General features: G+C 39.7%; 1 pseudogene across 1 annotated transcript; it reads right to left on the bottom strand.

Moving 5' to 3' along the window:
* Positions 1–17165: 17165 nt before the first annotated feature.
* LOC309477578 (DNA repair protein RAD50-like) lies at positions 17166–67777 on the bottom strand (annotated as a pseudogene). The gene is made up of 25 exons: positions 67758–67777; positions 67356–67510; positions 50041–50124; positions 49699–49841; positions 47684–47869; positions 45918–46122; positions 40593–40721; positions 39337–39502; positions 38693–38886; positions 38072–38287; positions 36907–37089; positions 35351–35503; positions 34564–34739; positions 32296–32533; positions 31160–31349; positions 29148–29274; positions 27674–27888; positions 25247–25357; positions 24979–25071; positions 23194–23321; positions 22211–22435; positions 18414–18499; positions 18115–18257; positions 17867–18000; positions 17166–17713 (listed from the first exon to the last, which is right to left on the bottom strand). The product of its transcript is annotated as a DNA repair protein RAD50-like (transcript).
* Between the last annotated feature and the right edge of the window lie 4312 nt (positions 67778–72089).

Raw genomic sequence — 72089 nt, 5'->3', positions numbered from 1 at the left:
TAGAGTTAGGGGATGACACAGTTTGTACAGTATAAAAATCATTATGTCTCAAGTTCCCATTAAACATGAAAACCCAACAACCCAATGGGAATATATCCTTAATGCGTAAAACATCCAGAGGTGGACAGTAAAAAAGTACATTTACTTGAGTACTGTACTTAAGTACACTTTTTGAGTATCTGTAGGCTACTTTACTTTTACTGTACTTGAAACTGATTTTCATTTTCAACGTTGGGTTTGGTCTTCTAAATGCAAATGTTGTCTTTGTTTTGGCTTATAGATAACAGTAAGGCTAACATATTCATACTAAAAGCCAAAAAACATTAAATCCCATTACTGGAACTGTGTTCTAGAAATAAATGTGATGTTGATATGAGGGTAGAAAGGCAGGCGTAGATTCAGAGGCATAAGGTAGGCCTACTGTAAGTATTACACACAACAATGCAACAATAATAAAACAATGCATTGACATTTACTTTTGATACTTAAGTACTTTTAAAAACGAGTAGGCTACTTCTGTACTTTTACTTAAGTAAAAATCGGTCTTTACAACTTTTACTTGTAACGGAGTAATATTTGACCAGTATATCTGTACTTTCACTCAAGTGAGGAAGTTGTGTACTTTGTCCACCTCTGAAAACATCTGTTCATAATCTGTGATTACACAATTCCAATACAAATAGCACCGGGAGGCGTCTGGAATAACTCTGCACTGATCAATACGCATTTTTAAGCCCGCTAATTTTATAGTAGCCTAGGCTCATATTCAGAATGTCCTTTTCGTATAACGCCAACAACCGCACAAATGGGCTTCCTTTGTGAAATATAGCAGACCACTGTTTTAAATAACAGTTTAAAAAAGGTGGTCTGCTATTTTTCTCAAAGGAAGCTCAGTCAGTCAGTCAGTCAGTCAGACAGACAGACAGTCAGACAGTCAGTCAGACAGACAGACAGACAGAGAGACAGACAGACAGAGAGACAGATAGATAGATAGATAGATAGATAGATAGATAGATAGATAGATAGATAGATAGATAGATAGATAGATAGATAGATAGATAGATAGATAGATAGATAGATAGATGCGCCTTTGTAAGATATGCGCTCGTCTTCACAAAAACTACATGCAGGGTTTTTAAACATCTCGTGTGGAGAAAATATTGTTTGTTCTGGGCAGTATGGCAAAGCCATGGCAAAAAGCAGGATAACTTGTAGGCTATAGCCTACTTGAAAGGAAAACAAATTTGCCAAGTAAAAACAGTGTTTGTGTTATTTTTTCTCTCTAGTAGGCTACATCTTTAAATATAGAGCTCATGACAAATAAAAGTTCCAGATGGACAAACATTAAATGCAAAAACCAGTGTGAATAACAATATCTTAAAATAAACTAGAGAGTGGATACACAGATATGGCCTGTTTATGAATGAAATTAATGCATTTATTTGTCATTTAAACTGATGCAAACAGGGAAAGAGAGTAGAAAACACTTATTATCCTGTCGCCCCCTCTAGTGGACAGCATTAAGTATTACCGCCTTCATTGCTCAGATAACGCAAGTCAATGGATTTTTTGGGAAAATAAGTCTGACCAGTTAGAAAAGATATAAGCGAGTCAGACCAGTCTTAAGGTCTGAGCTGAATTTGGTGAAGCATTAAAGTTCTAGGCGGAGTCAATTTCTCATAATAATAATAATAATAATAAATAATAATAATAATATTCAAATATGCTGGCTTTCTTAAGCCAACATAATAAAGAAAATTCAGAGAAACATCGACCAATTCAGTATGTAATAAAATTTTATTAGTTTTATAATAAAACTAATAACATTTTAAAGGTATGCCGTGCTCTTCAATTTAAATGATTTTAATTAATCCCAAACCTGGTAATTTTGTCATTATTAATGTACGTTCACTGATTCTAGCTTCTTTCTTTTCTGTCTCTTTCTTTTCATGTGAACTGAGTAGGCTACACATGCTTACATTAATAAATATAAACTTTATTTCTATTCAATTTTCAAAATGATTTATAGCCTACATATAAGCCTACACGCCTACCTGCCTTTTGATGTAAATAAAAGACGAGAGTGGTAAATGTTTTTTATTTTAATGATATTGACAACATATTTGTCAAGTTGCAGACATGAATGTATGTCCAACTGAAGAAGAGGCACTATATTAACTGTCTACTTTTATATAGTACATATATTCATACTTCAATAAAGAGACACTTAAAAACTCATATTTTATTTGAAAAGAGACATGTCCATCCATTGTATAACTATATATCATCAGCACAAGCCATTGTGCTTGAACACCGACGATCGCCTCAAGTTAAACTGCATTGTTTCATTTACCTTCTGTGTCATTGCCCACAACGCTTACGTGACAGGACTTTGAAACAGCAAACAGCTAAAACAATAAAAGGCATGACTTACATCGCATCCTTTTTTATAAGCCCACTAAGATCCACTTATCATTTTCAAGAATTTATTTAATTTTTTTATTAAGCTGAATGATTAATACGGCCTAAAATTAACACTCGCCAAACACGAGTAAAAATCAACGTTGGCGAGTATGAAACGGTGTCAATCACCAGTTGGCCAGTAACATTTTTATGAATTCTAACAATGCAGTGTTATGAGAACATGAGCAAACATGACCGACGCTCGGATTGATGGACCAGCGCTGCATCGAAAGTTTAAGGCGTGCCAATTTAAACATGCAAGCGCAAGAACAGTTTGAACTCAATTTGTTATTCGCAAGTGGTTTGGGAAGTTTCTGTGCGCAAAAGCACACGCCCAGAAAGCTGTGACTCAGACAGCGCGCAAATACTGAATTGAGCCGTTTAAAAAAAGTGCGCGTTTCAACGAGTATCCTAGTGAACATAGTCAAGTCAAGTCACCTTTATTTATATACAATACAGATTGTTTCAAAGCAGCTTTACAGTGATAACATGAAAATAATACAACAAAGTTTGTTTTTCGAAGAAAATGGCATCATCGTCCACCTTAAGTAAGGCAGATCAATAATATTGTTGAATATTAAATGTCCCCCAACTAAGCAAGCCATTATAGGTCAGAAGTCAGATTGGATCAGAACATTGAGAATATTTATCCAGTTCCATCTGGTTGAAGATCGGAGTCACGCCGGTATGGAGACGAGTTTGTTGAGGATCGGTGCCGATGAAGCCTTCACAGGGCTGATGAGGCTGACCCTTGAGGAAGGCGTTGTGGTCGTGTCTAGGCGCAGGTCCACCATCTGATCTGGATACGGCCCGGATCTGGCTGACTGCAGTAAACCTCATTAGCGTAGATGCCATTCTTCTTATGATGTAACGAGTACATCAGGTCAGGTCATCATAGTCAGTTAAACAGCTGAGAAAGAAAACACACATGTACAGTATAAGTAGGCTATATTGCATCAGTGCATTAGGTCTTAAAGTGACAGCAGCCTAATAATCCTGCTGCTCTCTCAAAGGACAAAGGGGAAAAAAACGTACTGCTCTTGACTGAATACCTTTTGTGACTTTAATGAAGATTAATCTGTTTAATTTAGTAATTAATGCAGTGTTATTTTACATTTGATAATTGTGATTAATTTATAATGGCCCTTTTGCAACTTTTCTCTGTATTTATTTCAGATATCTGTCAACAGGAGACTCATTCCGATCAATAGCTTTTAGCTACAGGGTGGGTTACTGCACAGTGGCAAGGGTGGTAAAAGAAGTGTGTGAGGCAATATTGTCTCTCTTGGTCCAGGAATACATGCTTGGTGTCTCACCAAAAGTGGCAGATGCAGTGGTGTGAAGGCCACTTGCATCCTTCACAATTTCCTACGTTATGAGGATGCTGATGCAGAGGAAGGAAGTTGTGCCCCCCTGCCATCAGAGCCACAGTTTGCCATGCAGCCCATCCAGCGAGCTGGCAGCAACAATGCCTCTAGGGAAGCACTGGAAATAAGCCAAAGGTACACCACCTACTTCTCTTCTCCAGCAGGTGAAGTTGCATGGAGGTATTCTGTCATCTAATGCCTCATAATTACTCCCACCACCATCAGGACCACTGCCATCAGTGCCATCCAGGATCACCACCAATAAAAAAAAATTAAAAAGGCTCTTTTAAAGCGTAACTCTCTCCAAAATGCAACCTAGGCTCTTTTTGTTAATCTACCCGAGGCAAACTTTCGTTTAAAAGCATAATTAGAATGGAAACGCCACTTTAAGTTTTACCGTATTTTCGCTTTAGGTTAAAATGCCTTGTGAATGGGAGTGAATGGAGCACTTTTATGATAGCATCAAAGCCCGTCTACGGAAAGCCTGTTCACTCCAACGCCCTATTAAGTCCTATTGGTTGTAGTTCCAATCTGAGTTCCACTGGGGGCGCTCGCCATGAGTGCAAAATGAATGGGAGTCAATGGGGCTAGACGGCTTATGTCCTTTCGATTTCTTACAGGTTGAGTTGTTGTTGCCCATAACACACTAGCATTCTGCTAATGAACGCTGATTGGTCAGTGAAGGACTGATTACGACCAGAGATGCCGCTTGATGGCATCGTGGCATCCGAAGCGGGACCAGAAACAAACAAAACAAAAACTCATCTAGCACGTGTATTTACCTGTGTCAGCTGTGTTGTGTGTTTACCTGTGTCAGCTGTGTTGTCGATGCCTCGAGAGAAAAGAAAGTGCAGAGCGCGAAAGCACCAAAGTGACTGAAGGATTGCCGTGAAGCAGTATCTCTGGTCGTACGATGTGTATGACGTCATTGACATTTTGAAAGACTTTTTAAAGCAAATAAGTGACTCTAAAAAATCTAACACCAAGCAATGTGTAATTTCTTTGCATCCCCTTTCGAAAACAACATTCAAATTACTAGACAAAAAATTATATTCTGAGAAAAGTGGATTTTGATGTGTATAGCGCCATAGACCTCCATTCATTCTGCACTCGTCCTGTGAGCGCCCTCATATGGAACAAGAGTGGAACTGCAACCGGAAGTTTATTGAGTGGCACTTCTCCCCTCATTAGACTTTCTCTGATAGCATCCAAAATCACTATTTTTAAAACACTAAGGAGGCTCGATACGACATGAAACTTTGCTCAAAGTATCACCAGGGGCTCTACACATGAACTCGAGCATTGAGAACATTGTTTGTGTACACAGAGTTTACTGAAAAGAAAGATTTTGAACAACTCACTGTAGCTGTGTCCACCGGGATTTTGACAGTCAAAAATAGTCGATTTCCGAATGCGAATGAACGGACTCTGAATTTTAGTATTGTTTCTTATATGAGGATCCTTTTTCAAATACAAGGTCAATATTAATTTTCACTAACGAGAAAACAACAAATTGTCCGTGAATTTATATTGAAGTAAGCTTTAGGAGCTTTCCTCCCTGTTACGGAGATTGACTATTTTTGACTGACAAAATGTCGGCGGACGGAAACACAGCGAGTTGTTCAAAATCTTTCTTTTTAGTAAACTCTTTGTAATTCCAGTTTACATCTGGTGTTTTAATCCGTCTCTTTTGTCCACTTCCAACCACTTCTGTCCTGATCTCTTCGAGGGGAAAGTCTATGGGTGGGTAAATGTATGGGGTTTATTCAGATCTTTCAATCTAATGGACAAAATAAGCCCACACAATTTACATATGAACGCGACCGGAGCCGACAGAAAACACAAGCAGAGCATCAGCTTTAGTTTCTGATCTGACAGATGCAAGCCCAGCCGAACTACTGTGAGTGTGTGTTAGAAATCAGGGGTCCGTTCTTCGTACGTCGCTTAATACATCCGCACTGTTTTTCTCCACAGCAGAGCAAGAGCTACACTTATGTTACCTGTTTAAAATGTGCTTCCACTCGATCCAGCCCGATCTCATGAAAGTGTATAGCACGAATTTGATTTCTCATACCATTTATAATCTCTAACCACGACGCTCCGACTTTTAAAAGATCTGCTTCGCACTCCATACTCAGTTGGATAAGCTTTCAGACACCGGTTCACATGGAGGGCTTTCCCCATAGCGTCATCGACACAATGTCTCGTTCCCTGTTCTCAGGAAACATGTTACAGTCGTAACCTGAGACGTTATAGTTATCATCTTTAGATTAATCAAAGACTGAATTTAGTTACCTGAACCTAGATTAATCAAATCTTAACAAAGTGACCTAAACATTTTACTAGTAATCACACGTTTTATGTGTAATTTTACATGTAACGTTACAATAAATCGTATGTATAATTTAATTCTTTTCAATTTGAGTTAATACAGGTGGAGCTGGGAAAGGTGTAGTGTTTCTGAAAGCTGTAACTACAACAAATGCTGACAAAGTAATTGAAGGTTGAGCACGCAAGCTCATTGGCTACTCATACAGCAGGAACCAATCAGCTGTGCCCTACAGAGAATGATGGACCAATCAGCCTGTTTCATGACATCACTTTTTATTTGTTTTTGGGGAACTATTCCTATAAGCTTCAAGATTGACCTAAATCTTTCTAATAATACAAAAATAGCATCTTTAACTTAAATAACCAATGGGGGTGTCAGGCAACAAATTGTATTATTATTATTATTACCCACAGACTCTAGTCTCATTTATTGTAGGGTTATGTTTTAGACAGGCTGTGTAAGTTTGCAACCATGTACAGTAGATGGAGATTTTAAACCTTTTTAGGAACTGTACGGTTATCCGGACCACACGTGTGTCTTTTAGTCCCGTATAGTCCGTATAGTCATCCCTGATTGGTCTTAACCCCAGTGACGGGTAGGTTTAGGGGCGGGGTTAGGCCATCGTATGATTGGTCTTAACCCCAGTGAGGGTTAGGTTTAGGGGCGGGGTTAGGGGTAGGCCATCGTATGATTGGTCTTAACCCCAGTGAGGGTTAGGTTTAGGGGCGGGGTTAGGGGTAGGCCATCGTGTGGTCCGGATAACCGTATAGTACCCCTTTTTATTTCGGGAAGCACAAAAATAGGCTTTAGCCTTTTCACTTCAAAGTTTTCTCATAGGTTGAGACTTTTTTAAAGCATTTCTTCTTTTGTATTCATTGAAAGCATTTATTCAAAGGGGACATATATACAGATTGGTCATTTATAAAGCACTATATACATAAAGATGACTTGTCTTGACTTTTAAAACAAAGATGACTTGATGACTTCTTTCCAGTCTTCAGTCTCTCATGTTCTGGCTCAGACGTGGACAGGCTCTGATCTCTAGTGTGACGGCTTGAGTTCCTGTCAGGATGGGGTTGGACTTCAGGCTTCAGGTCAAGTCTCGAGCTCGAGCCCTCCACCGAGGACAGCAAGTATGTTATTTCCTGTCCAATACAAAGATTATATAAGCAAGTCATCTCATGAATGTTTTTTTGTTTTGTTTGTTTATTTAAAAAAAAAAGAAGAAGCTGATTTACACAACAGAATTGAATTTTTTCTTTTGAACAATTGAACAACTGATTCTGTTTATTACCATGAAGCTGCTTTGAAACTATGTGTATTGTTTAAAACGCAATATATATATGTTTGTGTGTATATATATATATATATATATATATATATATAATAATCTAAGAGAAAACTATATTTTGTTGTTGTTGGCCTGGCTGATGTTCTTACCTTCAATGCCAGGAAACCAGGTCTGGAGCTTTCTTCTGAACTCAGCCTTCTCTTCTTCAGCGTGTTTAAAGTCAGCTACTAGTGAATTAAATGTGCTTCCTGGGGAGGCAGTGGACATGAGTGCTTCCTCTTGGGACGAGTTGGGCACAGGTACTTCCTTAGGGGACACAGTGGTCACTGATGCTTTAGGTACAGGTATTCCCTGTGGGGACCCGTCTGGCATGGGTGCTCCCGCAGGGGACTGGGCAGGCACAGGCTCTCCCTGCTGGTACCTAGCAGGAGTTGGGGCTCCTTGTGGGGCCTCCACTATTCCCCACTGGCCTGAAGTGAGCCCACACCCGTTCTTCTCAAATTTTGAGCGTAAACGATCCTCTACCTCCATTATTGCCCAACACCTCCCTGCGCGGAGGGCTGTGACGAGCTCATGCTCACCTAAGGGGCTTAAGGGTTCTGTTTCTCTGAAACAGGAGGGCATGGTGGACATGCTCAGTTTGATGGATAAGCATCTTTGATGGCTGTAAGACATGTTGTTCAAAAAAAAGTGTATAACCGAATGGCTGTTCGTGTGCAACAGTGAACTATCTGTGAAAAACTGTGAGAGAAAGAGAGAGGGAAGAGAAGAGATGACTTAAGTACACCCAGGAGCTCCGGAAGCTGGTTGCCTTAGTTTTATAACATTCATTAAATGTATCAATCTCTTTATTTATTATTATTCTTTACAATAAGCGATATGCCCAGTGGCAGTCCATCAGAGGAAGAAAAGGAGACAAAAATGATAAAAAATTAATATAACAACGAAGTTGATGAAGTTAACTTGTGTTGTATTAAAAAAAATTCTGTATTAAAAGTGTTGTTATTATACTTTTATTTTTAAATATACTAAAGTAATTAATTATACAGTGAAATATTTGTTTAAGAACTTCGGAAACTACCTTGACTATTGACAAGTTGTGTTGGTGATCGACGTGATTATAACGCGTATCAAGACTTTATCTAGACTTTAATTATCAGCAAATATATACAAATTATTTGTCTTAGTTTTTATTTGTCAATTTATTATTATATAATTGTATAATTAAGTAGGCTATAATTATCCCCAAAAAATTAATAAATATATACATATATAATATATATATATATATATATATATAATGTCTTAAATACAAATATTTAGACATTTTATATAGATAATTATAGCCTACTTAACCCTAAAACAGGCAGCGTGACCTGAGAGTCTTTTTTGGGGCATAAGAATTTTTTTCCCCATCAAATCCTTTTTATCATTTATCACAGCCTGGTCTGTCTTGAGTATGCTGGTCACATAATTTGCTTCAAATTTTTTGTGATAAATTAGTCAGCCTGACCTAAATCCAACATGGCTACCGGTGATGCAGGACATTCAGATTTTGAGGAAAGTAAATATATATTAAACTTACTTTTCTTCTGGAAAAATAATAATAATACTGCTAACATTAATTTTGAACATTGTCTTAAGGTGCTGAAGAATAAAATTAATTAATATGTTGTTCATGTTGTTATTTAGCACGTTTTGAAATATATGCGACTCCTGAGTCACGTTGCCTTTTTAGGGTATAAAAAAGGGATTCATTTTGACCATCTTTGTATTTTGAGTTTTTAATTCACTATATTACAATTAAATCCTAATCTAATCATGACAAACTATATATCGTTGGAAAGGTCTAAGACTCCTAAATATATATTTTAGCACTGTTTTTTGTTACAAACTATGTAGGAACAGTAATAGATAAATTTATGACAAGTGCACCTCAAAAAATCTACATCATAACAGGAGTTCTGGCGATTGTCACAAAAAAGTCGACGCACACACTTTTGATAATTGAAACTTTGGTTTTCATGCTAAAAGTTCATAATAAAACAATCTAGTATTTGTCAATAAAAAATGATCAAATAATATTATACTCTATATATATTATCCTCTAAAATATAAAATTATCTTTTTTATCACTTTTTTATTACATCATATTTTAGTAGTTATCATAAATTAGGTATCATTTGAAAGCTTACAAACTCAGAATTCATCCTGTGAAAAACGTTTTGAAATTGGACATTGCGTTACCATAGAAACGGTACTCTAAATTCTATTATCGGGCTCCTCCCCTTTTGGGCGTAATCATGTTTCATAATTTATGATCAAAACCTTTTCTAATCTTGACAAAATATTGTCAGAAAGGTCTGAGTCTCAAGGTTCAATATTTTGTGATAGAAGTGATATTTGGACAGAAGTGTATTAATTTGTTACGGCAGAATGCATACAATTAAATTCAATGGAATGTATGTCACCTGGTGGCTATTTTTGGTATTACGCCTAAACAAAATCTCATGGGAACTTAAAGTTTTGTGATATCAACTTCAAATTTGGAACACAACTTGATTAGATGAGTTCGTAAGCTTTCCAATGATATATAATTTGTCAACATTAGATCAGATAGGCCAGTAACAGTTAACAGATTAATGACTTGGTCCTTACCCTAATCAGGCAACGTGAACTGGGAGTCACAACTCATAAAATCCAAAATATATCAAATATTTCAAAAATTCTTTTGGATATGTTTTACTTAAGTCCAGATGATACAAAAAATGACTCGATCCCCTGGTCAATAAAACAAAATGCATTTGATTATAATTAACATGACAATGTGTACAAAAGTAAAGTAGCCTAAATTCACGTTTATTTTTACGTTTCTGTCAATCTGAGGTCGGTGTCGTTGCCACAACGCGTTGCTATTGGTTGCGTCAAGTTGTGTGTGTCTTTCTTCGGATGAGGGTCTAAAACTCCAGAGTAGTGTGTGTGTGTGTGTGTGTGTGTGTGTGTGTGTGTGTGTGTGTGTGTGGACGGCAGGCGGAACCGTAGCAAAAGTTATGCGTTTTAAAATGAAAATGCACTAGTGTAAACGTAGGTATTCCACATTCTGCCCGGGAACCGATGCTCTCAAGCCAAATATAGTTATTTCAGTGGCCTATGTGGCTCGACGGCAGGAAGGAATAACCAAACAATTTTTAAATGTTTTTTTTCCAATAAAAGTGTCGATTCAATTAAAAATCCACATATCACATATTTTAAAATATGACATAATTCAATGAAGCCTGTTTGTCATGTATAATACACCGACCAATCGTTATCTGGCACAAGTTAAAATTTCATTGGACAATGTGAAGTGGAGCGGTAATTTTCCAGTCATTCATAAATCGTTTGAAAATTCGATGGACAGACGAATTTACATTTATGAAGCGATCTGAATCTGCGTCAATGGATGCTAAAATCAGTGGCGGAGCTAGACTTTTAAAACAGGGCTGGCAAAGGGGTGGCAAGGTATTCTTTTGGGGGGTCAATATACAAAGTGTTCAATTACACTAAAAATAAATTATTTTCCACAAAATGTATATAGATTAAATTGAAGTTGTTTATTTTCCAAAATGTACACAATTATATATGTATTAAGTATACAGCAAAAATAGAACAAGTATTCAAAGTGCTCCTTGGACTAATCAAGTCCAGTAGTAAACAAAAACTGAGGTAAACTTGGACCTGTCAAAACAAGGCAGGACAAGGCAGTTGTACACATTCAAATATGTACCAAAAGAATAATAATAGAACAACAATACAAAAAAACATAGAGCCCTTTAACACTGACTCTAATGATAAACTTCAATAGTTGTACCAGGTATGACCTGCATCTACCCAGTGGTATGACATCACTAAGTTCACAAAAACAAACATTCAGAACAGCATAATTCTGCGGTTCTGGTGAGATGAAGCAAAATGTTTTACAAAGTCCTCCATATTAATGGAATATGCCCTCCTTGACTCAACACTGAGTATGCACAGGTGACTTAATCTATCATCTGCCATTGTTGTCCTGAGGTGGGTTTTTATTAATTTAAGGGCAGAGAAACTTCTTTCGCAGGATGCAGTGCTAACTGGAATCGCAACCGAAATTTTACTAAGCCTAAAAAGTTCATGGAAAACCTCTTCCAAAAACCCCACAAACTCAAGTAGAGAAGCTGGTCTCTCTCCACTTTTCTCCCTTCTTAAAAGAAGCCGTCTCGTTTGATGAAGCTCATGCTTAAGGTCTTCTAAATCTGACTCGAATGTTTTCCCCAAAGCAAGCAGGGGTTCCTCTTTTAAGAATGATGGGCTTTTGGGGTCAAGAGACTGCACTCCTTCCATTATCTCACAGTTAACTAATTACAACTAATTACAAAGCACTGCACAAACCCAGCACCAAAAGTCGCATTAATGGGTATATTATAGCTCATTTATAAAACAATAAGCTGGTCTGTCACAGGCTGAGGGACATTGCGATTTAAGAGACAGATTTTGAGATTGTCTGATTTGAATGTTTTTTTGTTGTTTTTTTTACCACTGATTGATTTGTAAGAATGCCTCATGTGAGCAAGACTCTGAGATTGTAGCTGGTTTTCTACTCTCAGAATATGATGTTGATGATGATGATATTATAATAAAGCTAATAAAAGATTTTACAGGATCCACCTCTTAGTTTCTTCAGCTGTTTTAATTCAGTGATGTATAGAAGCTTGTTTCCGCCACAGAATAAAAGGTAATTGCGCCTTTTTAATCTCACAATTCACATTTCGAAACTCCTTATATCCTGCAATTCAGATTTTTTTCTCATAATTTCTAGCCTTGATTAATTTGGACAAAAATCATCCCTGCACAATGTCCATTGCATTGTGATGGTGGGAGTGGTCCTATGTGTGTATATACAATGCAGTTTTCTCTAAGCGGTTCTCAGAATTGCCACCTTGGGACGAGGGCACGTTAATATATATATGATGTGCATGGATAAATCATTTATAATAAATTATTTCTTTATTGCAATATTCAATAAAAACAAGAATTGTCCATTTCATGGTGACTTTAATATGTTGTTCAGGCAACACGTGCATACTATGATAGTTCCAATACGCAAACCAGGGAAAGATTGCACAAATCCAGGAAATTATAGACCAATTGCTTTGACATCTAACATCTGTAATATAATGGGGGGAAAAAAGGTAAATGAAAGGTTAATGTATTATGTGGAAAATAATACATATTTTTTCAGTGAGATTTTTAAAATGCATGCTTGGTGCCGCCCCTCGAGCTGGCCGATTTTCATTAGTCGACGCCAGACCATTAATCTTTCAGATTTAGGTCTGGATTTCCAGGCTGGAGTGTAGTGGCATTTTTCTTTGATATAGAGAAAGCATACAACATGATGTAGAGAGAGAAGGGCTGTTAATCAAATTAGGCAAGTTAGGAATTAAAGGTCAAATGTATAGATGGATCAAGGATTTTTTTATTAGGGAGAGCAATAAAAGTTAGAATAGGAAACAGATATTCAGAGAAAAGTTTATGATCGAAAATGGAACACCACAAGGAAGTATAATGAGTCCTTTATTATTTGCTATAATGATAAATGATGTATTTGAGGATTTGGAGAATGGGCTGGGGTTTTCACTTTTTGCTGATGATGGGGCAATCTGGAAGAGGGGAAGGAACATTGATTTTATTGTAAAAAAATAAATAAATACAGGAGGCTATTACAATAGTTGAAGAATGGTCATATTGATGGGGTTTAAAATTCTCAGTTGACAAGACAAAGATAATGTTTTTTTTACAAGGAAAAAAAATTGGAGGTGAGGTAAATCTAAAATTATATAATAAAGAACTGAAAAGAGTGAAACATTACGTTTTTAGGGTTGTGGTTTGACGAAAGAATTACATGGGCGATGCATATCCAGAAAATATTGGACAAATGTAAGAAAGTGATAAATATAATGAGGTGTTTAGTAGGAAGTGGATGGGGAGCAGATAGAATGGCATAAAAGGCCATATATAGTGGGCTGATTAGATCTGTAATAGATTATGGTTGTGTGGTGTATGGATCAGCAGCAGATACGTCTGTCTCTTAGACAGTATACAGCATCAGGTATTGAGACTATGTACAGGAGCTATAAAAACTACACCAATTATAGCACTACAGTAGAAATGGGGGAAATGTCATCAGAAATGAGAAGGATACAGTTATCACTGAATTATTGGGCCATAGTCAAGGCCATAGTCAAGAGCATCCAACACAAGACAAAGCCCTGTTGGGAAAAAGAGAGGAGGAAAACAAAAAGCTTCGGATGGACAGTCATACAGAAAGCAACAGAACTTAAAGTTAATCAGTTAAAAGTTAGTTCAACTAAACCACTACCAGTAATAAAACCTTGGTTACTTTCAGACGCCACAGTAGATTTTACAAAGAAAAAACAAGAAAAGAAAAGAAAAACAAGAATAAGGAATGTAATTCATGTAATGTGCAGACATATATTAATGAGTACCACAGCTATGTTCAGATCTACACAGATGCATCAAAGGAGTGTAAGATAGGAGTTGCTTTTACTGTTCCAGAGTTTCAGTTATCAATAAGGAAAAGGATCAGTGATGAGTTATCTGTTTATACAGGAGAAATGATTGCACTATTATTAGCAACACAGTGGATAGAGGAGAAAAGACCTTTGAAATCAGTTGTTTGTTCAGACTCAAGTTCATCATTGGCTAGCTTACAATACAGTCATTCGGAAAGTAGACCAGACATTTTAATAGAAATACAGCAAACATTATACAGAATTCAAATGATGGGACTTAAAGTGATATTTTTATGGGTACCCGACTACCCGCACATATTGGTATCCAAGGAAATTAAATGGCAGATGAGGCAGCAAAAGAAGCCATAAAAAACAATTACATTAACTAAAGTGTTAGTATAAGTAAGAATGAAATCAAGAGTATTATTAAGGAAAGGTTGAAGGTAAGGTGGCAAAAACAATGGGATATGGAGAAGAAAGGTCGATGGTATTACAGAATTCAAAGGAAAGTGGGAGAGAAGTGCAGGAAAAAACAGGAGAGATGAGATAATATCAAGGATGAGATTTTTTACATGAAATGGGTAAACATGATACGGGAAGGTGTGAATTTTGTGAGCAAGAAGAAACTGTGGAACATGTTATGCCATACTGTCAGAAATACAAGCCTGAAAGAAGGATTCTAATGCAAAATCTAGAAAAAATAAAAATTCAATTCATACTAGGAGATATTTTACAAAATAACTCGGGAAATTAATGTTATAGTTTTATTTTTCAGTATCTTAGAATAACTAATTTGTGGGAGAGGATATAAAAATGTAATTTTGATCCACACTCCATACCAGTCGGTGGCGGTAATACACCATTTTGTTGTTTGTCAACCGCCAATAAAATCTTGAAGAAGAAGAGTGCATGTCAGAGCACAAACCAAGCCATGTAGTACAATAATTGTCTGTAGACCTCCGAGACAGGATTGTATTGAGGCACAGATCTGGGGAAGGGTACAGAACAATTTCTGCAGCATTTAAGGTCCCAATGAGTACATCATCCGTAAATGGAAGAAGTTTGGAACCACCAGGACTCTTCCTAGAGCTGGCCACCCGGCAAAACTGAGCGATCGGGGGAGAAGGGCCTTAGTCAGGGAGCTGACCAAGAACCCGATGGTCAGTCTGACAAATCTCCAGCGTTTCTCTGTGGAGAGAGAAGAACCTTCCACAGGGTTCCCACACCTCGGTTAACCTCAAATTCAAGTACCTTTCAAGGACTTTCCAGGTCCAATACCCTCAAGTTCAAGGACTTAATGTGGGGACACGTTTGTTGTGTCCAACAACAAATGTTGAGGTACCATCGTAGTAGTTTTGTGCACATGAACGTCATGGCAATGTACAACACAAAGTACCTCACGCGGGAAACACTTAACGTAACGCGTAAATGTGCGTAACTAACGCAAATCATGCAAGCTAGAATGCATAAGCCACGAAGTGTTGGCGAAATAACACATAAGCGGACCGGAGGGAATAATATGGAATTTTGCACAAAATAAATTCAAGCACTTTCAAGGACCTGCTTTATCTATGTATGTTTACTTTCAAAAACTTTCCAGGGCCTTGAATTTATTTTATTTTTTCAGATTCACAAACTTTCAAGGATTTCAAGGACCTGTGGGAACCCTGCTTCCAGAAGAACAACCATCTCTGCAGTAATGAATGAATGAATGAGGTATTTATATAGCGCTTTCATATGTACTACTGCTGTACACCCAAAGCGCTTTACAATCATATCAGGGGATCTCTCCTCAACCACCACCAGTGTGCAGCATCCACTTGGATGATGCGACGGCAGCCACAGTACAACGGCGCCAGTGCGCTCACCACACACCAGCTATAGGTGGAGAGAGGAGAGAGAGTGATAGAGCCAATTCAATGTAAGGGGATTATTAGGAGGCCATGATTGGTAAGGGCCAATGGGTGGAATGTGGCCAGGACACCGGGGTTACACCCCTACTCTTTACGAGAAATGCCATGGGATTTTTAATGACCACAGAGAGACAGGACCTCGGTTTTACGTCTCATCCGAAGGACGGTAATCCACCAATCAGGCCTGTATGGTAGAGTGGCCAGACGGAAGCCACTCCTAAGTAAAAGGCACATGACAGCCCACCTGGAGTTTGACAAAAGACACCTGAAGGACTCTCAGACCATGAAAAATAAAATTCTCTGGTCTGATGAAACAAAGATTGACCTCTTTGGCCTGAATGGCAAGTGTCATGTCTGGAGGAAACCAGGCACCGCTCATCACCTGGCCAATACCATCCCTACAGTAAAGCATGATGGTGGCAGAATCATTCAGAGGCAAGAACTGGGAGACTAGTCCGGATCGAGGGAAAGATGAATGCAGCAATGTACAGAGACATCCTTGATGAAAACCTGCTCCAGAGCGCTCTGGACCTCAGACTGGAGCGACGGTTCATCTACCAACAGGACAACGACCCTAAGCACACAGCCAAGATAACAAAGGAGTGGCTACGGGACAACTCTGTGAATGTCCTTGAGTGGCCCAGCCAGAGCCCAGACTTGAACCCGATTGGACATCTCTGGAGAGATCTGAAAATGGCTGTGCACCGACGCTCCCCATCCAACCTGATGGAGCTTGAGAGATTCTTGAGAAGAATTGGAGAAACTGCCCAAAAATAGCTGTGCCAAGCTTGTAGCATCATACTCAAAGACTTGAGGCTGTAATTGGTGACAAAGGTGCTACAACAAAGTATTGAGCAAAGGCTGTGAATACTTATGTAAATGTGATTTTTCTTCTTTTTTTTTTCTTCTTTTTTTTTATAAATTTACAAAGATTTCAAACATACTTCTTTCACGTTGTCATTATAAGGTATTGTTTGTAGAATTTTGAGGACAATAATGAATTGAATCCATTTTGGAATAAGGCTGTAACATAACAAAATGTGGAAAAAGTGAAGTGCCGTGAATACTTTCCGGATGCACTGCATATTGATGATAACAAATGTTAATGTTAGGTGCAATTACTCGTGATTAATTACAGAAGCCTTAACTTTTTTTTTTTAAACCAATCGACAGCCCTAATCCAAATATGTTTGATGCCACCATTACAGATATTGACGTGAGGTCACAAATAAGTAGATCATGATTCAGAAATTAGAACAAGAAAATATTTTTTTAATATTTCAGAAAAAAGGCAACTAAATGTACAAACTAATATTAGTAAAGTTGAATCACATTGTGCCTTTCATGAAACAGAACAATTTTGTGTGTAAATTTTACGCAAAAACATTCTTGTGTAAAATGTTGAGTTAAAACATTTTTACATAAATTCAATTTAACTCGACAATTAATGCAAGTATGGTTTTGTGGACGATTTACTGCTAGGTGCTTAGATTTGGTACATGGAGACTGAGTTTAGATCATGCTAATCAACTGTCTAATAAATTAAACTTTGATTCTATGTCACCTCTGAATATAGACTAACAGTCTTTCTTCTCTCATCTGATCTGAGGCATCAGTGCAGGTAGGAGTTGAGTGTGTTGATACTGCACTTTGTGATTTCTGAGCACTGGTCCTGGTTCTTCCTGATCCTGTAGAAATGCTCCACATAGTTGGATCGTCCCAGGAGCTCGACAAAATCCTCGTCGTGAGTGATAACAAGCAGCTGGAAGTTGCGTTGGCGAGAACGACTCTTGATTATCCTACAAAGAAACCAATGGCACATCTTTTAGTTAGTGAAAGTGTCAAAAGGCAAATAAAAGTTCTTGTTTTGTCATTTTGCTCTTGCTGTAAATACATTGTGTTTCCTCTTTAAAAACTGGCTGTATTTATGCAACAACAAAAAAAAGACTCACTCCACCAGTGCATGTGCCAAGGACTCTATATTCTCTCTGTCTAAATTGGTGGTGGGCTCATCCAGCGCCAGAATCCCACAGTTCAGACAGAACGTCTCAGCCAGTGCCAACCGTATTATGAGGGAGGCGAGAACCTACAGACAAACATGCAGAAAACATTTAAATGGGAACCTTGGGTGATTCTAAGAGAGATTTTTTTTTCACTGGAGTGATAGAGAAACACAAGATACACGTAGATGCTTTTTGACCTTTTGTCCAGCACTGCAACGTCCCCGCATGTCCAAAGCCGTGTCTCCTTTGACCATTACCACTCTATAGTTGTAAGTCCTTCTTTTCAGGCCGGCAGAGGCGTTCTCATCCACATCAGAGCGAATCTCTACGTACTCAATGTCTGTGGGAGATCAGGAGACATACTCATGGTAAAAGGTCACTATATATAATAAGTATCAAACAATCAAACAAAGATTTGACACCTTATCAAGCAGGACAAAAGATTCATGAAAACAAAGCCATAATTGCAGACAAACATTTGTGTGTAAAGGCAGACCTTGTCCCCTGTATGTGCTCCGCCATAAATCTCTGATGATTTTATTAATCTCCTCCATCTTCATGCTGTGAAACTTCATTATTGTTCTGTAACAAAAAATAGCTTCATGAATATTCATATATACTAGGAATGCACGATATATCTGTACCATATCTTTTTTTTTTTTTTTGGTATCCGTCGATATTGGTTATTTAATTGTGCATGCTAGCCTTGCTGCAGTATTCTGTGTCATAGGTGTTACTCAGTGTTACGCTAATATTAGTCTCTCTGTTTATCCTGAGGTTTACCACAGTCCCCCGGATCCAGGGCGTATCCGTATCTAATGAAGGACCTGCTCCTGGACACAACGACAACGCAGTCCTGAAGTCTCAACTAGTCTCTCCCCTGTGAAGGCCTCCTTCCCTTCACCTCTGTACAGATAAAACGCTGTCGGGATAATTCCAGTTCATGTGGCTACGCGGAAGCAATACATTTTTTTTAATCATTTTTCAAGGCTTGTACCTTGAAACCTATTTCATGGTTTGTGTTCTCGAGTTTTGTGCAAATGTGCGGCCGGATCGCATTGAGGATTTTCTGTTAGAACAGTGTCGTGTTAGCGGCCCCTAAGTTAATAACTAATGATCGTTGCGACAGAAGTGAATCAATCAAAACTAACTTTAGCTGGACAATAACTTTATTCTAGAGCTGCTGTAAAGCCAAAACAGTCTCTGTTACTTTAATTTCCTATTATCACTGTAAAGCTGCTTTGAAACAATCTATATTGTTAAAAGCGCTATATAAATGAAGTTTACTTGACTTGACTGGAGGATTTGGTGCCAACAGATCCTGAGTGTCATTGACAAATATCTTATAAAATGTGCTGCCGCTCCCTATACACAGTAGCCTGGGAAAACCCAGACAACTTCCGGCAAATTCAGATTTGCTCGAGAAGTAGTCTGGCAAAGAGCTCATTTAAGCCCATTTCTAATCCGTCGAAATCGCGGCATCAATCAGAAACGTTGAGGCGGGCTTTACACGATGACGATCGCTCTGATTGGTTTTAGGTCTATCCAATTGCGCCCAAAAAGCATTTGAGTGACGTCGGTTCAACTTTTAAATGCATTATTATATTCAAATTGCAAACACATGAGGACAGTCTCCATGAAAGACCCACTGGCAGATGAACGTGCTGCTACATTTCTCTCCGAAACGGTAGGAAATTAAATTAGATTTAATAGAGGATTTTAACTGTGACACGATGATTAAAGGGATAGTTCACTTTGAACTTAAATTTTGGTATGTTTTCGTTTACCTCAAGGGCATCCAAGATGTAGGTGTCTTTTTTTCCGCAGTAGTTTCAATTTTGATATTTTTAGGTCAAACCATTCTTGTCTGTCAGTCATATAATGCAGGTCTATGGTCATTATCTCAAAGAGCATGCACAGAGTCCAAATTAAAACAATTCCCCGTCGTCCAAATGAAACAATTCCCCATCGTAAGTACACATTGATGGCCTAAGACACGAAACGAGCGGTTTGTGTGAGAAAACGAACAGTATTTATATCGTTTTTACCTCTTGTACACAGCCGCGTCCAAGTGATCTGAGAGCGCGGGCGGGTATAGATATATACAATAGAAGTCGCCTTGGCTACTGCAGTTCATTGGAACGAAACCGTAGCCAATGCGACATCTAGTGTATATATCTATACCCGCCCGCGCTCTCAGATCACTTGGACGCGGCTGTGTACAAGAGGTAAAAACGATATAAATACTGTAGTGTTATAGTGTTATGACTGTATAAATACTTATCCCCGGATAAGCGGAAGATGATGATGATGATGATGACTTTACAATAAGGTAAATAAACTAATGAGCTGCACTTCTACAGCATTTGTTAATGTTAATTTAAACATTTACGAATACTATTAAAATCAAAAGTTGTATTTGTTAACATTAGTTAATGCACTATAAGGTAACATTAACAAACAATGCACAGCTGTATTTTATATTTACAAATATAAATATAATTTACAAATGTATTGCTCATGGTTAGTTCATGTTAGTTAATAGATGAACTATTGTTAACAAATTAAACCTTATTGTAAAGTGTTACAAATTTATCTTCTTTGTTAGTGCGCATAAAACATTAAAAGTAGTCGACAAACAAAATGGAGATAAAATCTCTTATTTTATGCAATATTTACTGAAATATCCAAATTTACTGAAGTTATTTTATTTTATTCTATTCAATGATAAGCCATATCCGGTGTTTGCTAGAAGCAATGTGACAAACCCTGAAACTTTGAAATAATCTGTTGTGGTTTTAAGAGAGTTGCACAATTTGGCCTAAAAACTGCTATTTCTGGTGCAAACTGAATACAGTCTAAAATAGAGATTATGCAATAAATGCTGTTGATTTATTAATTTATTCACAATGGAGCAGTAATGAGTGACTAATAGACCACTATAGCTACTGTGTCTCAAGTACTGATTATTCAATATTTGGAGTGACATGACTATACTGACAACTGTGATCTTTTATAAAGTAAAGAAAAGTCATTGACAATTTAAACTCGATATCTTAAAGAATAAGAATAAGAAATTGAAGAGTAACGGCTGAAAAGTCAGGATAACGCCTGTGCACTGTAGATAGGCTGATGACGGCAGAACGATTCAGACAACCACAGGCCTGCTGATGTAACTTCTGTGAAGACGCAGGACGATACCGATCTAAACCAACGATAATGATTTGTGACTTCCTCTGTATATTCCTCAACAGAAACCATAATTTTTTGTAAATTTGATTTTAAATTTGTGCAGAACAGAGACCAATGAAAATGAGATCAAATTTGGACGAGTCAAATGAATGTAAATTGTACACAGATCTCATAAACTATAAATGAGTGGTCAGTGCTTGTGCATCGAACCACTTAGCCAGGGTCTTCATGCAGGAGAGAATCAACATTAAAATATGATCTGAACCAGTATAGTTCCACAAGGACCTGAGTTTAGTGTTAGTACTAGTCCCACAATTGTGTGGAAAAATATCATATGCAAGTGTATTTGCCCATGTGACATCACAGACCCTGTAATATCCTAACAAACTGCTTTTGTAGCTCGGTTAAATGCTTTTGTTTTAATGAGGAGGATGTTTTAACAACTTCTAGGGTATTTTAACGGTATAAAGACCTCTTATGTGTCAAAAGGTCAAGGGAAATTTGATTTCTCATGTCATGAGCCCTTTAAAGTACAATAACAATCAAAGGCATTTCCTGCAAATAAAATGATGCTTTCTTTATTACTTTTCTGCAATTTTACCTATGTTGTAGCTTACTCTAACTTTACTGGGTATTGCAGTGATTATTGTTTGTTCTTGTATGAAAAATTGCTTGTTTCTCTTACATAAAGCGCTTTGTATAATCTCATCTGCTGAACAATTTCTTAGTATTTTCTGAATAAATATACAAAAATGTGTATAGTGTGTAATATAATGTTTTGGACCAAATTTTGTATACATTACACAATTATTTTACATGGCAAGATCACCATAGCAATGGTTATAACATGTTAAGCGATTTAGCATCTTTCTGTGGAGTCCTTGTGATATTAAGCCCAACAGTTAGTGATGATTCAACTACACCATTAGTGCTAAAAGTTGAGTCAGACTTCCTTCAGTCTAGGTCATCGCACACATGGCCTGTTGCTGATTGTTGATTCTTGTTCTCTGCCGAACCACATCAAAACCAAACCTACACACTCTGACAAACCGCTACTTGAAATTACCCTTCAGAAAACCCCTGATAGCAAAACCTACTTACTGGTCTAGAGCTTTATAGTAGATGTCCAGGTCCTTATTGGCCAACTCTGTTGTTCTCATGACAATCATTTTGTCTCTGTAGAGATCCTCAGCCCGGCTATATTGATCCTCATTGAGCTCTTTACGAAAACGGAGGATCTCGTCCTCGTAGCCTTTCTGCCGACCGACAGCCACACTGCGGTTCTTTTTCAGGTCATCCAACTTTCGCTCGACTTCTCGCCGCTCACTTGACAACAGAAGATACACTCTTTAAGATACACACTCATTTGAACTCTCAGCCTTTGTGAACATTTAAAGCGGCGCTATGCAGTTTTGGCAATTCCTTCGTTGTTTTCTCGCCAGTTTCTCTATAGAGCTCCCCCTACAGCTTCGGAATAGATATTTGACAACACTGTCGTCAAAACTCATTGGTGACTCTCCCTCATCCCATCTTCTAACTCTGGTCATGTGCATTTGTTTTCAAAGAAGCCGGCGAACGCATGGAGCCATGTCCACTGAGGTGTGTATGATACATAGAAGGCCAGCATTTAAATGTTTAGATAGTGTATGTGTGCAGTGCCGTAAAGCAATTAATTACATCCCGAGACCTGATATCACACGATACTTCCTGACGCTGAGGTCAGGCCCGCCGGCCCAAAGTTGCAAGGGTGATTTTTTCCGCTCACAGGCGCTAAGGGGGTGCGAGAAGACCACCATTCAACCCGAAAAAAGTCATATAACCATTCCAATGACTCCGAAGCCATTCAGTTATGGTAAATTAAGCTAAAAAAAACTGCATAGTTCCCCTTTAAACAAACTAGGTTTCATTAAAGTAGCAAGGAGTAAAATCTATGAGTTGGTGAGAGAGATTCATTTAGAGTTATGGTAACCAAAGAACATACTCAGCATATAAAGTCTTCTGAGCTTCAGAAAGTGTCAAACATCATCAGGACTTCCTAACTGGCACTTGGTAGTTGTATATAAGAGGTATAAGTTATCTCATACTTGCGCAACTGCACGACTTGCATGTTTCCCATCTCCTTAAGCAAAGCCTCAAGTTTTCTAGATACCCCTTTCAGCTCCTCCGCACGCTTCCGTGAGGTCAAGTTATCTTGTAGGCAGCGTTCTTGAACCTGTTAAAAATCACAAAATCATATATCATTAAAAATGGAAATGAATAGCTATATTGTATAATTAAATTATACTGTAACGCTAAATGCCTATAATTAATGGCTAAAATGGTGAAAAAATCTATTTCATAGAGACATCAATAGCAGTTTTGGTATCGGTGATATTGGCCTTCTTTCATTAAACAAATATTTAAAATATAGGCTACTGTCTTTATGTTGTTTCTGCATTGATTTGGAGAATATGAAATTATTACAAATAAAAAAATATATAAAAAAAATTAACGTTAGGTACGATTAATCCAGTAAATGAACGCACTTATATATACAGTACTGTACAAAAGTCTTAGGCACTTTAGTATTTTCACCCCCCAAAAATTTATTTAAGCCATGCAGTTATTTGGATCTTTTGCTGTAGTATGTCAGTAGGAAATATCCGTTTACATTTCTAAAGATTCCTTTTGCCATTAATTGTAATAATCCAGTGATATTTTAAAATGCACAAGGAGTCTGACAACAGCCGGTGCTCCACACGGAGATCTGATCTCACCATCATCAAGTACATCTGTGATTACATGAATGCAACTTTAAATGACTTCTGCAGTCGCAAAATTATCCAACCACCCGAGTAGCCCTAACCCTAACCCTAACCCCTTGAGTGACCGCAAAAGACCTGCAGCAAGACTTGGTGGCAACAGACACTGAGGTTTCAGCTTGCACAGTAAGGTACGTACTAAACGCATGCGGTTTTCATGCCAGAACTCCAAGACGTACACCACTACTAACCCAAAAGCACAAGAAAAGTCAGCTCCAATTTGCTCAAAATCATATAAATAAGTCACAGAGGTTCTGTGGAGCGATGAAACAAAACTGGAAAAAAAACTCTGCCAACAGTTAAGCATGGTGGGACTCTGTGATGCTCTGCGGCTGCTTTGCATCCTCTAACACTGGAAGCCTGCAGTGTGTGGAAGGAGAGATGGATTCATTAAAGTATCAGGAAATCCTAGTGAGGAAGCTAAAGCTTGGGCGTCATTGGACCTTCCAACAGGAAAATTATCCCAAGCATACCGAAAATTCCACTAAGGCTTGGTTGCAGAAGAAGTCCTGGAAGATTCTATGGTGGCATCACAGTCACCGAACTTCCATAGAAAATATCTGGTGGGATTTGAAGACGACGGTTGCAGCACGCAAACCCAAGAATATTACTGAAAAATATTCTAATATTCAGAATTAATGAATATTACTGGGGTAATATTGCTCATGAGGAATGGGCTAAGATTCCTCAGAAACGCTGCCAGAAGCTGCTGTCTGGGTAAACATCTCGTTTGCAGCAGGTCAAACAGCTGTAATGATGTACAGTATGTAAGTAATGTAATGTAAAGTAATGAAGATGCTTGCCATTAAAGGGTTGAATAATTTTAGAACTGCAGAAGTCATTAAAAAGTGGCATTTTCAGTTGAATTTGGGGAAACCACTTGAAAGATTTGTTGTGTTGAGCTATTTAAATTACCTTTGTTTGATTTGTTCATTGCAAACAGCTGAAAGTCTGTAAATATTGCCAATAAATCTGATTTGCAATGGGGGTTGAATAATTTAGATTACAACTGTATATATATAGGCCTATGCAACAACAAAAGCAAAAACACATAAAGCTTTGCTTGACCTCTTTGTAGCTGTCTTTGCCCTCTTCAATGTACTTGGTGATCTCTCTTTCAAGGAGGGTCAAGTTTTTAACCTTTTCCTTGAGTGAATTTATCTAAAAGAAAGTATAAAGTTTTAGTCAACTCTGATGATAAGCAATGACTTTGGCTTGCATTAAAGTAAAAATCCACAACCTTTCATGTAATACATTGTGGTGAATAATTTCACAGTAAACATAAATAAGTCACATAAAACCTAAAACACAAATGCAAAAACAAATTAACCAACACCTTTTCTTGCCCTTCTTCCCGTTTCTGCATCCTGCGCTTTGCAATGTCCTGTTTCTCCAGCTGGAACTTCTCCAGAGTTTCAGCTAGAGGAGACATCTGCTCCTTTGCATCCTAATAAACACAAATCATGACACACCAGTAAAAATATGATTACATTATCGTTCAAAAGTCTGGGGTCCGTAAGATTTTATGTTTTTGAAAGAATTATCTTATGCTCTCCACAGCTGCATTTACTCGATAAAAATACAGTAAAAACTGTTGTGAAAACTGTTTTTCTATTTAAATATTTATTTAAAATGTAAGTTACTCCTGAGATGGCAAAGCTGAATTTTCAGCAGCCATTATACTATTATACTAAAATGTATATTACTGTCATTTTTGATCAGTTTGATGCAATCTTACTGAATAAATACATAAGTAATCTATAGATGTTCCCTTTTATGGGTTCATATAACGCTGAGTCAGGAGCTGAAGCTATGGGAACAGTAAACCACAGCACTACACTACGAGATAACTGCTGGTTTATCAGTCTGTGATTGCATAAACACAAAACACTGACAAACATGAATAAATAACACCCCGCTCAAGCAAAAAGCAAAAAAAACAACAACAACAACAAAACTGGGAACCTGGGGTCAGGTTAATATCAAGATTATAAACTGTTATAAAAGTGTCCAGAGGTGAAGATAACCCACACGCCTCATAAGCTTTACAAATAGCATTTCTCACCCAATGCAACATCAGCTACTCAGACTTACACCATTAGCTTGTATGGTCAACATAAACCTTTAACTCTCTGGGGTCGATAAACGAACCGGTGCATTCTGTAACTGTTGGATTTTTTCCACATAGCAGCGAAATCGACTTAAAATACTCTTAACTGGGAAACACCTATGCAATCTTTTACATTATCCCAAGACTCAAAGGGTGGAATAGAAAAGGGCAACACTGCAACCTAGGAACGAAATTAAGCTGATGCAGCCTTGGGTATATATATCCTAACCTAGGTCATAACAAGACCTTTGCCAGGCCTGTAAATCTCTGATTCTCTCAAGAGAGGACAGAGCCAATAACACTGTCTTAAGTGTCAGACTCTTCTCTAAAGCTGATTCCATTGGCTCAAATGGAGAATCTTTTAACCCTTTCAAAAAGATAAATCCAATGAGGGAAATTGTACAGAGCAGAAATGTCTTGGCTGCCTCACACCTTGATAAAGCAGAAAACCAGAGAGTCAATCCACAGACAGCGAATCAGATCCAACTGTCAGTCTCTGCACCACGATGCAATAAGACAACACTTGAAGGCACATATGTGCCTCGTAGAGGGTATCCTACCCTTTCTGAAGGTTTAGTCTCAACTCAAGCCCCTGCAAATCAGAACCAAATGAAAATACTTAAATGAGGGCCAATTGAGAAAAAACAAAACAAAACTGGTAAAATCCAACCTGAGGAAATTCCTGTGCCTCTGGACAATTTTAAAACAAAAATACTCATCCTTCAGATAGATCGTAACAAACCAATCTTCGGTTTGAATCTGAGGAACAAGTGTACCTTCAACCACCTACATCTCAGACACAGTTTTACAGATAGTGGTGAACTCAGAAGCATCTGAGATTGTGATTGATATACCCTGATGGAGATCCTAGAAGAAGGGCAAAGGCCTGCAGGGCAGATATGGTTTAGGTGGCCTAGAATCGGTCTGATTCTCCAAACCGAAATATATTGCACCACGAGCTAACAGATCTGCACACAAATCATCATGTGCAAACTCATCCGGAGAGGCTTTCAGTATGCAATTTAGAGAGCGATAGGGAAAGCATGACAGAAATTCATGGGCTCACTCTCCATAGCCTCCACTATCCCCTAACTCAACAATCAGATCCCTAAGCTTTAGGTCATGCAGCACTTCAGCAATAGCAGAACTAGTTATAGAGGGATGTCCAATCATTGTTTCCTCAGAGAAAAAAACTAAGCACTTTCATTTTAAAATTCTTGCAGTGCTGACAAGTCATTAAAGGCGGCTTGAGCATGATGATAGCCCAAGCACTTATCATGCGAGTCCTCGCTCGTAATAAAAAAGGACACAGAGCCACATACTTACGAAATGCCATTGTTTTCACCCAGAGGATAATAATCTCCGTGATGAAGGCCACCAAACATGATGAATCCATTCAAATCAGAAGAAACACACTACATGGCTCAGATTTCTGAAGAGCAGAAATCTGAGGAGTGATGCCATGATAACATCCTGGTGACACATGCCTTAGTGACCGGTGCAAGCACAATCAGCCAATGAATTGGTGTGATTCTATACAGGTTTCAGACAATCTTCATACCTGGAGGGTGTTTCGATAATGTCAGCTAATGACGCTGCATCGAGTGAACCTATGAAAGGGAACTTTTCTCATTATGAATGAAAGGCACATTAAAGTGGAGAGGCGCTCCTCACTCGAATGTCTCGTTGGAGCGTCTGGATTTCAGTGGAGAACTCCACACACTGCTCCTCCAACTGTTGACGCTTCTGCATGTTGCTGGAGACCAGGAGCTTTTTTCCACGAATCTCGTTTACGCTGCTTTTCAAGGCCTGGATCTGCTCCTGCTGGTCCTGGATCAGTTTCCTTTTCAGCTCGATCTTACTGCAGGCTAAACACGAGGAGCATCACATGGAGACACAGTGATAAACAGGGTCATATACAGTAGGTGTTAGAACTTATTTTACCAGTATTTGGGTATTTGACATGAAATACTTTGTTAACATTTGCTGTGGTGTGACATGCTACATTTAAAATAAATTCCAATAGCATTTTGCTAATACTTCTTTTATATTAACAATGCATGCAGTTTCTTTTATATTACATTACTTTGTTTAGTCAGCCACATATTTTAATTTTATGTGTTTTTATTTTATTTTATTATTATTGTAGGTGCATTTAAACCTCTCCTGTAAATTTAAAGATTATCCCTAACTGAGATTTAAATCAGAGTTTAAAGTAATGGAGCAACAAGATTAAAGTTAATTTATCTTAAATGTAAAATAAAAATAGGATCAAAATGATAGTTTAAATGAGAGCATGCTTATTTTTAAACAAATTTTAAAGTTTGGTGCAACAGAATTACTAGATACACATAAGCGTAATCCCTATTGGTGCAACTCACCCTAAGTAGTGAAAGTGATTAAAAGTATCGAAAAAATACCTTTTCCTATTAGCATCAATCTATCTATCTATCTATCTATCTATCTATCTATCTATCTATCTATCTATCTATCTGAGTTGGTCGTTCTGTCTATCTGTTGATACAGTACTCAGGATATACAATTTCCCTTATAAATTTATATAAATATAAAATAAGAATATCAAAGAACAAATGACACGTTTAAATTAATGTACATGGCCATTCAAAAGATTGGGGTCAGTAAATGAATACTTTTAATTCAGCAAAAGACTATTTAAACAGATTAAAATTGACAGTAAAGATATTTATTATGTAACAAAGGATTTCAAATGCGGTTTTGAAATGCTGTTCTTTTGAACTTTCTATCCATAAAGACTCCTGAAAAAAGTATCATGGTTTCCACAAAAATATTAAGCAGCACAACTGTTTTAAGCAGTACCAAATGAACTGAAGGATCATGTGACACTGAAGACTGGAGTAATGATGCTGAAAATTCAGCCTTGCTATCACTGGAATAAATTACACTACTATTTTTGTATATATTAAAACAGAAAACATTATAAATTGTAATAATTGTCCACATGTTTTTACTGTATTTTTGATCAAATAGATGCAGCCTTGGTGAGCACAAGAGACTTCTTTCAGACCCCAAACTTTTGAACAGGAGTGTACATTCACATGAGATTCACAAAAAGTGTTTTGTATTCTACATAAAGAGCTGAACGTACTGGTGTCCAGGCGGTGTTGGGTCTCTTGTTTCTCCTGGCTGACCTGCGTCATGGTTCGGCTGAGGTCAACTCCCTGAAGCTTGGCTGCATGCTGAGCGATCTTTCTCTCCACATCCTTCAGGTCAAGCTACATATGACAGGAAACATTCTGATTACCCACAGTTCAATAAAAATACTGCGTTGTGCTAATACTAACTTGTGCCACATCAATTACTGTTGCATCCACGTTTATACTCTATTTCAAGTGAGAATAATATATCGAAAGCCATTTATGAGAACTATTCATTTATAGCACACCTTTAAGCTAAGCTTTTTTTTTTTTAAAAACATGGAGAACACTATAGTCTCTGGACTCTGTCCCGGACACCAAAATTGTAATGATTCATAACAATTTGTTTTTAGATTTCTATGGAGATAAAGGTTAAGATCCTGATTTTTTCAGGAGTAGTACAGCACACCATGAGAGTATATTAGCACAGTTTGTTTGCTTTTGGGATCCAAAGGAGCATTTGGACCTGGAAACTGTAATGTATGAAATCAGACTTAAAGGTGCACTTGTGCAGGATTTTCGGGGAAAAAATTGTGTATAGACTAATACTAAATAATGCCTCTCAATCACGGTTTATGGTCCACTAGAAGTGTGCAGCGGTGTTTGTGTCTACAAATACACTACTGCCTATATTTTCATATTTTCTTCCTGAATTCCTGTGGAATGTGTAGCCCCAGCCAATAATGATGCGTGGCACAGGTGAGGACGGGACTTCATCATGTGAGTCTGAAGCTTGGTTAAGTTGTCCGGTAAGTTGCTACTGCCTTGTTGACAGCTATCTGTAATCCGTCAGAATACTAGGCATTATAATTATGTTTTTATGATGACACGTAATTATTGTTTATTAGTGAGCTAGACTGATGATGGCTAAACTCGCTCGCAAATTACAAGCAGTCATCTAATTATTTGCGTATCTGTTCTTAAAGCCCAATTTATACTTCTGCGTCGAGTGTACGCCGTAGTGTACGTCGTAGGGTACGCACGTAGGCGACGCCGTCGTGAGCATTTATACTTCTGCGAATGTCTGTGTTGCTCTGCAGTTACACCGCCGAAACGCTAGTTGGCGCGGGTGGGTTTTAATGTTCCAGTTCCACTGTGTTTACATTCCTCGCGGCTGTTTTGAGTTTAGGTTTCTACGAGCAATGGCGACTGAAGGACAGGAGTCATACAGATGGCTGTATTTCCGCACTTCTTCAAGCAATCTCTCGGTCACTTGGTCTATTTCCATGGCTCTTCACTGATCTTCGGAATTTAAAAATGGCGGGCGGGCGGTGCAGAGTGCAGAAGATCCTTCCGGAAATGCGTAGGAGGAAACACGATGCTATCCAGCCGACCAATCACAGATCTTGCGGTCCGCGTCGCCGCGACGCGTAGTTACATTTTTGAGGAGGTGCGCGTCAGGGTACGGCGAAGGGTACGACGTATGGTACACGTCAACGCGTATGCTACGCCGTACCTTCTACGCGAACCCGACGCAGAAGTATAAATTGGCCTTTAGTATACACAATGCTATTTTTGGATGATTTTTTATAACAAAACAGCTCATTGCTCATGTTCCCGCTGGTGTTCTCTTGAGTCGTTCGGCTGCGTGTGCAACTGATAGACAGGGAGAGGGCTTGTGTCTCTGGCGGTTTTCAGCCTGTGAGGAGGGGCCAAGTTTAAATGTTGTGTTTACAAACAGTAACTGAAAATCCTGCATTGTGCACCTTTACAACCGGATAACAACTTTTGCTCTATTCTTCATAAAGCTACTACAGTATATGACTTCAGAAAACTTGAGATTTAGTATATAATAAACTTTCAGTATTGTGTATTTTTAATAAGAATCCCAAATACTGCAGTTTTCTGAATGTTCTATGTGATAAATAAATAAGTCTTTAAGTAAATGTTGTATTGTTCTGATGTGCTGCATGTTACTGGATTTTATTTTCTGCGTTTGGACTGGCTGGAGATGAGCTTAGACCTGATAGCGATCCATGAGGGAGACGTCCTGCAGACAGGCCTTGGCGGTGTCTTCCTCAGACATCAGTGTGCACAGCAGCGTCTCCTGCTCCTCAGTGTCTCCTTTCAGCTTCTCAATGTCTCGATTCACACGCTGGAGTTTATTTCTGAGCTCTGGCAGCTCTTTCTCCTGGAGCTCCACTATAGACTGCCTGTCAAGACAAAAAATATTCATCAATATAAGGGGTGGATGGAAGGAGGGGTAATCTGGTGGATGGATGGATGGATGGGGAATGAAGGGGTAAAAAGGAGGAAGTATGGATGGAGGAATGAAGGGGTAAGTAAGTGGATGGATGGATGAATGGATGGGGGAATGAAGGGATAAACAGGAGGAAGGATGGATGAGGGATGGAGAAATGAAGGGGTAAACAGGTGGACAGAGGGGGGAATGAAGGGGTAAATAGGAGGAACGATGGATGAGGGATGGAGAAATGAAGTGCTAATCAGGTGGACAGAGGGGGGAATGAAGGGGGTAAACAAGTGGACAGAGGAGGGAATGAAGGGGTAAACAGGAGGAAGGATGGATGAGGGATGGAGAAATGAAGGGGTAAACAGGAGGAAGGATTGATGAGGGATGAGGGATGGAGAAATGAAGGGGTAAACAGGTGGACAGAGGGGGGAATGAAGGGGTAAACAGGAAGAAGTATGGATGGATGGATGGATGGATGGATGGATGGATGGATGGATGGATGGATGGATGGAGGAATGAAGGGATTAACAGGTGGATGGATGGATGGATGGATGATGGATGATGGAAGGATGGAGGAATGAATAGATAAACAGGTGGATGATGTGTGGATAGATGGATGGGTGGGGAATGAAGGGGTAAACAGGTGGATGATGAATGGATAGATGGAAGGATGGGGAATGAAGGGGTAAACAGGTGGATGGATGCAGGAATGAATGGGTAAACAGGTGGATGGATGCAGGAATGAAGGGGTAAACAGGTGGATGATGGATGGATGCATGGATAGGTGAAGTAAAAGATGGATGTATAAACATGAAATAAAGGATGGATAGTTAAAGTGATAAACAGATTGAGGAATGGACAGATAGATAGATAAAGTGATAACTGAATGGCCAGAAAAGTGTTATTGCCTGATGGGCTTCAGTGCCATCATTTCATCACGCCTGCGCTCTTTCCTCTTCAGGTCCTGCTCGGTGTTCTTCAGTTTGTCTGGGACGAGCCGCAGCTTGGACTGCATGTCATTAATGACGTCCTGGAGCTCGGCCTCTGAGGGGAACACACGCTGACACACGGGACAGCAGGGCTCGCCCTCCTCCGTCAGCTGACTGATGAACTGACTGCACACAGCGGTGGCGCCCGCCAGCATGGCTGCCAAGAGAAGACAAAAAGATAATGAGAATCAGTGCTGGGGGGAACTCATTACAAGCAACTTGAGATATGTAATCAGATTACTTTTTCAAGTAACTTGTAAAGTAAAGTTTAAAATTTCCAACAAAATATCAAAATTACAACAAAATTACGAGAATAATGAGAGCTCTCCTGTCCCAATGTTGAGAGAATCATGAGTAAGTGGAGAGGCGTTGTGTGAGTGTGTTTGTGTGCTTTGTGAACATGATGCTTATTGCAGTTCTAGACTAAAAGTGAGCGTGCATTTACTCATCTCACTTGCACAAAAAAAGATTCAATATTTCTCAAAATGAATAAAATCAGTGAAATGCAGAATCAAAATACTATGCAAACCTTCAAAAACTAAATATGTTAAATAAAACATACATTTTTATGCATTTAATCTCACTTTATTGACCAATGTACTTGTTTCTGACCTTTGATAATGTAGAGAAACAAGTAGAGAAACTTGTGCATGCTTTCATCACCAGCAGGGTGGATTACTGTAATGGACTCCTCACTGGCCTTCCCAAAAAGACCATAAGACAGTGTCAGCTCATACAGAACGCTGCGGCCAGGATTCTGAGCAGAACCAGGAAATATGAACATATCACACCAGTCCTCAGGTCTTTACACTGGCTCCCAGTTACATTTAGGATTGATTTTAAAGTATTATTACTGGTATATAAATCATTCAATGGCCTAGGACCTCAATACATTGCAGATATGCTCACTGAATATAAACCCAACTGATCACTCAGGTCATTAGGATCATATCAGCTAGAAATACCAAGGGTTCACTCTAAGCATGGTGAGTCCGCTTTTAGCTATTATGCTGGAACCAGCTCCCAGAAGAGATCAGATGTGCTCCTACAGTGGTCACATTCAAATCCAGACTCAAAACACTTCTGTTTAGCTATGCATTTACTGAATGAGCACTGTGCCACTGTTCGTCCGACTGTTTGTACTGTACTGTATTTTATTTTTCTGTATATATAACTGTTTTAATTATTCTTATTTATTTTTATTATTTTTATTTCTTCTATGTAAAGCACTTTGAATTGCCATTGTGTATGAAATGTGCTATATAAATAAACTTGCCTTGCCTGCCTTGCCTTGCCTTGATGATTCAGTTAAACCATAAGCAAAAATGACTATAGATTTTTTTTGTTTTATTGGTTAAAGTAAGTGTTAAACTTTTAATTTTTAAGTTTTATTGGTTAAAGTGTTAAACCTGCATCCTATTCTTCCATTATCCAGAAATGGCAGCAGAGCTGATAGGTTTGTCTGAGCTGCGCCCTCTACTGTACAGCCATGAATTTCCTTCAGCCTGAGGCTTATTATTTCACTTTTGGTGTGAAAGGGTCTTTACATTTGCCCAAAAATATAACTTTTTTGTTATAAAAAAAACAAGCCCAGCCCAGGTGCAAAAAAAGTAACGCAAAATTAACATAACTCATTACTTTAAAAAAAAAGTAACTAAGTAGCGCAATTAGTTACTTTTTAAGGGAGTAACGCAATATTGTAATGCATTACTTTTCAAAGTAACTTTCCCCAACACTTCCGATAATCACATTCAAAACACGGAAGACTGAGAAAACCAGGAATGTTCTGAATTCACACACATACTGGGTTGTGTAACTGCTGTGGACTTCATAAACTCAGCTGTGTGGGTCCCAGCTTGATATCTTATCAGACTTCATATCAACAGTCATTGCTCTACTTGGCATAAAGAAAGTCTATATCCTGTTTACCAATAAACAGTAATTTACCGTCAAGCAGGCCCACACAGAATCTGCATCTGAAAAGCTCCAAAGACTTCAGCAGAATTCAAAGGCCATCATACACAAAACGCATCCCTCGACCCTAACGGGCTCATGTATGATTTGTCCATTATATTAGCATTTTCTACCAAATGTATATGATTTTTTGTATTATTCTGAAGATTTGCCAACAAAATGAGCACAGTATGTAGATTTAGTGTGGATCTGAAATGTTTTGTGAGAGCATACCTCTCTCTTTAGAGGACTTCTCCAGCTCATCCTCCAGTTTACTCAGGTCTGACTGGAAGTCCTGACTGCCGCACACATTGAAAAGTCTCTCTTCATAGTTGACCAGCTGCTCTTCCTTATGTTTGATTTCTGCCATTAAGTGAGTCTTCTTCTGTTCTCCAGATGCAAGCTCCTTACTATGAAAAATAAAAATGAAAAGTCTTGTCTAGTAATGCTAGTTAATTTATCTGAAGGCTGTAAAGGATGTATTAACATTTATTGGGAATTATCTCAGCACTGTTAAAGTTGGAGGATAATTACATTTTATTGTGTAAATACAGCATTTGGAAAATTGTACATTCTCCAATATTATTTTGCACATAAACATGTATTTTATTGATGTGTGTGAACTTACGAACAGTTTATGTACACTACTACAAGTGCAAGTCATATCTGCCATATTTGCTAGACAGCCCTATTTTAGACATGTCTGTGTAAGCTAAACGTCACCATTTGAAAACTACACTGCATGTTCCACTGACCTGAAGATGACCTGTTCCTCAGGCACCCAGAAATCGAAACCAAATATGTATAAGATTTAAGTATGTGGGTGGTTGTACAAAGGCCAGTATTTTCTGTTACATCAGTGTCAATGCATGTGTGTATGTCGCTCATCACGTAGACATTTAAATACTGATTAAAACTGCATGAAACATTATAGGCCCTCACACTGAATATCATCATTTATGGCATTCTCTAGCTTATTATAATAAACGTTTGCGGATAAACAAATCAAAGGGCGACAGACTTCATTTTGCTGAGCCGTTCTCTGGTTGATCTCTCTGGTTTTGGAGTGGATCCAGTCTGCCAGCTCGCTCTTACTTGGAAAGTGTCCTAGCAGAGACACCAGCTCTTCATTGTGTCTCGACTTGATCTTCCTCACTTGCTCCTCTTTCTCCATCTGGAATCCGAAGCAGAGATGAACTATTTATTTTCTAGTTGGATAAAGCTGTCTCTTTGCAAGCCTCTGTCTGGCATAAGCACTGATCATAAAACTGCTATATTAGAGTCTATAGATCACACTATCCAGACATTACTGTGCTGTATATTCTGTATACTGCCATAACTGCCTAGAAAGAATGCCTTTTGGCCTAAGTGACGTCCAGGTAATATCTCACAGTTTGCTCTGATTCAGCACATTTTGATAAATGTAATAATGGGAATAATTTGGTTCATCCATATACTGTATATAAAAATCTGCAAACTTCTAAAACATAAATAGTAGCATATATTGTCTTTGCTAAAACACTCTTGCTTTTTAAAAAGAGTATGAAAACATAGCCTAATTTCTGAAGGAACTATTTTATAGATTGCACATGACCTTAATAAATAATTATTTAAAAGCAATCTATTCAATTAAAGAAATTAATCTGAAAAATTATCAAAGTAAGAAATGGATGACCAATGTTTGTAAAAGATGATGTGTTTGATTGACCATTCATTTTTAAATTCAGATTTCCAATCATATCTTGCTTTAGGCAGCATGGAATGTTATAAATTATGCTGATGCCCCATCAAACATTTTAAAATAAACCTAGCATTAGTTTTCATTTTAATAGGCATCAATTCAACTTTTTTTGTTGAAACTGAAATTTAACACAATGTACAATTGTAATAGTGTACAAATGTACACTATTGTTATAAATAGTTAATTTTTTGTGATGTAAAAATGACAAACTGAAGTGTTTATAAAAGACTGGAGGATATTAGGCGGTCAGGAAACTGCAGAAAGACTGTACTGACATCTAGTGTTACAGTTATTTACTGCAAACATTGTGCTGGCAAACTCAAACACATCTAGAACTTTACACATTTTGTAGGATATATTGTGGTATCTCGAGATTATTAGCAGAATTCTGATGTCATCTCTGCACCCCTTTATTGTCCAAAGACATTTGTTTTGTTTGTTTGCTACATTTGTTTCGGAATTAGGCATAAAGGTGTTATCACAATGGATGGATGAAGCATTTATAAAGCGCTTTTCTAATGTACTAATGTACAATACTGTACATACGGTCTCTCCTCAACCACAACTGGAGAGAGTATGGACTTCGGTTTAACATCTCATCTGAAGGACGTGCTTTTTTTGACAGTATAGTGTCCCCATCACTATAGTGGGACGTTAGGACCCACACAGACCACAGGGTGAGCAGCGCCCCCTACTGGCCTCAACCTAGTTTTCCCAGGAGTCTCCCATCCAGGTACTGACAGACTCAGACTCAGAACCCTGCTCAGCTTCAGTGGGGAAACCAGTCTTGGGCTACAGGTGATATGGCTGCGGGCGAGAATGATGTGTGTGTTCACCTTGGTCTTCTTGAGCATGTCCATCTCTGCATGTGCCCTGGTGTGTGTGTTGAGCAGTTCCATCTCCTGGTCCAGTCTGCGCTGGGCCAGATCCAGTTCAGTTTTCTCCTTCTGTAGATCGATTACTTCTGCCTTCAGACTGTCCACAGTACAGGCCTGCGTGGCATTATCAAGCTCAAGCTCCTATAAACACACATACATTAAGAAAAACACATACAAAAGCAATGCAGGGTGTCAATGATGGTAGTTTTGTTGGTTGCGGTGTTAGTATTGTTTTCTTTCTACAATTTATTTTCAGATTTTAGGCCAGATTTATTAAACAGGGCAAATTAGCGTGAGACTGTAATCCTGACTGACATTAAAAATAATGTCGCAAATACCAGTAAATTGAATACCGCAGATCTTAGTAGATTACGTTGTATAATTTATTTAAATACACTTCTCACATCAATTTTACATCTGAAAGGGAAACTCCTACATATGTATGCAATAAGGTCAGCTGCAAAAATGACTGTGTCTGTCTTTTCATCGCTATTTTCTCACTGTGTGTCTTCAGTAAACCTCAAAGTAGTTTTTTACCCCAAAAGAGGGATTGAGCTGGTGCAAGCTGTTAGCTGACATGAACGCGCTATATACATAAATGTTTTCCATAGTCATTTTAGTTAAAGGTTCAGTTGGTGGAAACCAACAGAACATTGACAAATGAAATACGTTTTGTATGCGCAGGTCGCACAAGCGAACTGAATTTGTTTTGCACTACTCAGTTGTTCCATAAGGTGGCAACACTGGCCCGGCTGTTGTTTCACAGTAGAAAACGAAACTAAAAGAGACGGAACAACAACAACATAGAACATACTGAAGACTTCAACAACAACAAACACACATTGACAAGCGTTTGTGTGAGGGGTGTTATGAGAAAGCCGCAACTTTATTTTAAAAGACATTTTTATCAGTCATAACTTCTGGAGAAAAATAGGGCAAACACTGGACATAGATGAAACTTTCTAGAGTGCATGTGTCGACCGTCTGCGTTTCTGCATGCTATCAAATGGAGTCTATTTTGAAAGGCTACGAGTTCGACTGTACGCATATGCTAGCGCATGCGTTAAAAAAAACTAAGTATACTTTGGGCTTAATGCTCAAAGCAAGTTTAGTGGTGTAGTGCAGATCTAACCGCTTTCTGAAGCTCAGTGTCCAGCTCCTGCAGTCTGCTAGAGGAGCCCTCCAGTTTTTGGAGATCACACTTGATGTTCTTCAGTTCCTGTTGTTTCTTGGCCTGTATGTCTCTCTTCAGCTCAACGGTTCTCTCTAGACCGGTCTTCTTATTACGGAGATCATCGATGCTTTGCTGCTTCTGTGCCTCTTTCTCCTGCATATCTTGCTGAAAACAAGAAATTATTATTAAAAATGGCAACATGCTATATACTGATACTAATACTGAACTTTTGAAAATATATGAAGTTTCAGGATATTTATAAATATCTGAATTAATATTATTTAATAATTTTCTGTTAAGCATTGAATAATACAAAAATAATATAATTAAAGAGTTACCCAAACATTACATATGTCTCTATATTGGATAAAACACTTCATAAAGTGTATAAAAATTGGCAATGCAATATATATATATATATATATATATATATATATACAGTGTATATATATATATATATATATATATATATATATATATATATATATACTGTATATATATATATATATACATACATACAAAAGAGCGTGAACTGGGTGGTAAATGATGTCCTGCAGTTCAATTATCTACCATAGTTTGGTTGAGGGCTTCAGTGTCCTGGTCCAGTCTCTCTTTGACTTGTCTGTGGAAGCTCTGGAGTTGTCTTTCGTTAAGAGGAGTCCGATCATAGCCCTCCAACTCCAGGGAAGACGCTAAACTCTTCACCTGGGTGTCCCTCTTTTTAATGTTTTGTGTGTGTCTATCTGCCTCCAGCTGCAGACGGCCTTCAAATGAACAGAAACAATGACGATGAACAGCTCTTAGAAAGAATAAACTTTTTTCCTGCTAAAAATGCATTTTGAGCAAAATCACTCGATGTGAAAGTATTAGCCTAGTTATTAGTGCATGTCTACAAGTATAGTGTACTTTAGGACTGGAATAACTAATCTATAAAAGCAAAATTTCTTAAGTGAAGTAACTTTGCAGTAGTAGTTATTTCAATTTAAAAAGAGGATAAATGATGAAGGCCACAAAGTGGGAGAAAAGCAAAAATATATGTGTTTAACGCCAAAAGCTCGAGACGAGAGCACTTTATATAAGAACTTAAGGACGTCACTATTCTTCTATTGACTCTTTTAAATACTACAATCAACGAAACAACCATTTGATATAGAGAACACATTTCCACCACCACCACACAACAATAAATGAATAGCAAAGGAGCAAACGACTACCTTGCTCAACTAGCAAGTCATTTTTGATGCGGTTCATCCTCTTGCACTCTCGGCCGGCCCGTTCTAACTCGCGCTGGCACTCCGTAAGTCTCCGTTCCTTCTCTTTGACAGTCTGCTGGTGGTTCTGATACATGTCCTGCAGCTCATCATCTGAGCCCTGAAACACCTAAAAACACAGCACAACACAGAGTCAAGGCGCCCCAAGGAATGAACACACGGTGTGCTGCAAGGCTCTGTCTTAGGCCCTTCGTTTTTCTTTCCGTACATGCTCTCTTTAGGTGATATGTTTTGAAAACATGGTATTACGTTTCATTGTAATGCTGACAACTCTACATTTCTCCAGACTCAAGACATGTTTAATATTGATGATTGTCTCTCTGTTTTATTACAATTTAAGAAGTAACCTTTGGGGAAAGAAAGAGGGGAGGAATAAATCGAGACATGACTCAGGTTGAACTCAAATCTGTCACTTGGGGACATTTTATTTAATATTCAACAATATTATTGATCTGCCTGCATTGACACCATTATCTGAGAACTGCTATATATATATATATATATATATATATATATATATATATATATATATATATATATATATATATATATATATATATATATATATATAAATTAAATAAATTACTAACTTTTTTTTTACACCAAAAATGAAACATCACTGAGCTTACTTAAGCTGGACTGTGACGCTGTTTTCTTCTGGAAACAAACTTTGCTGCACTATTTTCCTGTTATCTCTGTAAAGCTGCTTTGATAACAAACTGTATTGTAAAAAGCACTATATAAATAAATGAGACTTGACTTGACTACCAGTGAACCAAAGCATCAACACCAATGTGACTTCAATGGGAGCACTGTTGAGAACAAACACATAGTATAACACTAAGAGTTTATTTGGATCCCCAATAGTCCAGAAGAACCCTTAGGTAAATGAAGAAAATTTTATGGCTTTTAGTAAGAAAACTTAGTGGATGGACCTCTTTTATTTTCAAACAATATAAAACAAATGACAAAGATAAGCAAGCAAATGCAAACCCCTCATTCCAACATCAGATGAAAAACAGCAGCAGTTAATATACCAAAACCATAAATTACTGAACATCCTGTACATGTTTTCTATGCAAAACACTTCCTCTGCTTTCACATGATCATTATCTGGCATTTATGACTAATACTGAGAAGCAGTGAAAGCTTCATAACTGATGACTGATATAAAAAAATAAAAAAAAACCTTGGGTTACCTGCTCCATCTTTTCCTCTAGTTCCCAGTTATCATCCTTCATCTGTTGCTTCCTGCTGTCCAGAGCTTTGATGTCAATATCCAACTTCATTATTTTGCTGAGGCTGCTGTCTATGTCATTCAGTCGGTTCTAAAAACATGGGGAAAGTGTATTTAGTGAATATACATCACATGACTGCATGAGTGTATGGGCTAAAATTCAACTGATGTGCAGTCACAAGCACACATTTGGACTATTTTACAGTGGGGCTCATCTATCTTTTGTTTTTAACTCAACTGATCATAATGTGAAGCTTCTGTTTTTGCACTGATGTCAGACTTATCAATAATTTAGAATCAATTTTATATTTTAGTTTGGTATCAAAATAATAAGTATAAGTAAATAACTATAAAAAAAAGAAAAGTATTAATCTTGATGACCTTTTTATTAATAAATAATTTAAATGACTGGATTATTTAAAAATACACATTATTACATGTTTATGTAAATACATACATGTAAAACATATATTTTTGGGATGAATTTGCTGCCAATGACAACAACGATATGAATAAAATCTTATATCACGATACAAGTCATTTATTTCATGATAACGATATATATCACCATATATATCATTTTGCTTTAAATTAGGTTATGATTACAAAAATGTTGATACCATAGAAATGTCATAATGTCATGATTCTGCCTTCATGTCCTAGATCTTTCTTGTTTTGAGGCAGGATCATGACAGAACCATGTTTTGTGTGTAAGCACATGGCCATTTGTTTGGCTGTGTGCTTGCGTTGTCTCGTCATGTAACCCCGCCCCCTTGTTATCTCATCTCGTCATCATTAGATTATTGCTTTACCTGTGTCACCTGTTCCTGATTAGTTTGCTCCCTATTTTATCCCCTTGTGTTTGCTGTCCTGTGTCGGTACATTGTCTATCCTTGTCTGATACCCTCCGTGAGTTACCTGAAGAAAGCCTTGTCTTGTTAGAAGTATTTGTTCCTGTCTTTATTGTCTAAGTTTATCGTCTGAGTGTTAGTCTAGTGTTTTCTGTCTTAATAGTTCATCCTGTCTTGTTTTACCCCCTCGTGGGTTTTGTTTTCTGTTTTTGTGTAGTAATAAACCCTTGTAATGTCTGCAAATGGTCTGCGATTGGGTTCTCTCCTTCTAAACCATGACAGAATGTACCGACCAACTTCGATCCCAGCAGACAGAAGGTCCTCGCCCGTCGAGTCCCAAGCAGACCTTCTAATAGAATGGTGGCACAAGACGAGCTCGGACGTCAGAATCGGCAAGCTGCCGATTCCTCCTCAGGGAGAACTGCCATTGAGGGAGTATGCTCAAGTCGTAGAAAAGAGGAGGTTTTTCTTACCTGACGATCTCCTTAATCGTTACCTCATCGCGGGTCTCAATGATCCCCCTCCACTGGCAGAGCGGGAGAAGCTGGTCCGCCGCTCGTTCCGGGATATGGTGCTCTGCTTATCACGGAGGTCATCGCAGGGTTCCTCCTTGTCGTCTTCCCCTGGTATGCTGCCCGGGATTCCGGAGGGTTGCATTCTCGCTGTTGCTTCGCTGGGGGACCAAGCTCACTCCTCTTCTACGCCCGAGACACCCACCGCGTCTGTCAGCCTCTGCGGAAAGCGAGGAAGACGCTTATCGTGGGAATCTGCCTCAGAGTCCTCTTCGACGGAGTCTACCCTTCCTGGGGTTGTCTTCCCAACTCCTGCTACAGACCCCACGGAGATTCTTCAACCGGTCGCTTGTCCAGCTACGGATTCCGCTCCGCGACCAAGGAGAAAGAGGAGGAGAAGGGGAGCCTCTAGTTCTTCATCTCAGGCTGCCCCTTGCGCTGTTCCAGAGCCCGCTCCTGCAAGCGCTGTTCCAGAGCCCGCTCCTGCAAGCGCTGTTCCAGAGCCCGCTCCTGCAAGCGCTGTTCCAGAGCCCGCTCCTGCAAGCGCTGTTCCTGAGCCCGCTCCTGCGAGCGCTGTTCCTGAGCCCGCTCCTGCGAGCGCTGTTCCTGAGCCCGCTCCTGCGAGCGCTGTTCCAGAGCCCGCTCCTGCGAGCGCTGTCCCAGAGCCCGCCACTGTCAGCACTGTCCCAGTGCCCGCCACGGCGAGCGCTGTCCCTGAGCCCGCCACGGCGAGCGCTGTTCCTGAGCCCGCCACGGCGAGCGCTGTTCCTGAGCCCGCCACGGCGAGCGCTGTTCCTGAGCCCGCCACGGCGAGCGCTGTTCCTGAGCCCGCCACGGCGAGCGCGCTGTTCCTGAGCCCGCCACGGCGAGCGCTGTTCCTGAGCCCGCCACGGCTAGCGCTGTTCCTGAGCCCGCCACGGCTAGCGCTGTTCCTGAGCCCGCCACGGCGAGCGCTGTTCCTGAGCCCGCCACGGCGAGCGCTGTTCCTGAGCCCGCCACGGCGAGCGCTGTTCCTGAGCCCGCCACGGCGAGCGCTGTTCCTGAGCCCGCCACGGCGAGCGCTGTTCCTGAGCCCGCCACGGCGAGCGCTGTTCCTGAGCCCGCCACGGCGAGCGCTGTTCCTGAGCCCGCCACGGCGAGCGCTGTTCCTGAGCCCGCCACGGCGAGCGCTGTTCCTGAGCCCGCCACGGCAAGCGCTGTTCCTGAGCCCGCCACGGCAAGCGCTGTTCCTGAGCCCGCCACGGCAAGCGCTGTTCCTGAGCCCGCCACGGCAAGCGCTGTTCCTGAGCCCGCCACGGCAAGCGCTGTTCCTGAGCCCGCCACGGCAAGCGCTGTTCCAGAGCCAGCTTCTGCAAGCGCTGTTCCAGAGTCTGCAGTCATGAGGGCTGCAGAGCGAGCAGCGGCCGATTCAGCTGCTAAGGCTGTTTTGCGGTCGGTTTTGGCGAGCCACGAGATGCCAATTGTCATCGCTGCAAGAGCCTTGTCCGAGTATCTGTCCAGTCTAGCCAAGATTCTGGAGATGCCTGTCCCAGCTGATGTGTCCAGTCCTGTCCCAGCTGATGTGTCCAGTCCTGTCCCAGCTGATGTGTCCAGCCCTGTCCCAGCTGATGTGTCCAGCCCTGTCCCAGCTGATGTGTCCAGCCCTGTCCCAGCTGATGTGTCCAGCCCTGTCCCAGCTGATGTGTCCAGCCCTGTCCCAGCTGATGTGTCCAGCCCTGTCCCAGCTGATGTGTCCAGCCCTGTCCCAGCTGATGTGTCCAGCCCTGTCCCAGCTGATGTGTCCAGCCCTGTCCCAGCTGATGTGTCCAGCCCTGTCCCAGCTGATGTGTCCAGCCCTGTCCCAGCTGATGTGTCCAGCCCTGTCCCAGCTGATGTGTCCAGCCCTGTCCCAGCTGATGTGTCCAGCCCTGTCCCAGCTGATGTGTCCAGCCCTGTCCCAGCTGATGTGTCCAGCCCTGTCCCAGCTGATGTGTCCAGCCCTGTCCCAGCTGATGTGTCCAGCCCTGTCCCAGCTGATGTGTCCAGCCCTGTCCCAGCTGATGTGTCCAGCCCTGTCCCAGCTGATGTGTCCAGCCCTGTCCCAGCTAATGTGTTCAGCCCTGTCCCTAATTTTGTGTCCAGCCCTGTCCCAGCATCACAGTCTACATCTTTCTCCACTCCCTTACCACCTGCCTCACCCATTGTCTTCGCTCCGCTGCCGACTGTAGCTGTTCCCTCTGTCACCACTTCACCCCGGACTGTTTCCCCCAAGACTGTTCCTCGTGTGTCCCCATCAAAGTCTGCCCGGACCCCTCGTCCTCAGCCATCGTCCTGTCCACCCAAGACCACAGTCCCACCCACTTCACCCCAGACTGTTTCCCCCAAGACTGTTCCTCGTGTGTCCCCAGCCAAGTCTGCCCGGTCCCCTCGCCCTCAGCCATCGTCCTGTCCACCCATGACCCCTAGTCCACCTGTTCACCCTGGACTGCCCCCTAAGAACTTTGTGTTTCCTCCACCTCCCTTGCCTTGTTTATTGTATTTGATATGTCACCCCAATCCTGTCATTGTGTATTCATGTCTGCCTTTATTAGTTTTTGTCATGTATTGTTGGTTTGTGTCTATGTCTCAGTCGGTCTTGTCCCGTGTTTCTTGTTCCCTCTAGGGAGCGTCTGGAAGCCGCTCCTTGGGGGGAGGGTTCTGTCATGATTCTGCCTTCATGTCCTAGATCTTTCTTGTTTTGAGGCAGGATCATGACAGAACCATGTTTTGTGTGTAAGCACATGGCCATTTGTTTGGCTGTGTGCTTGCGTTGTCTCGTCATGTAACCCCGCCCCCTTGTTATCTCATCTCGTCATCATTAGATTATTGCTTTACCTGTGTCACCTGTTCCTGATTAGTTTGCTCCCTATTTTATCCCCTTGTGTTTGCTGTCCTGTGTCGGTACATTGTCTATCCTTGTCTGATACCCTCCGTGAGTTACCTGAAGAAAGCCTTGTCTTGTTAGAAGTATTTGTTCCTGTCTTTATTGTCTAAGTTTATCGTCTGAGTGTTAGTCTAGTGTTTTCTGTCTTAATAGTTCATCCTGTCTTGTTTTACCCCCTCGTGGGTTTTGTTTTCTGTTTTTGTGTAGTAATAAACCCTTGTAATGTCTGCAAATGGTCTGCGATTGGGTTCTCTCCTTCTAAACCATGACACATAATTCCTGTCACAAAAAACGAATACTAGGCTTAAAAAAAAAACAAAAACAAACCTCAAGCTCGAAGATGTAAACAGTCAGCGATAAAATAGGAATAAGAAACCAATTTCCAAGATATATGACCAAAAAATTTTATAAATAAATGCTGAAGAACAAATAAATAAGAAATGCTACATAAACTGTATAATCAAATAATAAAAAAAAACACTATAGTCTTCAATGGGGAAGTTAAACATAAATTTCTTCTAATTAAATGTACAAAAGTGATTTAGTCAGGGAGAGATTTTCTCTCTTTTGCAGTTTGATAATCATGAAAGACAGACAGCAGGAATATAAGGCACTTTAAGACCGAATACCCTGACCCAATATACTGTTACACATGTGTTTTCTTTCTCAGCCGTTTACTTTCACATAAGACATAAATGAATGTTTTGACATACAAGTTTGTGTATTTAACCATTCAAGGCCAATGCTTGAAAACGCATGCAAATGATACGTTTTCGTGACCATGTCGCACAGCAACGTCACGTGAGCGTGTAACTGCGATAGAGACGATAGTCCAAAATTTGTACTGATTAATCATGTCTACCGGCCCACCCATACACCTGCCTCTATTAAATACAATTTTAAATATTCATTATCCAAAACAATCAACTGCCACAGATCTCAAAAATGGAAAACCTCTATTCTAAAATCCCACAGAAAATAAAAAGAAAACCGGATCAGCCAACAAATTCTTGGTGTCTCGCCTTCAGTGGGTCAATCTGATTCTCGATGCGTTGGACATTCTCTTTGGAGGAAGAAAGCTGAGCCTCTTTAGTGGACAGCAGCTCTCTAATCTCTAGGGCTTTATCTTTGTACTGTTTTAGGTACTTGAGGTCCGTACTGCAGAGAATAACAGTCCGGGCCTGCTTCTGTCTCAACTTCTTCAGGGTCTCCAATACCATAATGTACCTTTAATCAAAAGGTTTTGGTTATTTTCGGCCATTCATTTGTAATGCCAGCTTAATATGAGTAAATGACACCACAGGACAAGCCAATATGCAAAAAAGTCTGTTTAAATAGACACTCATTTATCGCCATCTACTGGTGTAGGCCTACAGAATTAGACCCATAGTGTTCAAAGCTTCTCTGGCATGATTGTTGAGAATTTACAGTATTTACAAAACATATATTGTGTAGATAATACACAACAGTCCTTTATAGGGTAATAATATGCATTAAATGAAGGGGAAAAGGGGAAAAGAAATAATTATATACACATATCAAACTTCTAAAAAGACTTTGGAATGGGATGATGTTTTCTTGTAGGATATATATATATATATATATATAGTGGTGTGAAAAAGTGTTTGCCCCCTTGGTAAATATGATCAAATATGGCTGTAAAAAATGAATCTGCATTTTAAATCCTTTTGATATCTTATTTAAAAAATGTGCAAAAATCTAACCTTTCATTGGAGTAAAATAATTGAAAGTGTGGGGAAAATCACATTATGAAATAAATGTTTTTCTCCAAAACACGTTGGGAACAATTGTTTGCCCCCTTTTATTAAATACTTTTTGCAACCTCTGTTTTCCAAGATAACAGCTCTGAGTTTTCTCCTATAATGCCTGATGAGTTTGGAGAACACCTGACAAGAGATCAGAGACCATTCCTCCATACAGAATCTCTCCATCCTGTTGGTATTTGATCGAATCCGTGATGCCATGTATCTGAACAAGATGTCCAGATGGTCAGATGAAACAAAAACATTAGCTTTTTCGGCAGCAAACACTTAAGATGGGTTTGGTGCACACAGGGATAAAAAAGTACCCCATGTGTAAAATGAAATACTCTGCTGTATCTTTAATGCTGTGGGCCTAATTTTCTGCCAGAGGTCCTGGACATCTTGTTCAGATACATGGCATCATGGATTCGATCAAATACCAACAGATAATAATCTAAACCTGACAGCCTGTGCTAGAAATCTTATAACGGAGAACAGGATGGAGAGATTCTGTATGGAGGAATGGTCTCTGATCTCTTGTCAGGTGTTCTCCAAACTCATCAGGCATTATAGGAGAAAACTCAGAGCTGTTATCTTGGAAAAAAGAGGTTGCACAAAGTTTTTTTACATATTAATGATTAAAACTTCATTTGAATGCTGTTATGGGGATGATATATCTATGCAGCAAGAATACCTTTTCCTAGATCTTTTGAGATAAAATAACTTGATGAACTCATAAACTGACTGAAAACATCCTTCACACTCCAAAAGCATTATTGCTATAAAAATTACTAGACAAAAATTAAAGGCATTCAGTGCTGTTGCCCATTAAGCATTTGTGAAGGGGATCGTCTAATTCTAAGTTTCAGAGAGAGGATGTAAAAGGAAAAACTAAAACATATTTTACCAAAGAGTCATATGTGGACCTCAAAAAAAAAAAAAAAAAGAACAATAATAAAAAGTACAATATGACCCTTTTAATGAATGAAGCTTCAGTGACAAAGCCATTGTCCAGATAAAAATACCTTGTGGCTGAGAAAATCTCATCAAACTTCTGCTTGAGGGCTTTCCCTTCACTGAGAGGCCAGTTGGACTCCTCTTGGTGGCAGAAGATGACATGGCTGATGACAGCTTTGGAGACGCCCAGGGATGAGATCATCTCACGGTCTAGTTCAGCACATTTAGAGCTCTGGATCTCTTTCTCTCCGTGCCTGACATCAAGAGAGGTCAAGATGTATTAACATCCAACAAGAAAACAAGTGCTTCAAACAGGGAACATAATTTACACTTTTCATGGGCCAAGTGGGAGTAAAGGGTTGGGAACCGAGAACCGGAAGTGTTTTTTTAAAAATGCTGGAACCGTGCGAAATTCCTACGTTTTGGTTCCAAAAACGGTTCTGGTGCGATGTGTGGGCGAAGTGCTGGGTGCTTATCCTTTAATAGCAATGTCTCACCTCATGAATATTATAGGGCACCTATTATGCAAAATCCACTTTTACATGGTATTTGGACATTAATGTGTGTTGGCAGTGTGTGAACACAATCACCCAACAATGATAAAAATCCACCATCTCCTTTTACTTTAATCCCCATTAAACCAAAGCAGTCTCATTAGATATGCCGTTTTGATTCTCTGAGCAGTGTGACATCATACTGCTCAGGCCCCGCCCATGGCCGCTGACTGACAGTCCTGCATTACCATAGTTTCCGCCCTCAGCGAGTTGTACGCTATCCGCCATTTCCTCTGCGCTCGAGCAGCTCTAGTGACAGTGTCTTGTAAGCAATCCCGGTGTTCTGTTGTTGGATGTAAGAGTGAGCGTAAGAGTCTTCATTTTCTCCCATGTGCCGCAAAATATACCTAAATTTATGTCTGCGCAAATCAATTCACTCCAGACTGCACTCCTCACGCCAGACCGATGGCTCACGGACATTTCTCTGCACCACATTTCCCTTCAGCCTAGTCTCATACCGATCATTTCACACACACACACACACACACACACACACACACACACACACACACACACACACACACACACACACACACACACACACACACACACACACACACACACACACACACACACACACACACACTTGTGTTTTGTCCTTGTGTCTTCGTTCGTTTGTTTGTTTGTTGTCTGGGAGTAGTCTGTCTTTCGGCGGGTAAACGCTGCGTCGGCCAAACAGGTTGTGCACACATGTACAAATATACTTCACTGTGGACTGTCTTACTCATTGTCACTGTAAATAAATTACACCCTGCATTAGAGTGCTGTGTGAGTAAGCCATGTTTTTTTTTTGTTTTTTTTTTGGACTCCAGTTACTTTTTCCCTTCCCCCCAAAGTGGTGTCAGCGGTGGGATATCAACTCACAAAACAGCGCTAAAAAGACGAAAAACCAGGGCTGGGTTGCGGTCACAGATGAAGAAGGCGACGATGGAGAATGTGGCTTGGAATTCGGCAGAGACTACAGAGGAAGAGGAAGTGATGGCAGGGCTTCCTGATACCTCGAGAAAGTCCAGGTCACTACGGACTGAGCCAATGACTCCAGACGCTACAGCTGGTGAGGGAATGGTTTCCGAGCTGAAAGGAAAGCAAACAGTAGCAATAACAATTGCTGTTTTTGGTGTAGAACTCCTAATAGCAATGCAAATTGCTGTTTTGCTCTCTTCATTTTCTTTAGAAAATTTGCACTCTTCTGTGAAGGTGATCTAGAAATGAGCGATCACTTGACAACCACTCAGCTTAGAAGCAAAGTATGTATGAATTGAGTATACCGGTCCTATTTATAACCGTATTGTCTGGGTGGGCGTGATTCGACATGCAAATCTCACTGGCCAATGTCCATTGGCTCGTTTTGTTACCACTTGGAGGTGATCGGTCTCCCAGGCGAGACCCCATTACATCAGTATCATCGTAACGTCAAACGTGACGTGAATGGGAACATAATATTTTTACAGTATTGCTACTTTTACTGAATTTTTGCTCAAATAAATGAAGCCTTGGTGAGTATAAGAGACTAGTAAAAGACAACTTACTTGATGAAACCCTCAAGGAATTTGAACTCAGTTTTCTTTCCCTTCTGTGTACTTTGCATAGACTTCTGGACTACCACAGCATCGCCATTCACATCTCTAAACTGGAGTCTGATCCGTGCCTGTACATCCGTTTCATGAACATCCTACAACAGACCAACATTATCTATAATTAAAACTCTTTAAAAACTAAGTGTCATACTGCCCAGCTCTTGCATTGACAATACGAAACAATGTTTGCAAGTTTGAAAAAGTTTAATAAGACAAGCAAAAATATGTGTAATTGAGAACATTTCTATAACAGCTTATATTTGTTTACTTGAATTACTCCTGTCAAGGACCTACTTTGGGATCGTGGACAAAGGTGTTTCCTTTACTTCCTGGTGGAAAGTCTCCTGAAGTGATGTATTTGAGACACTCAATGATGGTCTGGAAATTCATAAAAAGAAATAGTTAATAGCCACCTTATTCCTGCGCCCCATGGAGAAAGGGTTACTCTAAAAACGCTGTAACAAGGTATATTGCTATGGGAAGAAGGAGGTGGGAACCGGCGAATGTTCACACACTTTATATTTGTAGAAACTACAAATGTAGTTTTTTTGTTGTTGTAAAAAACTACAAAATTGTAGTTACATAATTCCTGTTACACATGTGTACTTACACATACCATTCTGTGGGTCGTTACATGTGTAGTTACACAAACATTACAGCTGTGGATACGATGTACCAGTTTGTAATTACACTGTAGTTACATACTATGTACACATGTAGTTACCATGTACGTTCACAGGTATTAGGGCCACTTAATGTAAAGTGGGACCACACTTTATTTTACAGTGTCCTTGTTACATAGGTTACATGTACTTACCATAGTAATACGAGTAAATTATGCATAATTACATGCAATTAACCCTCAACCAAATCCTAAACCTACCCTAACCCTATAGTAAGTACATGTTGTTAATTATTATTACTCAGTACTTGAATATATAATTACACTGTAACAATGACACTGTAAAATAAAGTGTTACCTAAAGTGTTACCAAGTATTGCTACTTAAGTACTGAAAAATAATATGACTCAAGTAAGAGTAAATAAGTCGTTTCCTTAAAAACTAAAAGTAACTACGTTACAAAGTACTTTAGTATTATTTTTCTATTTTTACCCAAAATGGGGAGATGATAGCGGTATGGATCGCTAAACACTCACATGTCATCTGTTTCATTCATACTGGAAGCCCAGTACTGATTCATCCCTCATGCAGAAAGTCCACAAGTGAGATTCATAGAAGTATAAAACTTATGACATTTCAAGAAATGCCTTATATGGATATAATAACATGCAAATAGAGATGTTTTAACTGATGAAACATGAAGACAAACAGATGATAGCGATAATATATCTGTTCATCAAGCTATCTCAGGTATTTTCGTAAGAATGATGTATAAGTCTTTAAAGGGATAGTTCACCCAAAAAGGAAAATTAGCCCCTGATTTACTCACCCCCAAGTCATCCTAGGTGTATATGACATTCTTCTTTCAGACGAATACAATCAGTCCAAAAAATGTCTTGGCTCTTCCAAGCTTTATAATGGCAGTGAATGGCTGGAGAAAATTTGAAGCCCAAAAAAGTGCATCCATCCATGATAAAAGTGTTCCACTTTTACTCCAGGGGGTTAATAAAGGCCTTCTGAAGTGAAGCCATGCGTTTGTCTAAGGAAAATACCCATATTTAAAACTTTATAAACTATAATCACTAGCTTCCGCCAGACGGCCGTACACATCGATTTACGGTGGAAAACCCGTGACCTGACACACAGCGTAATGACGAACGTGGAAGCTCAGAGGAAAGAGCTAAACAAAACATCGGTCACGAATTAGCCATTTTGAAGAGAAATGTCGGAGTATTTCTATATAATAGAAGAGGAGCTTCAGTTTGTTGCACAGCCCTATTTGTTTAAACCGCGAGAGGTTTCAAAGCTTACGATACTCCTACATCCTACATCATGCATCACGGGTTACTCTTGTGACGCAAGTCAAATTGCGTAGTATGCGTACGGTCGTCTGGCGGAAGCTAGTTATTTTAGATTATAAAGTTATAAATATGGGTATTTTTCTTACAAAAACCCATGGCTTTGCTTCTGAAGCCCTTTATTTACCAACTGGAGCCGAGTGGAGTAATTTGTTTTCCTAATTTTTTCCAGCCATTCACTCTCCCATTATAAAGCTTGTAAGAGCCAGAATATTTTTTAATATAACTCTGATTGTATACTGAAAGAAGAATGTCATATACACCTAGGAGGACTTGAGGGTGAGTAAATCATAGGCTAATTTTCATTTTTGGGTGAACTATACTTACCAACATAGCTTGTATCATAGAATATAATAAAATAATATATTCTCACTCTGTGTTAAGAAGCAACATGAAACCACAGAAGTCACTTTAAACACGACTGACATGTATTGTGTTTTTGGAGCAAAACATGATATTAAACTCATAAATTGTAGTGTTTGACGGTATGCTAAGCAAACATACTAGCTTTCCCTGTTGTCAAGAGCGATTGTTTTATTACTAATTTTGAAAAGTAAGACCAGGTAAGATCATTTGAATCTTTTCATTTGAATCATTTCATAATTGAAAGCAAAGAAGGTTAAGTGAGAGGTCCGATTAAAAAGAGATTTACAACAGTATGAATAAAAAAGTGGCAGTAAAAAAAATTAAAATAATAATAAATAAAAATGAGTGGTGTATGGTTAATATGTTAAATAAAAAAAAAAAAAAATTCGTTCTACCGAAAATGTGCTGGGAGCCCACTGTTGCTATAGTAACGAACTACACTTTTACATGCATCTGATTGACAGATAAATAATGCGAACTTATTTCACTGTTGTTGAGATTTTTTCAGCTTTGTACAAAGTTTGCTTCGTACATTTAATGTATTGTATTGTTAAAGAGGGCGAAATTTATCATTTAATTGAACTGTGCACATTTATTTTAGACACTTACATATTAATGGTGCTGATGATTTTTAGAGACCCCCACAGGTGTATTATTTTACTGCTTTCATGGGAGCTCATCCTCTCTCTATAAGAGCTCATTTCTTGCTCCGTGTCCGTGCATTTTAACCGGGAAGATTTTAAAACGAGCCGTTCATTAATAAACACGCAAAATCGCTGTGAAAATACAGACCGGAAGTCAAAAGACAACGAGCGCAGCGCTGAAAAGGGGCGGGGCTACATAAGGTCTATAGGCTATATATCATGTTATACATGAATATCAGTCACGTGACCTCTTACGTCATCCGCTCTTTTTCCAGTTGACTGCCGCCATCTTGAGTACCTACCTAGTACTGTCTATGGTACTGACAAGCATAAACTAGCTAGCTTGCTACTATTTACAGCTTCGTACGAATACAGTAAATGGCTACGAAAGACAACATTTCGCACCTCGACTGCCATGAAACGAAACGCTACTTTCAAAAAATAATATTGTTATAACGCGATCCCTACGCGATACCTGATGCGTACTTCAAGCCTCTGTCCGGTGCTACCGAACAACCAATCCTGGCATTCAATTATATTATATGTTGATCCGACTAATTTAAGCGTGTATTTAAATGGTCCAGGGGCAGAACTTTTGCCAAGCGTGTCAGAGGTTCTGGGTTCTGGGTTCTAATCCGAACTCATATATATATATATATTTTTTTTTTTTATCAAAACCGATTATGTTTATCAGTGGTTGTATATCAGGCAGGGACACGTTTGTGTGCAGTTTGTTTTGTAATTTCACCGGAACAAATAGAGAGTCTCTCCACATTGAAGCACGCATCCGAGTGAAGACTGTGCGCGAGCCACAAACCAACACAGTATCCGCACCACTGATCGCAGCGGCAACGAGCACTTTGATCACTTGATTTCAGAAACAACACATTTCAGCGCTAGATCGCCTCTTATTTAACAAACGAACGAAATGAATGCTCTGCTAGTTAACTGGAGATGTTTTGATTATTTGTATTGGTACATTCCTGCCGCGAGATGTTTCAAAAGTGGTGGGGACATGTCCCACTCGTCCCACCCGCAAAATACGGCATCTTTTTTCGTCCTGAGGTAGCCTGTAAAAGGATATTTTGGGGTCTCCTTTTTTGTTGTTGCACCCTACCGCACATGTTGAAGGCATAGCTAGCTAGTTCCTTTGCGACTGACGTGAATCAGGTACTCAAGATGGCGGCAGACAAGTTCTAGAAGTGAGTGACGTCAGTGAGGAGACGTTGGTGACATCATCTGATATTCATGTATAGCCAGATATGACGGCACTACTGCAGCATCACCACAGGTGAGCAGCTGAGAAACTCATCAAGCCAATGTGCAAACTATCGCAAATCAAAGTGAAAGTAAGTCGCAGACGCTTAACACACAATCATCTTCATTAAAAGTAAAGAAACTAAATATGATTAAGATCTGGGCTAATACAACCAATGCTGATATCATTATTATCTCTGAAACCTGGCTTAAAAAATCTGTATCTGATGAACTTATTTCTATTGAAGGTTTTAAAGTTTATAGAACTGATCGGGTTGGCAAAGGAGGTGGGGTTGCCATATATGTGAAATCCAAGTTTATAAGCTCGGTAACCCTGTCACTAACTAAAGCTAAACAGTTTGAAATTCTGACCGTGAAAGTGAATATTTCAAAAGATGCTGATATTACAGTAGTTGGGTGTTATAGACCTCCATCTGCTTCAAAGGATGCTTTCCAATCTATATCCGAAATATTACATGAAATTAATCACTCTGAATTTATTCTTATGGGTGATATGAATTGGGACTGGCTTTCTGGGAACTCTGATTGTTTTAAAGACTTATGTAATGACTTAAACTTAGTGCAACTTATTAATGAACCGACAAGAATAAATCCCAAAGCAGAAATAAAATCTACTCTCCTAGATCTAATCATAACAAACTCAGTTCATAAATATACCTCAACTGCCGTATTTTGTAATGACGTCAGTGACCATTGTGCAGTCGCTTGTGTAAGAAATACAAAAATCCCTAAGGTAAAACCGCACATGATCCTAAAAAGACATTTTAAAAGTTTTGAACAACAGGCTTTTCTGCATGATCTGTATCATAGTGAACTCAGCAGGGTGTCTTTGTTTTCGGATGCTGAACTGGCATGGGATTTTTTTTCATTTAAATTTTATTTCCATTGTAAATAAATATGTACCAATCAAAAAGTTTAGGAAATCAATTAAATCTTTGTCGGGTGCACGTGTGACCTCAAACCTCCCAGAACAGATTCTTATTGGTTCAGATGAAATAAAAGACAAAGCAGTCATAGTCAATCAGTTTAATAAACACTTTATTCAGGCTGGATTCATATTTAATCAAACCGTAAATAAATCTGTCCCATGTCCTGCCATGTCAGCATCTGAAAATGTAAATCGGGAATTGTTTAATTTTAAACCGATTTCAGTTTCAGAAGTTCATAAAGCCCTCAGAGACATTGATCACAAAAAGTCAGCAGGTACAGATAATCTGGATCCCTTTCTCTTAAAAGTGGCAGCTGATATTATTGCTGAGCCCATAGCGCATATTTTTAATTTGAGTCTTCTTTCAAACTCCATTCCTAAAAGTTGGAAAGCAGCCTATGTTCTCCCTTTACATAAAGGTGGAGACCTATCAGAATTGAATAATTACCGTCCAATATCAAAACTTTCTGTTTTGTCAAAGATCTTGGAATCATTTGTGAATGTACAGTTAAAACAGTATTTGACTGACAAAAACATTCTAAATAATTTTCAGTCAGGGTTCAGAAGTGGCCATAGCACTATCACTGCTGCTACATTAGTGACAAATGATATTATTGGGGCCTTAGATAAGAAGCAACATTCTGCTGCATTATTTGTTGATCTTTCTAAGGCATTTGATTTGGTTGATCATGGATTGTTATTGACCAAACTACGTTCAATTGGTTTAAGTGAGAAGGCTGTTGCATGGTTCCAGAATTATTTTGTAGATCGTACTCAATGTGTTTATGCTGAAGGTTATAAATCAGATTTTCTTGAGATAACTAAAGGTGTCCCTCAAGGATCAATCTTAGGACCCATTCTGTTTTCAATTTTTATAAATGATTTGGATAGAGATCAAGCCAAATTACATTTATACGCTGATGATACAGTGGTTTACACCCAGGCTTCCACCATTTCAGTAGCAGTGCAGGAACTTCAGACTGCGTTTCAGGCATTGCAATACACATTATTGAGTCTAAAACTGGTTTTAAATACACAGAAAACAAAGTTTATGGTCTTCTCAAAAGCTCGAGCACAGCTACTTGACAATTGTGGCCTTTTCTCATTAGATGGGAAATCAATTGAGAGAGTGTCTTCATACAAGTACTTGGGGATATGGATAGATGATAAGCTTTCCTTCATTGAACATATTACTGCTTTAGTTAAGAAACTTAAAGTCAAGCTCGGCTTCTATTACAGAAACAAATCTTGCTTTACTTTTAGTGCTAAGAAGAAACTTGTGGAAGCTACTTTTCTGCCGGTTATTGATTATGGAGATAAATTGTACATGCATGCTGCATTTTCCATCCTGCGTCATGTTGATTCAGTTTACCATGCATCACTACGATTCATAACAAATACAAAGTCCTTACCCATCACTGCATTCTTTATGATTTAGTTGGTTGGACATCACTTAAAATTCGTAGACAACAGCACTGGTATATCTTTATTTATAAAGCTATACTTGGCAAATTTCCACTGTACCTCTGTAACCTCCTCTCTGTCTGCTCTGGTATCTATCAGCTACGCTCCTCAAAGTGGTTCCTTTTTAATGTTCCACGAGTTAAAACCGAATTGGGAAAAACTGCTTTTTCTTATTTAGCACCTTGGGGGTGGAATAATCTACAAAAAGAGCTAAAGTTAGAAACTCTTATTTCCATAAATGAATTTAAAACTACTGTAAAGAGTGTTGTGATGGAGACATGTTCTTGTTTTTCTTAAAGAGTCTCATTGTGTTTTATATTTTTATTTTTAACATTTTGTACTTTTTTTTTATCGTGAAAATGTAATTTGGTGTTTGTTATGTATGCATTTGTTGTGATTTGGCTGCTACCTTGGCCAGGTCTCTCTTGTAAAAGAGATTCTGAATCTCAATGGGACCTCCTGGTTAAATAAAGGTATAATAATAATAATAAAAAAAGAAACTAAATGATCTTATCAGTGCTGTTGCCGCTCTCACCTATTGCGGTCTTTGATTTTGAATGAATGATGATCAATAAAATGAAGCTCTGTTGCTTTCCATTAAATCTGCATATAGCATGGTAATTGAAGATCAGATTTAAATCTGTTTTGCGAAAACACATTTATATGTGACCAGGTGTAAATGGAATTGTTTTGATAAATCAGATAGCTATCTGAGCAGTAAAAATGCATGGTTTGTGCTGCTTAATCATTTAAAATGTAGCAAGCTGCATAGCAGCTCCAGTAGTAATGAAAAGATTTATTTTGTGATTTATATAATATAAATTTATACCTGCTTGATAATGCTGTGGCCACATTGGACCAGCGGTTTGGAAAATGGATGGATGATTCAGCTGCGGCTTCATCTTCTGGTCAGACGTGGGAATTCATTCAGCATGCGACTCTCACAGTGCATTATGGGTATTCTCTAGCCGTTGAGCATACATCAGTACACTCGTTAGTCGTTATTGCGGTGTATTGTGGGATTGAATGAGTGTTTTAATGATGTCGACTCCACTATGGTTTAGGACACCAGTACAAATGGCTGTCCCTTCAAATATTGCCCTATGTAAGGGTATCCACCTCATTCCTGACGACCTTACTACGTTTTGAATTATGGGTGGCACTTCCGGTTTGGGGAACAATAGGTTACTTGCGTAACCCCGGTTCTCTTATAGCATTAAGTGAGGTGTCTCACTATGGGATACGCCCCTTCCGCGGATTCCTTAGAAGTCCTATTACATTACGCCCGCCCCAATTTGCTAGCAGACTTGACGTAGTATCTGGGAGTGTCTACCCCACCCCTCAGTATAAGAGGAGCAGCACTACGTCATTACGACATTCAAAACAAGCACACCTCTTCCTCGCTTCACACAGCAAGCAGGGTGATCTGGTAAGACACCTCACTTAATGCTATCAGAGAACCGGGGTTACGCAAGTAACCTGTTGTTCTCTTTCAAGCATACATTTCGGTGTCTCACTATGGGATATTCTAACTCCCGTATTGCCAGATAGCCTGCCTCGAAGTCTCCTGCCAACCACAGCAACGCCTCTAGGGCTGGACGAGTCCTGAATCATGACTCAACTTCAACGCTCAATACTGCATGTGCTAAAGTTTGAGCTGTAACATCCAGTTTATAGAACCTTGCAAATGTATGCGGCGAGGACCAACTCGGTGTCCCCGTTCTTGATTTCACCCAAGATACGAACAGCTGATCACTCTCCCTGAACCCTCTGGTTCTTTCCGTGTAAATGCGTAAAGCACGCACTGGGCACAACTCATTTAGCTTTTGCTGTTTTGATGAAGCAAAAGGTGGTGGATAGAAAGCTTTTAGCTCAAAAGGAGTGACAGAATGAACTACTTTGGGCATAAATGCAGGATTAGGCTTCAGAACTACCCCTGCATCCCCGGGCATGAACTGCATACATGCTGAATGCACTGAATACACGTGAATCTCACGCGCTTCGCCGAAGCCAAGGCTAACAGCAGCGCCGTCTTAAACAACATTATTTTTAAATCAATCTTGTCCAGTGGCTCAAATGGAGACATTGAGAGAGCATCAAGTACCAGTGCTAAATCCCATGAAGGGGAAAGCGGTTTTGAAACTGGCAAAGCGCGACGCGCGCCCTTCATGAACCTGCACACGCCCTAAAGGATGCTGCCCCACGGTTTTATTATCAAAACTTATGTGACAAGCAGAAATAGCGGCCAAATACACCTTTATGGTTGAAAACGCTTTCCCTTGGTCTATCAAATGATAGAACGACTGCCACTGAGCACTGAAAAGGAATCTCATGCTTAGCTGCGCACCAGCGCTCAAACACGCCCTATTTGCATTCATAGAGAGACATAGTCGACTAAGCTCTAGCATTCTGTATGGTTCTGATGACATTGTCAGACAGACCGGTTGTATTCAAATTTAACCACTCACAGGCCAGGCCCATAGTGCCAAGCGTTCTGATTGGGGATGAAAGATTTCCCCCCTGCCTGCGACAGTAGATCTCTGCGTAACGGGAGAGACCACGGGTCTTCGTACAGCATACGTATGATCTCCGCCAGCCAGTATTTCCCTGGCCACTTCAAAGCTATTAATATCAGCTTTAATCCCTCCTCCCTCAGTGTTGGGGTGTTGGGGATATTAACGCTATCGGTGAGAAGGCATAAAGGAGAGTGCAGGGCCAATCGTGTGCCAGCGCATCTATCCCCAGAGGCGCGCTCTGATCTTTCAGAGAGAAAAACAGAGGACACTGAGCATTGTCGTGGGATGCGAACAGGTCCACTGTTGCTCTGCCGTATATTTCCCAGATCTGTTCAACCACTTCCTTGTTCAATTTCTACTCCCCGTAAAGTGGATTTCCCCTGGCCAGCAGATCCACACCCTGGTTCATGACGCCCTGTACGTGCGTCGCTCTCAGGGATGAAAGATTGGCATGGCTCCACAAAATCAGTTTGCGTGCCAGCATGTGCAAGGGAAGTGATCTGAGGCCTCCCTGTCGATTTATACATGCCACAACTGTAGTGTTGTCCGTTCTCACAAGAACATGATGCCCTTTCAGAAAAGGAAGAAAATGCTTCAACGTTAGAAACACGGCCAGCATTTCCAGATAGTTTATGTGAAGATTGGTCAGATGATGACCCCATCTTCCATTCACTATCCTGCCCTTGTGAATGCACAGAAACAGAATGCCCCCCCCCCCCCCAACCGGACAACGACGCGTCCGTCGTTATGACTTTTCTGTCACCGAGTCCAGTGACAGCCCCAGATATGTTATAGACTGTGCGGGAATCAAAACACTCTTTTCGGTGTTTAGCTTTAAGCCCAGTTTCTGAATGCGTTTTAGAAGCATGATTGTGTGATTTCTCACTTCTCGCTCTGACTGAGCTGTCACCAACCAATCGTCTATGTAAGTAGCGAGACGAATGCCTTTTTCCCTGAGCGGGGTCAGGGCTGCTTCTGTACATTTTATGAATACTCTCGGGCTGAGAGACATGCCAATTGGTAGAACCAGGTATTCGTATGTCACTCCAAGGAAAGCAAACCTCAGGAATTACTAGTGGGGTGAATATATGTTTATGTGAAAATATGCGTCTTTCAGGTCGATCAATGTAAATCAATCGCCCGGGCGCACCAGATTTAGGAGTGTAGAATGAGTGAGCATTCTGAACTTGTACTTCCTTAAGTATTTGTTCAGTGCACGTAGATCTAAATTGGGACGTAGGGCACAAGTTCCTTTCTTTAGGACGAGAAAGTATCTCGAGTAAAACCCACTGTGGCTTTGCTCGTGTGGGACCACTCTTATCGCCCTTTTCTTCAACAGAGAGTAGATTTCGCCCTGAAGAATGTGCTGTAATTCTCCCTGCACTGGAGAATGAATTATCCCTTTGAAAATGCGGGGGGATGTGGCAAACTGCAGCCTGTACCCGAATTGTATTGTCTTTAATACCCAGCGGGACTGTATGCACTCTCGCCAATTGTCTATTTGCAGCGTTCTGGTGCCATCGTGTGGCTGAGTCATGAACGAGTTTCTGGTCTGTACTGCGCATGCGTGGGCACTTAGCGCTTGAGCAGAGTCTGAGTGGCTCATCACCTCTAAGGGATCAATCGCTCCCCGAGGTGATGTTATAATGTATTCTGTGAACATGTTTAGCCAAATTTTTTGGGGCATTATGTTTTCCAACATTCTCTGTTGTTCTCAATTTTGAACATGAAAAGTTATTGTGACTAGCGAGTGGGTGTGCACCACTGAACCGTGTCTTGTCCTTTTCACCGCTCTGCTTCCCCCGGCCCAACCAGGCGCTGTTTTCCCCACAGAACATCTTGCACTCCACTCTGACCCTCTGCTCGGAATGTGAAAGTTGGGAGGTGGGCGGGCCATAGCCTGCGTGAAGGTCTGTCGGGGTGGCGGAGGGGGTGCAGTCTGTGTCTTTTTTTGGCATACAGAGTTGCAAGGCCTCGTCATCCCTCTTTTTTTCTTCGCATCTCTTTTGCATCAGTGTCAGAGCTGAGCCGAAAATGCCCTCTGCAACAACCGGTGCATCCAGAATGGCTTATTTTTCTCTGTCAGAGAGATTAAGCCATCATCCTCTCTCTTGGATAACCATTGTGGCCATGGCTTTCCCAGCAGCTTCAACCGCGCATCTCTGAAGACGGAGAGAGAGATCCGTGTTGTGTCTGACCTGGTATGGTAGACACTTCGTCCTGCAGCTCCGCTTGGTATGCGGTCAGCAAAGAGATCGCATTCATAGCCCTGACAGAGAGCGCAACTGCTTTATAAGCGCGTTCCGTCATGCTCGACTGCGAATGGCCAGCTTTAGATGGCAAGGTCGGATTTGCAGCCTCCGTGCGCTTCGGTTGCAAGTGCGTGGCAACTAATGGCTCCATGGGGGACATTCGGAGAAGGCCTTCCTTTTCCATCCCCTCCACATCGAGAACGGAGCCACCCTGCACTGGCATCTTGCTGGTAAACGGCTTGTCCTTCCACGTAACTGCAACCTCCTCCAGGAGCTCTGGGAAAACAGGAAGGAGCTGTCGTGCTGCCTGTTTTGCACTCAGCAGCCTCTTCTCCTCATTGCGAGACTTTGCAGTCTCTGCTACCACGGTCGGCCACGGAATATTTAGTTTCCCTGCAGCGCGCTTGCACACATCTTGCAGATCAACACAAACAAGAGGGGAGGATGGTGGCCCGCCCGCCTCTTCCATTGTGTCAAAAGCATCCAATGAAGCCCTGAAAGGAAGCGTGTTTGAAACAAGAAACTCAATTATGTTAACAATTGCAGAAAAATACTTGCGATTTCTATCTAGCTGTCTCAATTTCCCTAGAGGTGGCGGCCTACGCTGCTGAACCTCATGAGGCGGTGGCACTCGCTTCAGCTCCTGGCGCGGTGGTAGTGTCTAGCGATGAACTCTCGTCCTGTTTTGAATCGGCCACGGAGGCCGTTTGTGAACTCTTGTCCAGTCTCGACCCAGCCGCAGTCGTGCTGGGTTCATGCTGTCGTGAACCGGCTCCGGAGGCCAATTATGAACTATTGTTTTCTCCTAAACCAGCCATGGAGACCATCTCTGAACCCTTGTTGTCCTGCCCTGAAACGGCCTCAGAGGTCATTTACGAACTTTCATCCTGTCTCGACCACGGTGGCCATCTATGAACTGCCATCCTGTTCTGAACCAGCCAAGCAGACTGTCAATTAATTCTTGTACCGTCCTGAACCAGCCAGGGAGGCCAGTTATGAACTTTGGTCCTATTCCAACCCGGTCGCAGAAGCCAGTTATGAACTTTCATGTGATCATATCACAGCCAATCAACTCTCGTCCTGTTCTAAACCGGCCGAGGAGGCTATTTTTGAACTCTCGCTCAGTCCTGACCAGTATGGTGACAGTTGTAAAACCCCAAAAGATTAGGACCTGCATAGACCCTCAAGATCTAAACAGAGCAATACGAAGGGAACATTATCCTCTTAAAACGCTTGAAGTTGTTGCAGAAATGCCCAGAGCCAAGATATTCTCTGTGGTGGATGCAAATCAGGGATTTTGGCAGATCCGGCTGGATGATGGCAGTTCTAAACTCTGTACATTCAACACACCCTTAGGGGGGTACAGTTTCATAAGGCTTCTTTGTGGGATTTTATCAGCTCCAGAGGTGTTCCAAAGGTGTTTGTCTCAGCATCTGGAAGGAATGGAAGGAGTTGTTAATGTAATGGATGATATTCTGGTGTGGGGAGAAGACAAAGACTCACATGACTGCAGACTGAGGAAGTTGTTAGAAAAACTGAGAAGCATAAACCTAAAACTGCACAAAAACAAATGCAAGATTGGCCTAAGTGAAATCAGCTACATAGGTCACGTGCTGAGCAAAGACGGACTGAAACCTGACAATGAAAAAGTGACAGCTATTCTTGAGATGCCGGAGCCACAGGACAAGTCAGTCCTGCAGAGGTTCTTAGGCATGTTGCAGTACTTTGCAAAGTTCATCCCAAATCTTTCAGAAGTAACTGCACCTCTCAGAAAGCTGCTGGAAGGAGAAACACTTTGGCACTGGGAGAGTGAACAACAAGACAGCTTCAATCGTCTGAAAGTGCTAGTGAGTACAGCACCAGTGTTGAAATTTTATGATGTGAGCCAGCCGGTTACCTTGTCTGTGGATGCCAGCTCAGAAGGTCTAGGATCTGTGATTCTTCAGGAGGGACAACCAGTAGCATACGGCTCAAGAGCACTAACAGACTGTGAACAAAACTATGCACAAAACTATGCACAGCTGTTAGCAATTGTGCATGGCTGTGAAAAATTTCACCAATATCTGTATGGACGCTGCATTCAGGTTGAGTCCGACCACAAGCCATTGGAGATCATTTTCAAGAAGCCACTCCATAAAGCTCCGTTCCAGACTTCAGAAAATGATGATTAGACTGCAAAAGTATAGCCTGATGGTGAGATATGTTCCAGGAAAAGAGATGATTGACAGCTGTGATTAACAGGTTCTCTGAGCGAAGTAGTCACTGAAGCACCAAAATACTTTTTTTCGGGATCTTCGGAGGACTGAGGAGATTGGAGCTTTAAATTTAATATCTACATTTCTATAATTAATTTAAAAAAGTGCAGGAGCGTGTGCTTGCAATTGATTCTGCGAGAGTGAGGGCGGGGCCTTGATTTCACGGCTTCCTTCCTGCTCACTACTGCGCACAACTACTGCGCGGACTCAGATCCCGAGATCGCTACTGCGCAGACTCAGGTCCCAAGATGTCAGCGCCATATCGGGACACTGGCAGCTTCACTTCTCACCAATGGAAGAGAGCGAAGGGGCGTCGTCCATCTTTTTTTACAGTCTATGCTCCCGGATAACAGGAAATGAGCAAAGAGGTGGGGCGTGTGTGGAGGTGAGGTGCCGGGCTATCTGAAACCACGCCCCCTAGCTCGACGTGATCGAGTTAGCTCAGGCATAGGAGCTAATGCTATATGCTACTGGCCTCGCGCTAAAGTGATAGCTGACTTGAAGTAAAGCCAATAGTTAAAAAGTTCATGTTTTTGCCCTTCGAAATACTATAATAGTTAAAAGACATAACTAAAAGTGAGACTATGTATATCGTGATGCATTATTATTCTGCTAGTTAAAAATTGATTATCATGCAGTAACTTACAGTATTGATCTGAGCGTGTGTGAGTGACAGTGATTAATGAGCATGTCAGCCAGCGCGGCATCGCACGTCAAGTTCGTAGAGAGCTTTATTCAGTCCATTTTAAATTCTGATTTTGGCCGCCTCTCAAATAGAATAGAATAGAATAGAATAGAATAGAATAGAATAGAATAGAATAGAATAGCCTTTATTGTCATTGCACTGTGGAGGTACAACGAAATTTAGGGTTCTCTCACAGAGACACCCTTGCACCACACAAAAAAGGTAACAAAAACTACAAGGAACAATAAACAACATACATCAGGACAAAAGACAAATAGGCTAAACAAATGATGTTCTCTCATTAAAATGTAAATAAAAAAAGACAATATATATATATATATATATATACATAAAATCCATTTAAACGTTAAAATCTTAAAGTGTCTGTAGTTATTACAGAGTGCAGGTAGGAGGAGGTGGACTAATTGCACTAATTGTCTGCTCTTCATGGGGTATGGGGTGATTGAGGGGGGGCGGGCTTATGTGTGCAAATGTCCATAGGTATTGGCAGTTCGTAATGGGTTAAACCATAGATATTACCCAAGAAGTTCAAGTAAATGCACCAGAAATCCCCGCTCATTCAAAGGTGTGCATCTATTGCATGGAGGGAGAAAGCACTGACACTTGCAGGATTTCATCTGACGGTACTTTTTATGTAACACTAAAAAGTTAAATAAGCATATCTAGTCCATCTGTTCCGTGAGAGCAGCGGTACCGCAGAACGAGTGTAGCCTCAATATCTATAGATGTTTTTAAATCTGAACTCCAAAAAGCAATGAAATTGTCAAACATCCATGAGTGCATGTTCACAGAGGAAAACAACTGAAAAACAGCGCTGGTTGTTCTCTCGATACTCGACAACGACGGAATCCAACGGCGTGGGCGAAGGTATAATGCGTGAACTAAATTGTATGAAATAAGCACAAACATAGCAGAGATGCCAAATTCAGAGGCTGGGATTAGTTGAGGTGACGTGACGCTAACAGACACAGACAGCAGACAAACTGCTAGTATTGACGGCAGCCGCAATCCACCTGTCACTCAAGGGCCACGCCCTTAATTATGGAGAACTTTTAGGCTTAATATAATTTAAACGATTGAGTTATAAAAAAATGTATCCCGCTCACAGTATTTTAACATGGTGGAGATACAGATTTGACTCACTTTTGCATCCAGCCTGAAGCGGCCAGTCGATGAATTGCAGTTTAATTCACTTCCGTGTTGGCTTCAAGAGAAAGGCCCTGTCACAAATGGCACACTAAGCACTCGTGGTCTTCCTACGAGTCCGCACTTTCGTGACGTAATGGCACTTTGACTGTCGGGAAGAAGTCTGCTGCGGAGTCCGCATCAGTGCGTGCTCGGCAAAAGTGCGCATCGAGGGCACATATCGACTGCAAAGGGGGCACTCGCGAGCACCCTTCTGAGGCCTAAAATGAAAAATGGGACACCCTACGGTCTCACGGACTTAACGGACACGCGCATGTGGCAGCCATTGTAAGTCCACAAGACCGAAAGTGTGAATGAAGTGTGCCATTTGGGACAGGGCCAGAGACAGGGGGTGCTTCTCATTTCTTATTTGTGCATCCTCGTTACCTTTCCTCGCGTCTCAGCTCCACCCCCTGTAGGATACGAGGGAAGGCTGCAAGGAAAGAAAAGGAGGATGGAGGAATCGAATGAAAGCTTTTTTTTATCCATTGGAATACTTGATCACTCGAGTGTCACTTCACAGCGTCATCAGCAGCGCTCAAAGGATCTGCCCTTATGTTGTTGAAGTTTGTTTATTTAAGAAATTCATAATAAATAATAATAAAGCAAGATTCCCTGTTGAAATATGTGAGGTGTGGTTTATATAAACTGCAAAGGTAAAGTATAAATTAAAATGATTGTGACCGATGTGAAGGGGGAGGAGAATGGACTATATGCACGCGCATAAAGATAAGTCAGCTCGTAAACTTGCGGTAGAACGTCATTTGATGTTGTGGTACTTTTAGGTTAGTGGGCGGCACCTTCAAATCCGTGAGGTAAAGACTCCTTGAGACTCTAGTGGTTTTTAATAGATAAAGTTTGAACTAGAAGTTATTTATTTAATTTATTATTTATTCAATACGTGAAAATAAAGTAATGATAACTTAAGTTAACGAAATGAAAAAGCCATTTAAATTTCAGCGCTGTGAGGGGACATCAGCTGAGCACTGTTGTGTCCCTCAGTGCTCGTCCTAAGCGAAATTTATTTCAATCATTAGTTTTCATACTTTCCCTTCCGACGTAAAACAGAGAAAGAAATGGATAATAAATATAAGAAGAGACAATTTAATTATATCTCACCATACACAGGTGTGCAGTCGGCACTTTGTGCCAGAAGAGCTCAAGGAGCCTGCTGAAGTCGGAGGGAGGCGAAGGCTGAAGCCTTGTGCCGTACCTGTTCTGTTCCCTTGGAATAATTAGGCTACTTTCTTGGAGAGAGGCTTGGGGTTTGGGAAAGGAGAACGACTCGTAACGCGCCGCTCGCGCTTGCGGTCTGAAACGGCCGAAATTCACAAGGTTTCCTACATGTGCGTTCCGTGTGCACGTGTGATGCTGATGTTGTGCAATGTTAATCATGTGGCGCCCGAGTGCATTTGACCGGCATAAAACCGGTCACCAGCTGATCAATCAGTTCATCTCTAAAATATTAGCATTAAAAGTAGGCTATAATGTTCAGATAGACTATGCAACAAATTATTATAATGCTATTTCATAACAATACTCATATTAACAAATTTTTTTAGCTATTTTTTTTACCCCAACTTGCTGCGGTCCCCCTCCAAAATTTAACAACAGATATGAAATGTCAGAAAGAGAAAAAAAACTTAATGGGAAGACGAGCATAGACTGCTGCAGCTTAGTGGATAAATATATTTAGCCTATTTATTATTAAGATTGCACAGTTGGAAAGAAAATATATTTATAGGAACATTTCAGCAGGCTCAAGATAATTAATACAGTGACCATTATTCATTATTTTAATCAATTCGCAGCCATAAAACGTGATAATCTGCATTCTCATGTATGTGCGCTTGTGCAATAGTATTCCGTCAAAATGGCTGACACGCGGCTAGGGGTCACGTGACTGGGAGATCCCTATAGCACACTCGTTTCATCACCATCCAGTTTGCTGTTGTGTTCCTCCCCTAGACCAGTGGTTCTCAAACCTGCTGTCTTAGGTTTAAATGTAAATAATGACTGACAGCAATATACAAACCGTTTTTCCAGCTCCATTAGGTCCCACAAGCACCGTGAGAGGGCTGAAGAAGGAGATCACTTGTTTGTCTTTATCCTCAACTCCAAAACTCCTCACTCCTAGAATACTCATCCTTTCCATCTTTGACATATTGGACCAGTGCTTTGACTTGTAGCCTTGAAATGATATAAAAGTCGAATTAAATATCAGTGCACACAATCAAAACTTGTTAATTTCTTGCAATATTAATGAAAGCCTGTTAAGTTAATTAGATCGTACACCTAATTACTTTGACAAGAGGCATTTATGGTTCTCAAACAGAGTCATTTTATAATGACGACAGAGTAGAGTGCAGCTGGGCTAGCAAAAATACAGACAAATATCAACACAGCTATAAAATAACATTACATTTGATTAGAATACCTCAGGACAAATAACGCTGTAAACTCCACGTAAACTGCGCAGTGCAGTACTTCCGCAGTCAACTCAGCGTCACGAGAATCATCTAGAAACTACATATCCCACAATGCAATTTTATTATAATAGAAAAGACGTTAACAGCAATTCTTTTCATTTAATGACGAATACATAAAACATTATATATTATTATAATTAAATAACACTTACAAATTAGTTTTATTCACGCCATGACCATAGAAATACAATTCCATTTAATTAACTTGTTTATCAAAACGCGTATGAATTGCTTTCTGGATTAGCAGCACTCAAAACAAATCAAATGCTCATGCCACTAAATGCATCTTCCCTGAAGAAACTGTCGGTTAGTTTAACAGTATCAACATGAACACTAAATTAAACTAAACATGAAATGGTGTGAGATTCAACATGTAGCCTACACTACCAAAATTCTAAGTTTGGTTTGTAGATGTGAAATTGTCGCATATTCAAGGAGAAGATTTCAAAGGTGTTCAGAGACCTGCAAACCTCCACCCACAATCGCTCAAATCTTCCCTCTCATGCTGTTTCTTGTCTGTAAGTCAGTGGCGCCTCCAGAAATTTTTCATAGGGGTGGCCAGATGGGGCCACTTAAAATCTTGGGGTGGCACACCAAAACTATAAACCATAATTTCAGAATTTTTTTCTACTGTTGTAGTAAACCGGCCTGTAGTAAACTTTTAGAAAGACTTAAGGAAACTCCTACTGATATACTATATGATGGTTTATTGTGTTATATTTAATGTTACTAATGATATAATGTATATAGACTAATAACAGTACAGTTAACATTTTGAGTTGCACAACAATTCTGTTGTATTTTGCAATTATATTTGGCATAAGGTGTACATTTATTGCAAACAAAACAGTTACTGGGGAAAAGCAGATACTGGCAGATACAAATATATTATATTTATATATTAAATGTCAAGAATTCAGAAGTGTATTTATATAGCCTACACTACAAAGAAATAATATACAATTAAATTATGCTTATTTTAAATGTATTGAGCAGGCTAGGTATAAAAAATATAGGCTTTTAATAATCTTTCAGTGCGCAAAACAATGATAATATGAAACGCTTCAAAACAGAGCGCACAAAGCGCGTATGCGCATCGCGGGTGCAGAATGATGTGCTCAAAGCAACATGGAGTCACAGTGTTCAGCGCTGCGCTCATAGGCTGCGCTGCACAACGTGCGCATTTAAAAGTTCACGGCACAAAGCGAAGAAATGTCGAGCGCACAAATCCTAGTGTCTATCTGTCCAACAGTTTATTGATCATTTGTTTCACAGTTTTAAATTCCAGTTATTGTGCGTTTGATGCCTTGTGCGACTTCATAGTCCTTGTGATGTGTGTGATCTAACAAGCACACGTGACGGTAGTGAGTCGTTTAAAAACAGCAACAAACTCCAACAAAATAAAGTCATTTTATGCAAAGCCACAGCCTTTTATCTACAGATAATGCATTATAATGTGAATATATCATATTGGAGAGAGTTTTACCGTGCATCCAACCGGAAGAGGCGCGCGCGCTGTTTGAATACTGAATGGAGAATGATTGACAGCCACAGAGGAGAGAAAATGAGTTTCCGTAAACTTTAATGATGTAAATAGACTTCTGTCCGTCACATTAAGCTATGGAATGACTTCAGATGCCTTTGTCACCCAAACTGACGCGGGAGTCTTCTTCGTCTTCTTTCTTAACTTCTTTTGAAATTGTTGACCGACGGGCACGCGCTGAGCTGTTGCTGTCTGAGCGCGTAACAGCGGCATGGACGGAGGGGCGGGGGAGTACTGGCGGCTACTGTGTGCGATCGAAGGTCTAGAGCGGCTTAATTGCCTGCCTGGCTGTGCATTAGGGATGAAATGCATAACTGATGCTACTAAAATTTATACTGGCCAGCGGGGTGGCCAGTGGGGTGGCCAGGAGTCCGTGGCGCCATTGCTGTAAGTACTCCATTTGCAGGTTTAATATACAGTATGCAATTTAATTATTTACATGAGTGTAGGTTAAGGTTATGTGTGTGCATGTCAGAGCAGAGGGTTGTTCCATAAACAAGCCAGGCTTATTTTGGTTTGTCAGACTTATTGTCGGTGGATTCTGTTTCATAAAGCAAACTTAAAATAGTTCAAACTCAGTTAACCTGGCAATTTATGCTGGAAAACTAGCCTGGTCCAGGGCAGGCTAACTGTCAGGCTAAGGCTAGCTGTTACACAGATCCTCTAACATTAACCAACAGGAACACAATGATATTACCACTGACACTCTCTCATACCATTATTGGACTTTATTAACCACTATTAGTCCAAAAATAAATACACAGTATACAGAAAATCAGCATAACTAAGGCTACAATGATACATGAGACAACATATATATATATATATATATATATATATATATATATATATATATATATATTATATATATTATATATATCTGAGAGGATATATATTTTTTTTACTGGCTGAATGTTTTGTGTCTAAGATTTAATTAGATTGTTTTAAAGATTTATGAATACATTTCTCTCTGGTTTTGTTTGGCAGCTGTAGTACATTTTTTATGGTTATCAGAAGATCAGAGAACAAGTTATTCAAGTAATATATTTTAAATATTAAATAAGTAAATAGATAAAATTACAAATAACTATTAAAAGGAACCCTCTGCTCTGTTAATGCTGCTCCACACAAACTTATCATTAACATGTGTGGAGCATCGCACACTCATCTTTGCCTCTCAGTGTCGCTTTTAGTTAGAATTACCTAATGATTATTTTTGTTTTAACATCATAATAGTTAATATTTAACATAAAATATGTTATTTATGTTTTTTTATATCATGTTAATTTTTATAATAACATGTTATATAAATATCCTCATAAAATAGTATGAATAAATATTATATATAAACACTATAAATACAAAACTAAAAAATAACACAACTGTTTATCTGTAAAGATTGACTTAACATGTTATTTTGTAGTGGTTCGGAGTCATCGGATCAGAGGACCAAATCCTCTAAAAGATGCAGAGATTTTTGTTAAAATGGACAAGGACAAAGACATAATAACCTGGAGATATATAAATACTGTCAAAGGTAAGTTATTTTTTTTGTTTCCCATAAACCTTAGCCTTTCTCTTAATTAGTTAGTTAACTTCTATTAAAATACACAATGGTCAACCAGAAATACAGTCTGTGACGTGTGTAACCATAGATATTATATATGATGTCTATGTGTGTAACATGCATGCCTTGGATAATCATTACGCCTTTACAGCCATTCGTCATCTTGGAAAACAGTCTTGACTCATCGAGTCACGAACACCGTGCTAAGTGAGCTGGTCCATAGGAATTACGTTTGTGAAATCTAACGTAGCACAGCATTCGTGACTCGACAAGAGACTGTGAGACTGTTTTCCTAGATGATGCCTGTAAACGCGTAATGTACTGTCTTTATAAAGTATCTTCTTATTAAACTGTCTGTACACTTACAAAGTTCTCAATGCTTCGTTTTGCATGTAGGGACCCTCATTATGCTACCGTGTTAGTGTGAGGCTATTTTGAGCCTTGTTAGTGGTATTAACTAGCGATTTACTTTTACTTACTCTGTGCCCCATATACTAGCGTTATAAGATCATCTGTTTTTAGAGATAAAAGTCTTTACATTCGATTTTCATGAAAACGCATCCCAGGGAATGATCGACTCGGTAACCATGTGTTAATTGCCTCACATAATGTATTTAGTGCATCACTAAGTAGTAGATTTTAGAAGGCAGGCAGCAAATGATGATTGAAAATGGTTTGTTGTAACGTTAGCTTGATGGAATAGATGGATAGAATTAGGAGTGACCTTTGTCTTGTTTAATAATAATACAAATGATGAAGGTAATAATAATATCATCATTGATTTTTTTAAAATTATTACTGTCAATATTAATAATAATAGTTGATTTTTTTTTTTTTCAAAGGACTTTAAGTTTCATATCTTAAGTTTGTATTTTTAATATACATTATATTTATCAGAACTTTAATATATTCTGTTCTGTTGTGACACTAAAGTTAATTTAAAAAAAATTTAATTTATTTTTAAACTGCATTATATTATTTTAGTAAGGCTGAGGACTCTTAAATAACTACAAATAACTAATGTTAGGGAAAATCTGTTCATGTTTTGTTACACGTTTCTCGATAAAAATATATATATATATATCGAGCCGATATATCGGAATATCGGATTTTTAAATCACCAAATATTTGTATCGGTATCGGCCTTAAATCCTTTATCAGTCGGGCTCT

This window comes from Leuciscus leuciscus (genome assembly GCF_965113295.1).
Source record: "Leuciscus leuciscus genome assembly, chromosome: 16".
NCBI classification, from domain to species: Eukaryota; Metazoa; Chordata; class Actinopteri; order Cypriniformes; family Leuciscidae; genus Leuciscus; species Leuciscus leuciscus.
The sequence above is the reverse complement of the archived record's forward strand: the minus strand, read 5'-3'. Positions and strand labels throughout refer to the sequence as shown.